The 72,089-nt window shown below is 44.2% G+C and overlaps 1 protein-coding gene across 3 annotated transcripts; it reads right to left on the bottom strand.

Moving 5' to 3' along the window:
* Positions 1–33,199: 33,199 nt before the first annotated feature.
* FEM1C (fem-1 homolog C) lies at positions 33,200–69,939 on the bottom strand. 3 transcript variants are annotated; one of them, XM_073677129.1, is made up of 3 exons: positions 69,772–69,939; positions 66,343–67,044; positions 33,200–39,205 (listed from the first exon to the last, which is right to left on the bottom strand). In XM_073677129.1, exons 2-3 carry the CDS (start codon positions 67,016–67,018, stop codon positions 37,896–37,898), a joined length of 1,986 nt encoding a protein of 661 aa, XP_073533230.1. In that variant the 5' UTR covers positions 67,019–67,044; positions 69,772–69,939; the 3' UTR covers positions 33,200–37,895. The 3 variants fall into 3 exon arrangements, with proteins under 3 accessions (XP_073533230.1, XP_073533212.1, XP_073533221.1); XM_073677111.1 differs by lacking the exon at positions 69,772–69,939 and adding an exon at positions 69,545–69,695; XM_073677120.1 differs by lacking the exon at positions 69,772–69,939 and adding an exon at positions 69,541–69,689.
* Between the last annotated feature and the right edge of the window lie 2,150 nt (positions 69,940–72,089).

The raw sequence follows: 72,089 nt of genomic DNA, 5'->3' as shown, positions 1-72,089 counted from the left end.
CAGATCCTCTCAGGTCCTGAGCACTGAAGAGCACCCATCTGTCTCTTCACCACCTGCCAAATTGCCCAGGCAGTCAGAGAGCCCTGGACAGGAGCCATCTCTACTTCTGTTCTCTGAATCTCTTGGCTTGGAAAGAGGGGGCCAGCCAAGCAGAATTCGAGAATTTGAAGAAGAGGTAGTATGCAGTGATGCGCAACCGTTTTGTCTCTCTGAATCTGAAGAGGCGGGTGGGCCAGTGCCTATGGTCAGCAGCACACCTCAGTACGCATCTGATGATGAGACTCAGGTGCCACTTTCTGGTGCGTACTGTGCTGTCGAGACTACCCAGGAGAAGCAGTTGTTTGAAGAGGGTGGTGTAGATGATGAGGTCCTTGACCCATCATGGCGTGAGGGACAGGATGGTGGTGGGAGCAGCTCTGAGGAAGAGATTTCCCGAACAGCCCAAAAAGGAGGGAGAGGGAGGGGGCAGACTTGGTTGCCTGTAGCCTCCACTTCGGCACCCATTAGGAGCATGGCTCTTCCAAAATCCAAAGCGGGCGCTCCCAAGACTTGCAGTGCCTGGTCCTTTTTTGACACAGTTGCAGATGACATTTGCTTTGTCAAATGCAAGCTGTGTAATCAGAAGGTGAAAAGAGGGAAAAGTGTCAGCAACCTCAATACCACAAATATGTGGAAACATGTGCGGACCAAGCACGTGGTGGAGTTACAAAAACACACTGAAGACCTAGGCCAACCTACAGCGCCACCTACCACCTCTTCAGCTCGTGTTGTAGCCTGTTCCTCCAGCTCACACACAGCTGGTTCGGCTTCCTCACAGGATCGCCATGGAAGAATCTCTGGCACTGTTGTACAGAGACACAGTGTAATTCCACCCACAGCACCACTTTCCCAGTCATCCTCACACTCCCAGGCCAGTCTACAGCCATCGTTAGCACAGGCATGGGAGAAAAGGCGCCCATACTCGGCAAACCACCCCCGAGCACAGGCTCTGAATGCTGGCATTGCTAAACTACTGGCCCTTGAAATGCTATCATTCAGGCTGGTGGAGACTGACACATTCCATAACTTTATGGCATTGGCAGTCCCACAATACAACGTGCCCAGCCGATTTTATTTCAGCAGGCAAGCCGTCCCTGCCCTGCAACATCATGTGGAGGGAAAAATTAAACATGCGCTACAAAACGCCGTCAGTAGCAAGGTCCACCTGACCACCGATGCGTGGACCAGTAAGCATGGACAGGGACGATACCTTTCCCTCACTGCCCATTGGGTAAATGTTGTGGAGCCGGGTACAGATCTTGAGAGTGGCGCTGTACGTGTTCTGCCAACTCCAAGGATTGCAGGAATCCAGTCTGTACACATTGACTCCTCCTCATACTCCAGTTCCTCTGAATCAGCGCTGCAGGAGCCGTCACGGTCTACCTCCACATCGACCCGTGAACGGTTACCTGTTATGGTGACCAATATGAGCACAGCCGTGGCCAAACGTCAACAGGCCGTATTAAAATTAATTTCTTTGGGGAATCGAAGCCACACAGCGCAGGAGCTCTGGAATGCCATCAAGCAGCAGAGCGACGTGTGGTTTGTGCCAGCGAATCTCCAGCCAGGCATGGTAGTGTGTGACAATGGCCGAAATCTGGTGGCAGCTCTGGGCCTAGGCAACCTCACTCACATCCCATGTCTGGCACATGTGCTCAACTTGGTCGTGCAGAGTTTTTTGAGGGACTATCCGGATCTTGATGCACTGCTTCACAAGGTCCGCATAGAGTGCGCTCACTTGCGGCGTTCCAGCAATGCAAGATCACGCATTGCAGCTCTGCAGCGCCGATTACGTCTTCCGGAACATCGCATCATATGTGACCTACCCACCAGGTGGAATTCAACGTTACATATGTTGGAGAGGTTGTGTGAGCAGCAGGCAGCAGTAATGGAGTACCAGCTGCAGCAGGCGCAAACAAGTCGCAGTGCGCGCCGTTCACACTTCACCACCACTGAGTGGGCCTCTATGAAGGACATTTGCCACGTTTTGCGTGCCTTCGATTATTCCACGCGGATGGCGAGTGCAGATGATGCACTAGTCAGCATGACTATCCCCCTTATCTGCCTGCTTGAAAAAACACTGCAAGCACTAAGGGACAAGGTTTTGGAAGAGGTGGAGGATGAGGAGTCACAAATGCCATCTGCTTCTCTACAGTCTGCGCAACGTGGTTCCTCACAAAGGCCTAGGCAGGGGACACTTTGTGAGGAGGATGAGGAGGAGTCAATGGATGAGGAAGACATCTGTCCAGAGGAGGGAGGTACACAATGCTCTAGTAGTCAGTATCTAGAGCGAGGGTGGGGTGATGCAGAGCAGGCAGAGATCACGCCTCAAGCAGGGGACAGCGTTTCTTGGCCAGTTGGCAGTCTGCAGCACATGGTTGATTTCATGCTGCAGTGCCTGAGAAACGACCGCCGCATCGCCCACATTCTCAACACGGCTGATTATTGGGTGTCCACCCTCCTAGATCCTCGCTACCGGGACAACTTACAAAGCCTCATAACACCGTTGAACCGGGAGCGTAAAATGCGGGAGTACCAAGACGCACTGGTGCATTCCATCATGTTCTCCATTCCAACCGAAAGCAGTGCTGCTAGTGCTTTACAAAGCAGCTCAGTGCGTCGAGGCAGTGGAGGAAGCTCTGCACAAAGAGGGAGCAGAAGCAGCGCCTCAGCACAAGGCAAGACCAGTATGACCGAAATGTGGCAAAGTTTTGTGTCCCCGCCGCCACAAATGTCTACACCATCACAGACGGCTCCAGTCAGCAGGAGGCAACGTTTCCGTCAGATGGTGACAGACTACATGTCTTGCCCTCTTAGTGTACTCCCAGACGGCTCTTCTCCCTTCAAGTTTTGGGTCTGTAAGCTAGATACATGGCCAGAGCTAAGTCAGTATGCATTGGAGGTGCTAGCTTGCCCTGCTGCTAGTGTATTATCGGAATGCGTCTTTAGTGCCGCAGGTGGTGTACTAACAGACCGTCGCATGCGACTATCCTCCGATAACGTTGACCGGCTTACTTTTCTCAAAATGAACAAGGCCTGGATCTCTCATGAATTTGCCAGTCCTCTTCCAGAATAAATAATTGTTGGCAAAAGTATCCAGGTCTCCTGTTCTGTTCATGTTTCTACCACCTGAACTGTAATCCCTGAGCTCCAACACCGCCAGTTGGCGCTCGGAAGTGCCGTCTGCACAGTCAACACTTGCTGCCGTGTCATTGGGGTTCAGTAACGTAAGCTGTTCCCCGGCTGTGCGGACGGCAATTTCTCCTGCTCTGTCCACATTCTCACTACTACAGATTTTAAAGTTGCTCCAATTACACCTCTGGCTCCTCTGTTTTCAGTATTATCCCTGAGCTCCAACACCGCCAGTTGGTGCTCGGAAGTGCCGTCTGCACAGTCAACACTTGCTGCCGTGTTATTGGGGTTCAGTAACGTCAGCTGTTCCCCTGCTGTGCGGACGGCAATTTCTCCTGCTCCGTCCACATTCTCACTACTACTGATTTTAAAGTTGCTCCAATTACACCTCTGGCTCCTCTGTTTTCAGTATTATCCCTGAGCTCCAACACCGCCAGTTGGTGCTCGGAAGTGCCGTCTGCACAGTCAACACTTGCTGCCGTGTTATTGGGGTTCAGTAACGTCAGCTGTTCCCCTGCTGTGCGGACGGCAATTTCTCCTGCTCCGTCCACATTCTCACTACTACTGATTTTAAAGTTGCTCCAATTACACCTCTGGCTCCTCTGTTTTCAGTATTATCCCTGAGCTCCAACACCGCCAGTTGGCGCTCGGAAGTGCCGTCTGCACAGTCAACACTTGCTGCCGTGTCATTGGGGTTCAGTAACGTCAGCTGTTCCCCTGCTGTGCGGACGGCAATTTCTCCTGCTCTGTCCACATTCTCACTACTACAGATTTTAGAGTTGCTCCAATTACACCTCTGGCTCCTCTGTTTTCAGTATTATCCCTGAGCTCCAACACCGCCAGTTGGCGCTCGGAAGTGCCGTCTGCACAGTCAACACTTGCTGCCGTGTCATTGGGGTTCAGTAACGTCAGCTGTTCCCCTGCTGTGCGGACGGCAATTTCTCCTGCTCTGTCCACATTCTCACTACTACAGATTTTAAAGTTGCTCCAATTACACCTCTGGCTCCTCTGTTTTCAGTATTATCCCTGAGCTCCAACACCGCCAGTTGGTGCTCGGAAGTGCCGTCTGCACAGTCAACACTTGCTGCCGTGTTATTGGGGTTCAGTAACGTCAGCTGTTCCCCTGCTGTGCGGACGGCAATTTCTCCTGCTCTGTCCACATTCTCACTACTACAGATTTTAAAGTTGCTCCAATTACACCTCTGGTTCCTCTGTTTTCAGTATTATCCCTGAGCTCCAACACCGCCAGTTGGCGCTCGGAAGTGCCGTCTGCACAGTCAACACTTGCTGCCGTGTCATTGGGGTTCAGTAACGTCAGCTATTCCCCTGCTGTGCGGACGGCAATTTCTCCTGCTCTGTCCACATTCTCACTACTACAGATTTTAAAGTTGCTCCAATTACACCTCTGGCTCCTCTGTTTTCAGTATTATCCCTGAGCTCCAACACCGCCAGTTGGCGCTCGGAAGTGCCGTCTGCACAGTCAACACTAGCTGCCGTGTCATTGGGGTTCAGTAACATCAGCTGTTCCCCTGCTGTGCGGACGGCAATTTCTCCTGCTCTGTCCACATTCTCACTACTACAGATTTTAAAGTTGCTCCAATTACACCTCTGGCTCCTCTGTTTTCAGTATTATCCCTGAGCTCCAACACCGCCAGTTGGCGCTCGGAAGTGCCATCTGCACAGTCAACACTTGCTGCCGTGTTATTGGGGTTCAGTAACGTCAGCTGTTCCCCTGCTGTGCGGACGGCAATTTCTCCTGCTCTGTCCACATCCACTGTACTACTGATTTAGAACTTGCTCCAATTACACCTCTGGCTCCACTCTGTTTTTAGTATTTACCCCAGGGCCAGCTGGTTCTCGGTAGCTCTATTTGCTCTTGTACCTTCTACTACCCATCCGGGTTCCAGTACCGTCAGCTGGTTCTCGGCAGTGCCTTTGGATTAGGTGCCTCCTTCTCGGTATCCAAGTTCCACCAACGTCTGCTGGTCCTTGGTATGGCTTTCTGGCACAGGTACCTCCTGCTTAGTAACCGAGTTCCAGTACCGTCAGCTGGTCTTCGGCAGTTCCATTGGCTCCTGTGCCTTCTGCTACCCATCCGGGTTCCAGTACCGTCAGCTGGTCCTCGGTAGTTCCATTTGCTCTTGTACCTTCTACTACCCATCCGGGTTCCAGTACCGTCAGCTGGTTCTCGGCAGTGACTTTGGCACGGGTACTCGCTCCTGCCCAGCCTGGTTCCAGCACGCCAGCTGTTTCCGGGTAGTGTCAACGTCACTTTGCCTCCAATGCGTTGTCCTGTCGTGTTGCGGTCGGGTTAGCCAACTCTATGGTGCCTGCAGTTTAGGTGACTCCTATGTGGGCTGCGGGATCAGGCAATGAAGGCTGGTTCCATAGTGCCAATAGGACAAGCACCCCCTGTAGGACTGTGGGTTTTGGTAACTGCGGCCGGCTCGCGGCCTTGAACTTTTATTTACATGGGTACCTTCTGCTACCCATCCGGGTTCCAGTACCGTCAGCTGGTTCTCGGCAGTGCCTTTGGATTAGGTGCCTCCTTCTCGGTATCCAAGTTCCACCAACGTCTGCTGGTCCTTGGTAGTGCTTTCTGGCACAGGTACCTCCTGCTTAGTAACCGAGTTCCAGTACCGTCAGCTGGTCTTCGGCAGTTCCATTGGCTCTTGTACCTTCTGCTACCCATCCGGGTTCCAGTACCGTCAGCTGGTTCTCGGTAGTTCCTCAGCTTTCTTGTACCTTCTGCTACATTTCCAAGTTCAAGCTTTTTGAAATGGTTCTTGGTAATCACTCTGGATCTCCCTGACGAGGACCCTGAAGACGAGGACCCTGAAGACCAACCCTAAGAAGACGAGGACCCCGAAGACAACGACCCTGAAGACGAGGACCCTGAAGACCACCCCGAAGAAGACGAGGACCCTGAAGACCACCCCGAAGAAGACGAGGACCCTGAAGACCACCCCGAAGAAGACGAGGACCCTGAAGACCACCCCGAAGAAGACGAGGACCCCGAAGACGAGGACCCAGAAGACCAACCCGAAGAAGACGAGGACCCCGAAGACGACGACCCTGAAGACCACCCCGAAGAAGACCAAGAAGATGACCCTGAAGAAGTTGACCAAGAGGACAAAGAAGAGAAGACAAGCACCAAGATACAGAAGAACAAGAGACAGAAAACCAAGAAGCAGAAATACAAGAAGCTGCAGAACAAAAAGCGGAAAAACATTAAGCATAAGACTAAAAATCAGAGCAAAAGATAATATCTAAATTATAAGCAGAAGATGACTAAGCAGTGTATGGGGGTGAGTCCGTTCCTCCTCGTGGTGACCCTGGAAAAGACCTGCTGCTGCAGGCCAAACTGAATGCGGACAAATCCTGTTGTAAATCTTTTGTGACGGGCAGAACGAAAGGTGTAATGTCCAACCTTTTATAGATAACAACTACAGGAATGCCTGTCACAAATAAGAATATGATGAAGAAGAAGAATATGAAGAAGATGAAGAAGTAGAATATGAAGAATGTAAAAAAAAAAAAGAATAATACGAAGAAGGTGAAGAAGAAGAAGATGAAGAAGATGAAGAAGGTGAAGATGAAGAAGGTGAAGAAGAAGAGGATGAAAAAGATGCTGAGGATGATGAAGGAGAAAGTGTGGGAGAAGTAAAAAAAAAGGTGAAGAGCATGGAAGTAGTGAAACATAAATATCTGACAAAATATAAAAATACTTAACATAGTCAATATTTCCGTAACTCAGAACGTCTTAAAAAAAATATTAATTCCTGCTATTCCATTTGATTGGGCTAAACCTCTATGCCTTTATTGTCTCCCCCACCTCCCCCAATACATTCTACATTATTCTTAGTTGTTTTCCTTCATGTAGAATTAACCTACAAGGAAAGAAAGGGTTTATTTTCATTCCGATATTTCTGTCCCATTGACTTGCATTGGTTTCCGGTATCGGAATCGGCGATATCCGATACTTTTTCGGTATCGGTCCGATCCAATCCGATCCGATATTTCCCGATATCGGAAGGTATCGCTCAACACTACTTATGACCATGTGATATTTCAGTTTTTCTTTTTTAATACATTTGCAAAAATTTCTACATTTCTTTTTTTTTTTCAGTCAAGATGGGGTGCAGAGTGTACTTTAATGAGAAAAAAATGAACTTTTTAGAATTTACTAAATGGCTGCAATGAAACAAAGAGTGAAAAATTGAAAGGGGTCTGAATACTTTCCGTACCCACTGTAAATGCACACAGACAAGGATAATACACACAGATGTGTGTAGTGCAGAGTTTCTGGCTTACAGCATATTGATAAAGCCCATACTACTCGATCACTATGTAAGTGCACCCCACAGTGACAGGCACCTCAAGTTACCCCAGCCAACACTAAAAGGTTCTTCTGAATCCTGCACAAAAATGGAAAAAAAAATGTACAACATAAAGATATAAGAAACACATGAGAACATTCGGATCAACAAAGAAATTTTTAAAAAGGTACAGTAAGAAAATATAAAACATTAGTATAAACAGTGATTTAAAAAAATCCAAAACTTAGCCCTGGAAAACACTTATAAATATTAGAAAAGGCAAAATGTGGAAGGGAACAAGGGATGTCATTTGTTTAGATGAAATATTCTTCCCACTGCTGAAATCGTACTATATAATAATCTTCTGTAAATCATTCCAACATTACATTATCATGAGCTAGTGAGATAAACTTGTCAAATGCTATTGTAAAGCTTGTTCTGTCATTACAGTACAGATTGCTATCAAGACTATGAAGGTAATCCTCCTAAGCCAATTTACTTTGCTGTAGTTTCTATATGTTAATCCATGCCACTTTATAGGGCATCAAGATGGAATTTTAATGCTTTTGTGTGATTTAAAATTCACAATTTAATCTGTTGAGGGCAGGTGTTATACTTTATCTTGTAGAAGACATCTGTTTCAGTTCTTAGTTTATAGAGGAAGGGTCCTTGTGTTATACAGTAATGTATGTAAATAGCATTAATGTTTCAAAGATGAAACAACGTAAAATATTTATGTTTTATCAGGATAGGTTCACATTTATAGCAAGTGGTGTAAAAGAGAGCTGCACCACTTCCTCAACTCCCCAAAAAAGTCATATGTTTAAAGGGAATGTGTCACCCCCCCCCCTCCCCCCCATGGGTGATATCAGACCTCTACTATGGGCATACAGGTGATAGAAAAGTAAATCTATACTTACCTGTATGGCCCATAACAGAGGTCTGATTGCAGAGAAATCTGGTTTTATAAAGTCTGTTTTCCAGAGGCTTGGCATCCGGGGGACACCAAGCAAACCCCTCCTAACTGCTTACTATTGCCCTAAATCGCCGCCTCTGTGCTAAATTACCATATCCCCCCCCCTCCCCTGCACGTCACAGGGGCCATGTGACAGGCCCTGTGACGTGCCCTCCTCTGCCTCCCCTCCCGCACATGCGCAAAGCACTGCTCCCGTGGAGCGCGCTTTGTTTCCCTCCGACCCTGTTTGGCTGCGCACTGCGTCGCAGCCTTGTGTTGCGCAAGCGACGGTGAGTCACTGAGACTTCTGCTCCGCTGGCAGTACGCAGCCAAACGGGGCCGGAGGGAAACAAAGCGCGCTCCATGGGAGCGGTGTTTGCGCATGCGCGGGAGGGGAGGCAGAGCAGGGCACGTCACAGGGCCTGTCACAGGCAGTCCCCAGATTTATGAGATAAGTTCTATTATTATGCATGGACTAATCTATTTATGTGTTACATTAGTGCAGTAACTACAAGGTACTAGAATAGGCAGTCACCTATTTCTGTGTCTAGCTCACCATCATAGGGCGGAACAGGGCAAGGTAGGGACAGACGCCCAGGAACGGGGGCGCCAAAATCATTGTCATAGGGTGCCAACCCCCATGTTAGGCAGGAACTTATCCGGCTTTTACCAGGGCCAGTTAAGTATATTATATATCATCAGTGCCTGATTGGGCTTAATCAAATCCCGTAGGGACGCTGTTCTTTTATTACTGTCTTTTGTCCAGTCTCGTTTAAGTGACGGAAATAGATCTTCTCTATCACAAAAGGTTTTTTTGGTGTTTTTAATATTGCTTAATAAAATGTAGTTTTAGAGGATTTATGTTTACACTTTACTGAGGAGGGGAAATATGGTAATTTAGCACAAAGGCGGCGATTTAGGGGAATAGTAAGCAGTTAGGAGGGGTTTGCTTGGTGTCTCCCGGATGCCAAGCCTCTGGAAAACAGACTTTATAAAATCAGATTTCTCTGCAATCAGACCTCTGCTATGGGCCATACAGGTACGTATAGATTTACTCCTCTACCACCTGTATGCCCATAGTAGAGGTCTGATATCTCCCAGGTGGGGGTGACAGATTCCCTTTAAGTGCCAATCAGTAATTGCAGGTCACTGACAGGAGTTATAGCAACATTTTGTTATATGGTCATAGGGTGTGGGCAGTGGGTCAGCCACTCCTCTCGAATAACCAGAATGGGATGTCAGAGAGGAGTGCTGTCACTCTGCTTGACAAATGCAATCAGGTATTATATTGTCATCTATTAGAGTGATCACACGAGTTAAAATACATTTTGTTCACACTGTGGCATTCGCAGATTACTCTAATGATACCAGAACATCACAGGTAGGGGGGGGATGTTAAGCGGCTATGGCAACTGAGCTGCAGTATCTGAGAACAGCCACTTCACAGTGTATCAACTAATGGGTGGGGAACCACAACTGAACTGATTTTGATGACCTACCCTATGACTAGGTATTCATTATCTCAGTCCAGGACAATCCCTTTAAGCCTAAAAACAATACGCTATTGCAGTATTTGAGAACAGCCAGTACGGAGTGTAGGGAGCTGTGGCTGTTTCAGCTCTGTATACTGTCTACTTCCACGGGCCACTTCAAAAGGTATCAACTAATGGGTAAAAAAACCTAACTGAACTGATATTTATGATCTTTCCTATGGGCAGGTCATCATTATTTCAGTCAAGAAGAATTATTTTAAACATGGGCACAATACGTTCCTTCTAAATTAGGTCTATTAAACATTTCTTCTAACTAGGTACAATATTTTCCAATTTTTGTCATATTTTTTAGCAGAATTGTTTTAGACCACCCCATTACTAGTGATGTTCCTAAGGTTATATACCTTTCTTTATAGAGCTTTTCAGACAGGGGCTGACCTCTGAAGCTTTCTTGTACAACCCCTGGCAAAAATTATGGAATCACCGGGCTCGGAGGATGTTCATTCAGTTGTTTAATGTTGTTGAAAAAAAGCAGATCACAGACATGGCACAAAACTAAAATCATTTCAAATGACAACTTTATGACTTTAAGAAACACTAAAAGAAATCAAGAAAAAAAAAGTGGTACTCAGTAAGGGTAATTTTTTTCAGACCAAGCAGAGGGAAAAAATTATGGAATCACTCAATTCTGAAGAAAAAATTATGGAATCACCCTGTAATTTTTTATTTCCAAAACGAACACCTGCATCAAATTAGATCTGCTCGTTAGTCTGCATCTAAAAAGGAGTGATCACACCTTGGAGAGATGTTGCACCAAATGGACTGACAAGAATCATGGCTCCAACACGAGAGATGTCAATTGAAACAAAGGAGAGGATTATTAAACTCTTAAAAGAAGGTAAATCATCAAGCAATGTTTCAAAAGATGTTGGTTGTTCACAGTCAGCTGTGTCTAAAATCTGGACCAAATACAAACAACATGGGAAGGTTGCTAAAGGCAAACATACTGGTAGACCAAAGAAGACATCAAAACGTCAAGACCGGAAACTTAAAGCAATATGTCTCCAAAACAGGAAATGCACAACAAAACAAATGAGGAACGAATGGGAGGAAACTGGAGTCAATGTCTTTGACCGAACTGTAAGAAACTGCCTAAAGGAAATGGGATTTACATACAGAAAAGCTAAACAAAAGCCATTATTAACACCTAAACAGAAAAAAAACAAGGTTACAATGGTATGATCAGACCATGTTCCTGTACGGTCAGACACAGCCATTACACAGTACACATCAGGGGCACATTTATAAGATTATCTCAGCACAGGAACATTCTATTACACTTTCTGTCCACCTACCATATTTTTCAGACTATAAGACGCACCCCAAATGTAAAATAGGAAAAAAAATTATTTTTATAAGATGGAGTCCGTCTTATAGTCTGATTAGGTATCTTACCTGGGGGGTGGTGGAGCAGGATCGCAGGTCCCTCCGTTCCCTGCCTCAGGAGCCCGGCGGCAGCAGAAGAGGTGAGATGCCGGTGTCTGGTTGGGGCCTGTGGACTGGGGCCTGGCCTGGGGCTTGTGGACGGGCCTGGGGCTTGTGGACGGGCCTGGGCTGGCCTGTGGACTGGGGCCTGGCCTGTGGCCTGTGACTGGGGCCAGGCCTGTGGACTGGGGCCTGGCCTGGCGCTTGTGGACTGGGGCCTGGACCTGTGGACTGGGGCCAGTACCTCTGCTGGTGTCCGGCGGTGAGGCAGAGGAGCCGGGGCCTCTGCCGGGCTGTGAGCGGCGTCTGGCGGTGAGGCAGAGGAGCCTGGGCCTCTGCCGGGCTGTGAGTGGTTTCCGGCGTCCTGAGGCTGTGATCTGCAGGAAAATGGCCATTTTCCCGTGGATTACGGCTTCGGGAAGATGGCCGCGGCCACCGGAAGCCGCACACGCTGCTCTGCTGCACCGCCGGACACCGCTCACAGCCCGGCAGAGGCCCAGGCTCCTCTGCCTCACCGCCGGACGCCACTCACAGCCCGGCAGAGGCCCCGGCTCCTCTGCCTCACCGCCGGACACCAGCAGAGGTACAGGCCCCGGCTCCAGCCGCATCTCACCTCTGCCGCCGCCGGAGGACCCTGTGATCCCCGCTCCACCACCACCGGTAAAGTACCGTTCAGACCATAAGACGCACCCCCACTTTCCTTCCAAATTTTGGGGAAAAAAGTGCGTCTTATGATCCGAAAAATAAGGTACTTTTGGACTACCCTGTATAAAGGGTGCATATGGATGATGCATACATGTAAAATCATTTTGATACAATTGATTGAAACCTGCTCATAATTTAAAAAAAAAAATGTTCGGGTGTAATATCTTCCTTGAAAAAAATAAAAAATCCAGGCACTAGCACTCTTTTGGAAGTGAGAAAGCATTTATTAATAGTCTAAAATAACGTGTTTTGAGAAATGGCCCCTCTTTTTCACATAAAAAGACAATTTTTTGGCCTTTTTATCTGAAGAAGAGGGGCCATCCCTGAAAAAAGAGTTGTTTTAGAATATTAAAGGGAATGTAGCTCAGGAGAGAAAACTGTCAGTCATTACATGTCTCACACTGGTAACGCGCCCTCTCATTTAAAATAAGCTCTGGAGGCATTCTCATGCAGATCAGTGTCCGGACCATAGATCTTAACAGTTTATTTACATATTAAGAAAAATATGAATTTCTCTGGATTAAAACATAGGATTGTGGATAACAAGGTATAGTTTTATTCAGCTTCCTATGATCTGCTTGCCCATATAGACATCTTAGGAGGGACGATCCTACTGACTGTTTCCTTAATATTCTAAAATAACGCTTTTTTTTAGGGATGGCCCTTCTTCAGATAAAAAGGCCAAGAATCGGTTATTAACATCATATGGATCTTACTTCATTGAATGTTGAGACCAACAGTTTGTCCAATGTATGCTGCTAGCTGTATTGGTTAGAAAACTTACAATATTTCCATTTTGGAGAGGAATCTTTTTCAGGTAATTAAATATCTGAAGTAGAGAAGGGAAGAAGATAAAAGAGCTGTGGTGTCACTAAGAACCTTAGGTTGCTTTCACATTGCGTTCTGTGTCTCCGTCGGGGCATATATCTAAAATCCCCTGCAAAACTGGGTCTGGACGTATGTGCTGACGGGGGCCATAGACTGCAATGATGAGAGCAAAGCAAACGTGCGCTTTGCCGTGCACTTTTTTCGGGAGTAAACGCCTAAAGGAGGTGGACACTCAGACGTAGGCTACTGCGTCTGAGTGTCCGCCCCCTGTAGGTGTACACTCCCAAAAAAGTGCATGGCAGAGCGCACGTCAGCATTGGAGTCTATGACCCCCGTCAGCGCATATGTCCAGACCCCGTTGTGCGGGGGATTTCGAACGTATGCCCTGACGGGGACACATAACGCAATGTGAATGCACCCTTAGTTAAAAAAAAAATATGCGAAATGTAATATTTTTCTTATTTACAATCTAAGATTTTACTGTTCTTCACTGTTGAATAGACCCTCAAGGTAAGGGGTGAAAAATGGTAATAGAAACGGATATCTCTGAAGGTTGAAAACTGGGTATGCTGCGGTTGACTATACATTGCATCCAGTCTTAGACTGGAATTAAACCTAGAATAAGGTAGATGGCAGGCAGTAAAATACATTTTCATTTTTCACACCACAAAACAGACATATTTCTTATAGACAAGGTAAGGATGCTAGCCCTGGCAAAATCATTTTGAAAGATGTCTCAATGGCTGCTGTCACTCATCTGTATTCTATTTCAGCTGCAATAAATGTCAAAGGTTGCCAGCAGGAGGAGGTGGCAAAACCTGTTTGCACACTAGTTTTAAATAGAATATGCTGTGTGAGTCCTCTTCACTCTCTAGTGGCTTTCAAATCATTTGTGCTGCTTCCAAAATGGATTTTCACCTTGACTTAGAAATTGCTTTGTTTGTGTTCATTTATCTCATCTTTAGTGTCCGCCGTAAAGAAATAAAACTTGTAAGCAATTCTCGATCACACTTAGCAATCAGTTTCTTAGCAACATCCTTCACACTTAGAACAAAAGTCGAAGACAATGTAGCTGCCTCTCAGGAGAATTAGGAATTCATGTTTATAAATCAGGGTACGATGTGCATTTCTCATACGGCGGCACTTGAAGCTTGAAGCATTCCTATTCAAGACTTGAGACACAGCATCTCAATTATCATGATTTACTTTGTGGGCCACTTTAATGTTTACCAAGTCGGAAATAATGTACACTTTAAATGGTTTGCCTCTTCTTGACCAGAGGGCAGCCGATAACTTTATACATCTTCTTCTTGATGCCTCCTTGTACGCTGTTCAAACTTAATCCAAGTGTTAAAATGAGAATACAACACATTGAGTCATCATCTTCCAAGTACCTAAAGCAATGTAGGGTCTAGCAATTATAAGCTATACCATGACCCTAACTCTGTCTTCGATCATTACCCCTCCACGAAAATTCAGTTTGATACCAAGTTGGTGGGAGGGCCATTGAGATAATACAAATCATGACCCAGTCCCTTTTTCCTTGACATTCGACAGCCCACCATGAAATACTTACCAAGAAAAATACAGTCTGCAGCTATGGAAAAGAAAAAACACCCAATAGGATAGAAGAATGTGTTATGTGTAAAGGTTTCAAAGTGTCTGCACCAAGAAGGGAACTTTCCATTTTGGATAGAAACACAAATATTTCTTTTGCATATGTCATTCTGCATCCAAAAAACAAATCAGTTAATCCTCATTTAATTACAGTTGGAGGAGGCAGTGCTCACAATTCTCTGTTTAATCAGATTATGTTGTTTTTTTTCTTGGCTATGAACACGCAATAATCTTAAATTTAACTATCATTTATTAAACATGCTATCTGTACAGAAACTTAACTTCACCTAAACTTCAGGAATCTGTTTACTGTATCACGAAGATGGAAGACCACTTGGTTCTATCATATATTAACAAGGAAAACATTTGAATTTACAGATTTACTGTCTGCATATGCAACATACTGGAAATGATGTATCTAAGCAACAGTCTATCCCGATAAGTGATGGCAACTGAGTAAAGGGCGTGCAACCTTCATTTTATAATGCAGTTGCGCTAATAATTTGAATGCTTTTGTCACCTTGAACAAGTCTGTTCTCTTGAACAGTAAAGAATTAGCATAATATACTGAACTAAAGTCTGTATCCACTTTTTGTTTTACTCATGACTGACACAGATTTCAGCATTCATCATATGTTAATTTCAAATGTCATAAGGAGAGATCCACCAGGCCTATATTGGATGGTGCGCTCATTGAAATAAGAAGTGGGTTTTCCTCTTCATTAAGGGTTCGCTCTCATTAGCGTATAAATCGCACAAGTGCAATGCGAGAAAAAAAAAATCTAATTGCACTGAGGGTAGCGTGACCTGGCGACTTTGAGTGTCATCGTTACTGACGTCACCGCGTGAGCCGGGAGTGGCTGCTGCTAAAAGTCTATGGAGACTCAGAACAAGTCTCCATATGCTTTTAATGACAGAATAGGACTTTGAGGGAAATGCTGGACTACGTCAAACCTGCGTGGGACCCTTATTTTCTAATAAATTGGTGAACGATGGACTGTGTCTTGTTTTGCTTTCTCTATTTTTTATGTTTTTCAGGTATCCATTTGTGGAGTACGTCAGATTTAAGTCGTGCCTACATTTTCCTTTTTTTAATAAATTGATGAACCAGGAAAAGTGTTTATTCAAATAGAGTATTTTCTTGTGTGTTGTTTTTTTTTTTATTACTGGGTTAGTAAGGGGGGTGTCTGATAGACACCTGTCACGCAGGGTGTGGGAAAGGCTTAGTACAACACAGAAGGCAGAGGGAAAGGGAGCCCAGACACTAGGGAAAGGGGGAGTTGAGACCTCCTAGTCTGGTCTAGTGTCACCCTGTCTCAACTACCGTCCCTGTATTGGCTCTTCACCAATCGACGCACGCGTGCCTCGCCCTGACTTTCTCTGGCATATGGCTAAAGCTAGGGAAGGGATGAGATGAGAACTAGTCGATCTCCACTAAACTCTATAGACAACAAGGGTAGACAAATAGGGGGGCTTTAGCTGACTCCAGCCAAATGCGCACACAGCCTCAAGCTCCAGAGAGGACGAAGTACTGCTCTTGCTAAAGCCTCACAAGTAGTAATGAATATCACCGGCACCTCTCTCTCCGACACACCAGGTATTTATACACTCAGGCCAGGGAGCTAATTAGCCAAAGGGAGGTATCCGCTGGGTCCTAGAGACAGCCAGCCTCTAAGATGTCTGTAATGCCAAATGTATAGATCTCCTGCAACCAACTGCAGGGGGACTGTCACCTCTGACACACCATGACAACACCTCTCCATTATTAACACCAGGGTTTGATGCCAGCTGTGATTTTTTATTTAAAAATCACAGCTGACATCAACCCCAAGCCCCATTCCCCCGACTGCCAACACACCAGGACAATCAGGAAGAGCGGAGGCAAAGTGCCAGAATTGGAACATCTAATGTGATGCGCTACTTCTGGGATGGCAGTGGGATGGTATGGGTTCATAAAATAGGGGGTACCCCACGTCGTTTTATTTAATTATTTATTTGGTTAAACAAGTCTAAAAAGCTCAACAATAAACTCCACATGAAAGGCACTAAAGGGTGCAAGTTTATAATATGTAGGGGGCTTGTGAAATCATATATCTGCAGGATATCTATTCTATCTTTCTCTCTACAGTTGAAACCAGAAGTTTACATACACTATATAAAAAGACACATATGCATGTTTTTCTCAATATCTGACATGAAACCAGAATAAACCTTTCCCGTTTTAGGTCAAATAGATTTACCATAATTTTTAATATTTGCGAAATGCCAGAATAATGAGAGCGAGAATGTTTTAAGGCATTTTTATTACTTACTGCAAAGTCAAAAGTTTACATACATTTCATTAGTATTTGGTACCATTGCCCTTAAACTGAATGACTTGGGTGAAACGTTTGGGATATCCTTCCACAAGCTTCTCACAATAGTTGGTCGGAATTTGGGCCTATTCCTCCTGACAAAACTGGTGTAACTGATCCAGGTTTGTAGGTCTCCTTGCTCACACCTGCCTTTTCAGCTTTGCCCATAAATTTTCAATAGGATTGAGATCAGGGCGTTGTGATGGCCACTTCAAAACATTGACTTTGTTATCCTTAAGCCACTTTGTTACCATTTTGGCAGTATGCTTCGGGTCATTGTCCATTTGGAAGATTCATTTCCGCCCAAGCTTTAACTTCCTGGCTGATGTCTTGAGATGTTCCTTCAGTATTGCCATATAATCTTTTTTTCTCATGATGCCATCTATTTTGTGAAGTGCACCAGTCCCTCCTGCAGCAAAATAACCCCACAACATGATGCTGCCACCCCCGTGTTTCACAGTTGGGATGGTGTCCTTAAGCTTCCACGCTTCTCTCTTTTTCCTCCAAACACAATGATGGTCATTATGCCTAAGAAGTTCAATTTTAGTTTCATCAGACCACAGGACATGTCTCCAAAAATTAAGGTCTTTGTTACTATGTGCATTTGCAAACATTAATCTGGCTGTTTTAGGTTTCTTTTGGAGTAATGGCTTCTTCCTGGCAGAGTGGCCTCTCAGCCCCTGTTGATACAGTACTTTTTTCACTGTGGATATTGACACAATCTTACCAGCTTCCGTCATCATCTTCACAAGGTCTTTTGCTTTTGTCCTTGGGTTGATATGCACATGTCGGACCAAAGCACGTTCATCTCTGGGACACAGAACCTGTCTCCTTCCTGAGAGTTATGATGGCTGGACATTCCCATCTTGTTTGTACTTGCGTATAATTGTTTGTACAGATCAACGAGGCTCCGTCAGGTATCTTTTGTACCCAAGGATGAGCCAGACTTGTGCAAGTCCACAATTCTCTTTCTGATATCTTGGCTGATTAGACTTTCCCATGATGCTACACAAAGAAGCAGCGTGTCTCAGATGTGCATTAAAATACATCCACAGGTGTGTCTCTAATTAACTCAGATGTTGCCAAAAAACCTCAGAAGCTTCCAAACACGTCATCATCGTATGGGCAGTCCAGAATTGTTTAAGGGCATAGTAATCTTAGTGTATGTAAACTTTTGACTTTGCCGTAAGTAATAAAAATGACCTAAAACGGGAAAGGTTTATTCTGATTTCATGTCAGATATTGAGAAAAACATGCATATGTGTCTTTTGATATAGTGTATGTAAACTTCTGGTTTCAACTGTATTTATTATCAATTATACTGTATATCTAATATCCTTCTATAATCTAGCTATATTTTTACATAAGATAGCTTTATTATTTTTGCCAACTAGCTGTAAGTTTACATAGAGTATTACAGTATGTAAAAGATGATGTTAAAAACGCATGGCATACTGATGTCATACAGATGCTAGGCGAGAAAAAAAAAAAACCACTCGCGTAACACTCGTTTGACAAAAGGTAAACCATACGGATTCCACTCATCCAACTTTTCGGGATGAACATCGAAGCGATTTTTAATATGCTGATGTGAGCGTATCCTAAGGATGATGAACTGGTTAAAAAGGACCATTCACTAACTTGACCAATTTACACTGGCTACATCATGTAATAGTGGCTGCAGCACTGAGTAAAAGGTAGTTTTATTTTTTAATTTCTTCTCTCCTTTGCAGAGATATTAAACTATAACCTAAATTTTACAAGGTATGTTCTAGTTCAACTGGGGGTTACCAGAGATTTGTCTCTAGGGACGTGTATTTCTTCCCCTGCATGAGATTGACCAATCATAAGCAGGCAGCTTCATGCAAAAGAGAAAATAACTCGCCCGCTTCTGCAGCTGTGTCAAAATACAGCACAGCTGAGCTATATATCATTACAAACCCTTCTAGAGCTCTTCTGACAGTGTGGTCAGCTCTCATCCAACCCCCAAAATTACTACCATGAGATGAGATCTGGAAGGGTTTGAAATGATACATAACTTGGCTCTGTTGTATTTCAATTGTAGGGTAAGGAACAGCACCACGGAGCCGAAGATAGATATATCAAAAAATAATCAAAGCAGTCAAGAGAAAATAAAGATTTCCATCTAATGAGCTAAAATGACACTCCTTTGAGAAAGCAACAAAGCGAAACACGCGTCAGGGGTTGCAAAGAGGGCATTTGCGGTCTGGGTCTAATATGGGTAAGCACCAGTTGGCTCTTTTTTGAAGCTTGTTTCTATTTCAGCTCACTAGATGGGGGCCTTCATTTGCACTATGTTCATGCTCTTGACTGCTTTATTTTTTGATATATCTATCCTTGGCTCCGTGGTGCTCTCCCTTACCCTACAATTGACCGTGCCACTCCCTGCATGTCTTCAATGTTTCCTCTTTCCATATAAACATATTATATATATATATATATATATATATATATATATATATATATATATATATATATACACACACACATGCGTGTGCAAAGCAGTCATCAAAGCAAAAGGTGGCTACTTTGAAGAACCTAGAATATAAGACATATTTTCCGTTGTTTCACACTTTTTTGTTAAGTATATAATTCCACGTGTTAATTCATAGTTTTGATGCCTTCAGTGTGAATGTACAATTTTCATAGTCAAGAAAATACAGAAAAATCTTTAAATGAGAAGGTGTGTCCAAACTTTTGGTCTGTACTGTATATATACTGTTTTATAATGTTTCTTTAATAAATATGATTTTTTTATCCTCTACCTTATCTTTGGTGTTTATGGCTACTCCAATTTTCTTGGTGTTCTCTAATATTAGATATTAGTTGTGTAAAGAAGGACTGAATGGAAACTAAATCTAGAAAACTGATATCTACTCTAAGTAGTAATTTTATTTTAATGCCATGGAGTGACGAAGTGCAGAGAGCCTAGTGATGAGAGATGAAGGGGACACTACTTAATGGGGTATCGAGGTCCTGTCTAATCACCTGTCATCCATAATGTTAAATGAAAGATAGTCTCTCGCTGATCTAGTGATGTAATGTCTAATCCTATAAATAGTCAGTCTAGTCTTCCATCATTACTGTGTTTTCATCTGTTACTGTCAAGTAGTGAATACTATATAACCAAATCTACAAATTCAATATCAAAAGAATTTTAAGGGCACAGTCATAGATTTTATTTTTTTCAGGTGTTTGGGGTGGTGGGTGGGAAGGGGCTAAAACACTACAGCCACATACGGTAATTCTAGTAAGTAAAAATATCTAAAAGTTTCTTATTTTTATAGTTTTCGGTTGTAGGCCATTCCTTGGTGAGGGAAGCCTAAAGGTAGAATAAAAAGATCACTGCGTTATATGAAAAGACTGTTTGGTTTCCACCAGAAGCAGTATACACCTTCTCATATCATGTTTCTAAAAACTCTTTTTCTTGCGTTACGATGGACCCCCGGGGTGTATGCACTGATAACAAAGACTGTTGGCATGGCAAACAGATACCATCCATTTCGCACATACCTGATCATCCTGTTGAAGGACATAAGATTTATAAGCCTGAATTTCCATATGCATGCACCACACAGGACTGCATAGTTCACATTCATACTGCTCCTGTCCCTCTCGGAAGGAAGGGAGGTCACCACACAACCACTGAGGTGACAGCGTCATGATACTGAATATTGTTTAACCCCTTCCAAAAACAGCCAGTTTTGGCCTTCTTGACCAAGCTTCATTTTCAAATCTCACGTGTGTCACTATATGTTGGAATTGAAGAATGAATTTTGAATGCGTCCAGGTAACTAACATTGACATAGACATTGTACGTTATTTTACTAGTAAATTTGACTTGATAAGTTTAGTGTTTATTTGTGAAAAAAATCTGAAATTTACTAACAATTTTGGAAAATTTAGCAATTTCTAAAATATAATTTTGTTGCCGTTACAAAACATAGATATACCACACAAAATAGTTAATAAATAACATTTATTTTCTACTGTACGTTGGCTTAATTTTTTTCATTTTTTTTAGAATGCTACAAAACTTTTACAAAAAATTCTAACTTTTTTTTTTGTTTGTTAACATTTTCCAGGAAGTTTTCCCAAACCTATTTTAATAAAGGACAAACCCAGTCTTAAATTTAATTTTTTAAAAACTAAACAAGAAAAACAGCAGCAGAATTGCATTTTTTTGCAAAATTTCACCCAACTTGGAACTTGTTTTCCATTTTTCAAATCATGATATTGTAAAATGAATGATGTCATTCTAAACTACAACTTGCCTGGCAAAAATAAGCCCTCATGTAGCGCTGGCGTCCCTGCCCTCTGCTAGGCAGGGACGCTGCTCCCCTCACCGCTCTGCTCCGTGCCCGGCGTCCTCTCCCCGCTCTGCTGTCAGCGCGCGCTCCTTCCCGGCGTCCTCCTCCCGCTCTGCTCTCAGCGCGCGCTCCTTCCCGGCCCCTGTGCTTAGGGCGCGCGCGCTCCCCTCCTCTTAAAGGGGCCGCGCGCGCCGTCCTAAGGAGTCCCCGGCCAATGGCCGGAGGACTTCATCATATATAAGGCACCTCCTCCAAAATGGAGGTGCCCGAGCAATGTTGTTTGCACCTGTGTCTCACCTGTGCTTCAGCCCTCAGGTCCCGTTGCCAGTTACCTGCCAGTTACCTGCCTGATTCCTGCCAGTTACCTGCCTGTTTCCTGCCTGAATACTTGTTACCTGTCTGCCAGTCTGAGGTCCGACGGTCTGCCTTACTACTCCTGTCAGTCTGTCTAAGGACCAGCCTGCCCGCTCACCTGGGAGCGCATATCAGCTACCTGCCTGCTTGTCTGTGGTCCGACGGTCTGCCTTACTACTCCTGTCAGTCTGTCTAAGGACCAGCCTGCCCGCTCACCTGGGAGCGCATATCAGCTACCTGCCTGCTTGTCTGAGGTCCGACGGTCTGCTTTACTACTCCGGTCAGTCTGTCTTTGGACCAGCTTGCCCGCTCACCTGGGAGCGCTTCTCCGTTACCTGCCTGCTTGCCAGCCCGGAGGTCCCGTTGTCACGTGCGGTGACCACCAGCTATTCCAGAGACTCTTGCCCGCTCACCTGGGAGCGCTTCTCCGTTACCTGCCTGCTTGCCAGCCCGGAGGTCCCGTTGTCACGTGCGGTGACCACCAGCTATTCCAGAGACTCTTGCCCGCTCACCTGGGAGCGCTTCTCCGTTACCTGCCTGCTTGCCAGCCCGGAGGCTCCGTTGTCACGTGCTGTGACCACCAGCTATCTCAAAGACTCTTGCCCGCTCACCTGGGAGCGCATCTCCGTTACCTGCCTGCTTGCCAGCCCGGAGGCTCCGCCGTCACGTTCCGTGACCACCTGCTATTCCAGAGACTCTCGCTTGCTCACCTGGGAGCACCAATCTACCATCTGCCTGCTAGCCTACCCGGAGGCTCTGCCATCACAGGTCGTACCTACCCCTCACCCAGAGACTGCCCTGATCACTTGCCGTATCTCCCTGTCCGTTCACCCAGAGACTGCCCTGATCACTTGCCGTATCTCCCTGTCCGTTCATCCAGAGACTGCCACCCGCTCCCTTACAAGGGCCGCCCCCTTGTATAGTAGCTCAGAGGTTCCGCCTCCCGGACCCGTTACAGTTTGCTCGGGCCATGGAACCCGGTGGCACCCAAGCTCCCTCGCTCTCGGACCTCTGTCTTGAACTGTCCCGTCAGAGGTCCCAACAGGAGACCATCCTGGGTCACCTGCGGAATGTTAATACTCGCCTGAACACTCTGTCTGATCCACCAACAACCTCCGCCAGTACCATGGTATCCTTTTCCGGACCCCGGCTCTCTGCACCTCCTCGCTTCGGAGGCGACTCCGTCCTGGCTCGGGGCTTCATAAATCAGTGCACCCTGCATTTTGAACTATTATCCCACCAGTTTAACTCCGACCGAGCCAAAATTGCCTTTATCATGTCCCATCTCACCGGGGAGGCCCTGGCCTGGCTAAATCCTCTATGGGAGAGAGGAGATCCCCTGGTGTCCGACTTGCCTGCCTTTCTCATGGCTTTCCGGAAAGCCTTCGACGAACCCGGACGGAGGACCTCATCCGCATCTTCTCTGCTTCGCCTCCGTCAGGGAAGCCTCACCGTGGGCCAATATGCCATACGGTTCCGTACCCTTGCCTCGGAGCTGGCCTGGGATAACGAAGCCCTGGTATCCGTCTTCTGGGAGGGTCTGTCCGGCCGTATTAAAGATGAACTTGCTGGTCGGGACATTCCTACCACTCTCGATGATCTAATAACCCTTGCCACCCGGATTGACCTACGGTTCCAGGAGCGTGCCAAAGAGGTCACCCGTGAGAGAAGGATTCCACGTCTAGCTCCTACTTTCCAGGAATCCGTCATTCCTTCCGTTTCTCCACAGGTACACTCTCCTGAGCCTATGCAGGTCGACCAGACCAAGATGGTCAAATCCCGTCAGGATTTCCGCCGTGCCGAGGGGAGCTGCTTCTACTGTGGCAGTAAGGAGCATCTGATCCGTGCCTGCCCGGAGAGGTCGGGAGAACGCCTGTATCTAGGTTCACTCAGAGGGGTCGATCTAGACAAAAATAAATCCTCTCCATCCCTGCTGTTGTCAGTCTCAATCATCTGCGGGGAGAATCGTTATTCCGAACTAGCCCAACTTGACTCTGGAGCAGCCGGAAATCTTATTTCACAGTCCCTGGTGGAGAAATTCCGCATCCCCACCAAACCTCTGGCTGTACCCTTGTCTGTTGTTGCCGTGGATGGGGGCCTCTTACCTCGCCCCATCCAATTCATCACCGAATCCATTACTCTGCAGGTGGGAATGCTGCATTCAGAGAGTATCTCCTTTCACGTTCTGCCTGGTCTCCCTCACGCCCTCTTGCTAGGTCTGCCTTGGCTCCAGAGACATGCACCCGTGCTTGACTGGCAAACCGGAGAAGTCCTTCACTGGGGACAGGCCTGTCATAAAACCTGCCTGGTTCCCGTCCATTCCGTCCGTCCCTCTCCTATCCCAGCTAATCTACCTGGACTTCCGATTCCTTATTGGTCTAGTGCTGATGTCTTTGTTAAGGAGGAGGCAGAGACATCACCACCTCATAGACCATGTGACTGCCCCATCGATCCCGCCAGAGTAATGCAGGTGGCTCCCGTGAGTCTAAATTGTCTCCCTCCTGGTAAGACGTTCGTATCGGTACCTGATCGGGAGAGAATCCTACACTGGGGTCATTCGTCTAAACTAGCTGACCACGCCGGTCGGAAAAAGACCCTCCAGCTTATTACCCGACACTACTGGTGGCCTAACCTGCACAAGGATGTTATGGACTTTGTTTCTGCCTGTGTGTCCTGCGCCCGCAACAAAGTTCCGAGACACCTGTCGGCCGGCCGCCTTCTTCCTCTGCCAGTACCTGCTGCCCCCTGGCAGCATTTAGCGATGGACCCTCCTCAATTCCGTCCTGGGGATAAAGTCTGGCTCTCGTCCAAATATGTCCGACTCAAGATCCCTTCCTATAAGTTAGGGTCTCGGTTCATCGGCCCACTGGTGGTCATCGGTCAGATCAACCCGGTAGCCTATAAATTGAAACTCCCGGCCAACTTACGGATCCCTAACTCCTTCCATGTATCTCTCCTCAAACCTGTGGTACTTAACTCTTTTTCTAAGTCTACAGGTACGCCTCCTGCTCTGGTTTCTGCTGAGGACAAGTTTGAGGTAGAGAACATTCTTGCCAGCAAAAGGGTAAGAGGAAAGACCTTTTTTCTGGTAGATTGGAGGGGGTTTGGTCCTGAGGAGAGAACGTGGGAGCCCCGGGAGAACATCCATGCCCCTCTCATCCTAGCTAAATTTCTGTCTGGCCTAAAAAAGGGGGGGCCTAAAGGGGGGGGTACTGTAGCGCTGGCGTCCCTGCCCTCTGCTAGGCAGGGACGCTGCTCCCCTCACCGCTCTGCTCCGTGCCCGGCGTCCTCTCCCCGCTCTGCTGTCAGCGCGCGCTCCTTCCCGGCGTCCTCCTCCCGCTCTGCTCTCAGCGCGCGCTCCTTCCCGGCCCCTGTGCTTAGGGCGCGCGCGCGCGCGCTCCCCTCCTCTTAAAGGGGCCGCGCGCGCCGTCCTAAGGAGTCCCCGGCCAATGGCCGGAGGACTTCATCATATATAAGGCACCTCCTCCAAAATGGAGGTGCCCGAGCAATGTTGTTTGCACCTGTGTCTCACCTGTGCTTCAGCCCTCAGGTCCCGTTGCCAGTTACCTGCCAGTTACCTGCCTGATTCCTGCCAGTTACCTGCCTGTTTCCTGCCTGAATACTTGTTACCTGTCTGCCAGTCTGAGGTCCGACGGTCTGCCTTACTACTCCTGTCAGTCTGTCTAAGGACCAGCCTGCCCGCTCACCTGGGAGCGCATATCAGCTACCTGCCTGCTTGTCTGTGGTCCGACGGTCTGCCTTACTACTCCTGTCAGTCTGTCTAAGGACCAGCCTGCCCGCTCACCTGGGAGCGCATATCAGCTACCTGCCTGCTTGTCTGAGGTCCGACGGTCTGCTTTACTACTCCGGTCAGTCTGTCTTTGGACCAGCTTGCCCGCTCACCTGGGAGCGCTTCTCCGTTACCTGCCTGCTTGCCAGCCCGGAGGTCCCGTTGTCACGTGCGGTGACCACCAGCTATTCCAGAGACTCTTGCCCGCTCACCTGGGAGCGCTTCTCCGTTACCTGCCTGCTTGCCAGCCCGGAGGTCCCGTTGTCACGTGCGGTGACCACCAGCTATTCCAGAGACTCTTGCCCGCTCACCTGGGAGCGCTTCTCCGTTACCTGCCTGCTTGCCAGCCCGGAGGCTCCGTTGTCACGTGCTGTGACCACCAGCTATCTCAAAGACTCTTGCCCGCTCACCTGGGAGCGCATCTCCGTTACCTGCCTGCTTGCCAGCCCGGAGGCTCCGCCGTCACGTTCCGTGACCACCTGCTATTCCAGAGACTCTCGCTTGCTCACCTGGGAGCACCAATCTACCATCTGCCTGCTAGCCTACCCGGAGGCTCTGCCATCACAGGTCGTACCTACCCCTCACCCAGAGACTGCCCTGATCACTTGCCGTATCTCCCTGTCCGTTCACCCAGAGACTGCCCTGATCACTTGCCGTATCTCCCTGTCCGTTCATCCAGAGACTGCCACCCGCTCCCTTACAAGGGCCGCCCCCTTGTATAGTAGCTCAGAGGTTCCGCCTCCCGGACCCGTTACACCTCATATGGCTATATCGATGGAAAAAAAAAAAAGTTATAGCTCTTGGAAGAAGGGGACGAAAAAACTAAATAAAAAAAAAACAAACAATTGTCCAGCCCCAAATAGATAATTTTGACATAATCAATAGATGGTTTACATATTTCAAATACTGTAAATGTGGATTATTATGAAAGATTGGCTTTTTCTCCCAGATCGTCAACTACAAAACCTGGAGAAAATCATATAATTAAGCCAAAAGAAAGTATGTCCTAAAGCAAACTGAATCAATGCTAGAAATAAAGTTGACGTGTTTCTACATTAGCGATGTGTCATGTAACACCTGCTATATCGCCACCAAACCAAAATGGTGATTTATAAGTATGTACAGCGATAAAGCATCACAGTACAAGCGATGGTGTCAGCGCTTACAATTACATTTTAACACCATTTTTACAGCTCCTGAAACTCTTAAACGTGATCTAGTATTGATTACATAACCTTGTAAAAACGTGTACTGACAAGTAAAGTCCATGGCTGCTACGATTGGCCTCCAAGTAAAACAACAACAAAAAAAACCCTTTAACCTCACCCCCTGCACTAGTGCTGTCCAGAGATGTCCGCACCGATCTTCCACCTCTCACCAGTTAACGGCTGTCATGGGATGCAGGGGAGGGGGGAGTTTTACGGCATTGGAGAAGCGGATGTCCAATTAGTGGATAGCCCACTTTATATTTTTCGCTCTCTCTCTGGGTGTATTCTTATTTTTTGTAAGATACAGAATGTGAAAGTAATCAGTACATTTACTGTAATCTTCAGCATTCATGATCACAACTTCTTCCCCTCGTCTGCAGGCTTGGATTGGGTTTTGCTTCTTTTCGATCTCTTAACGCCTCTTTCTTCTTGTGTTCGTGTAGCTGGCTCTTGTAATACCCTCTAGGTCTCTACACTATATGAGTGACTCCATGCAGTCATTGTTTGAAATGATTGGCATTAAATTAGATTTCTCTCTCAAACCATTACTTTATATTTGCTCACCTCAATTTCTCTATTTTTTTTGTAATATGATTGGAGATGAGATATGTCTTTACATTTAAATCTAACAAGTTTATGCCCATTTATATAGTAGGTCTAAAATGTCTTGATTCTTTAGATGCGCAAATTTTAAGCCTTTATTCAGTACTTTATGATGTGCAAAAATTTTGACACAAAAAAAAAATAAATTGGTGTTTATAAACATTTATTACCTCCTTTTCTACTCTTTCCACTTTTTAAACTAGTTGCCGTAATTCTGCGGTCCTTTCGGAATATTTTCATGGTGGTGATGTTTTCTCCCAGCGAGGCTTCCCTTGCTCCTTTTTTTATGCATATAGAAAGGAACTAAATATTTCACAGTTTGGTTTATATATGGTCTTTCCTCTCATACGTCTATAATTTTCCTTCTTGGGACTATTCTGTGTATATTCTTACATAACATTTTTTTTATTTAGTTTATAACAATGCGGCTTGTGTGCATGTATGAAAACGAGCAGTAATGTGTGATTAATGACAAGCATGTCTGTACTGATGAGTGGAGTTTCCTCCCTGTATTGTTTCTCGAGCCGTGTTCACATAAGAGCAGCATTCAAACGTCAAAATTGTGGCCGCATGATATATCAGTAAGGCCAGGTTGTTGGCACACTTTAATTCATCTGTAGTCACACTATTCTGATTAATTTAAGCAGTATTTTTCAGCTGCAGGGGCTTCTGCAGCGGTGTCAGCCTCATGTGAACAGACACTTACATAGACCTGTACCGCGTATCAATGGGAAATAGGTTACTTAAATGTGCCACTTGAAGTTGGTGTTAGGTCAGTTTTGAGAGAAGCAATAATAAGGTTTCTTTCCTTTCTAAAGAATAATTGTGTTTTGGAGCTGGGAACTACTATTTGAAAGAAGATCTCTTTGTTTTTTTTATCCCGTTAAAACATATAGAATAATTATTTTAATATGTGCTTGTTCAGGGGGATGGGTTAGTGCAGATGCACTTGATTAGAGGAAGTTATCCTACAATCCCATTGAGGAAGTTGAACGGGTGAAATCCTGGGTTGGGCAGGACGTTGAGCATATGGTTTTTATTTTTTTTAATTAAATTATATTAATGTGTTCACTATCCTATACTCTATTCTGGTTTGCTGGGTGCATTCAGATTTAATTTTAAAGAGAAAAGAAATATGAGTGTAAAGTCACAAACCCTACATCTATCCTAATGGAAAGACCCTGATTAGAAGAACTACCTGCTCAATAGGTATCAATACGAAAGCTGATTGTTTTCTTTATAGCATTTAGGCCGTGTGCTTATTGATGTTCCGTATTTTCGCTGCATCAAACAATGCAGAATCTTACAGTTCCAGCAAAGTGAATATAGAGTTTATAGAAAGCTCCTGCCCACTGTGCTTTTTGTCTACTTCTACTTTCGAAAAATGTAAAATTTCTCTTACAGTACGCAAAGTTTCATGCACATAGTTTTCCTATCAACTCACATTAGATACAGAAAATTAGAAAAAAAAGAATGCACATACATTTTTAGTGCATTTTTGTGGCAGAAATGCATCATTTTTTTTTTGCATATAATTCACTCAACTACATTAACAAAGCTTTGTCAAAAGCCAAATACCAAGAAGTATCAAAAACAAAGCAAGTTTAGGGTTCTTTCACACGTTCGGATATTTCCGGTACTGGAAAAACCAGATGTCTTGATACATGTGGCAACCACGTGCCACATCAGTATCATACGTACCGGCACCTGGGAATCAGCAGTACAGTTAGCACTGTACCCAAATGTCGGGTGCTGAACGCTGCCCTCATCATTGTCCCCTGGCAGCACTGCGATTAGTGCCAACAAGGGAAAATGTAGAGTATTAGTCTGCTTCCGCTGTCTCCAAAACCTGTAAAAATAAAATAAAAAAAATCCTTATACTCAAGTATCCGAAGAGGAAATGTGTCCCACACTGTAATCCATCTGACCGCACACGCTGAGGAGCAGAGCAGAATGACTCGCTCCAACGAGCAGAACAGATCAGGGGCCCGCTCACCGCAGCAAGTCAGTCATTCTCCTGAGTGTGTGCGGTCACCTCCAATCAGATGGATTACAGCATGGGACAATATTTCAGACAGGTGAGTATTATGGTTGTTTTTTATTTTATTTTTATTTCAGGGAACAATGGCTTCAGGGAATTAGTTGTAAAGGTGAGTATAATGTTTATTTTATTCTTATTTTACACTTGCTGGACACAGCAGGGGCAGAATACTACTCTCGACATTGTCCCTGGCTCACGCTGATCTCAGCGCAAGCAGGGGACAGTGATGACAGACGCCTTCAGCACCCGATGCAGGAACAGCGCGAACTGTACCGCTGATTCTTAGGTGCCAGTACATGACACACGGATGTCATCCGTGTATCATCAGTGTGCGGGACGTTTTGCGGTACATGCTGCTGGTAAAAGACGGACATGTCAGAGTGTTTTGCCCACAGACACATGGTCCGTGAAAACACACTGACATGTGCACAGACTCCATTCATATGAATGGGTCTGCGTGTCAGTGTCTCCGGTACGTGTGGAAACAGACCCCACATGTACTCAAAAAACACAGACATCTGAAATAGCCCTTATTTTAACCCTAGAACGCATACCTGGGGCCTCGCAGGCCCACCCTGTTAATTGTTTTCTATTTTCTGCATGATTTCTTTAGTTAGAATTTTGAAACTCTAGTTATTCCTCAGGTATGTAGTTGTTTGTCATTTCCAGTTGGTCATTTATTTATTATTATTTGCACACGGGCCTAAAAGGCCCCAGGTATGTGAAAGTGTAGATTTTTATGGTCATGCGTTCTAGGGTTAAACATGTCTCACCAAAACGAGGCCAAAAAAAAATGCAGCGATAAAAACAAATAAAAAAAAACGCACTAAAAAAAAAAACCTCAATGAAAAAAATGCAAGTAACTTAAGGCCACATTCACACGTTCAGTATTTGTAAGCCAAAACCAGGAGTGGAACAATCAGGAAAAGTATAGTATAAACACATCACCACTTCTGCATTTTTCACCCACTCCCGTATTTGTAAGCCAAAAACAGAGGTAAAAAAGTCAAACACAAAACTCACCAAAAGTTCATAGGCCAAGGCTACGTATGGCTCGCTCACATGAGCGTATACATTGGATGAGTGGTATCCGATGTTTTAATCGGATTGCACTTGGACCAATATTAGTCTATGGGACAGTGCATGTGTGTTTTTTTTTCTCTTCCCAATTCGGCATGAGGAAAAAAAAAACCAAGGGGCTCCATAAATCGGAAGACACACACATTCAAATCTAGGGATGCGTGTAAAACATCAGACTGCACCAAGCTGTCATCAGAGTGCAGTCCGATTTAAGAGGACACAGACAATGGAGAAATTAAGTTTGTGTGATCCCGGCCTTAGTCATGGGATTCTATTATGTCTATCACCTTATTTGAGAGCCCTTAAATCATAATATAAGCCTCTAAGGATGCCAGATGCAATCTGTCTGCTTACAGATGAAAAATTGTACCTTGAGAAAAAAAAAAAAAAGTTTCATTGACCAAGGAAGCACTGAAGGTTTTTTGTGCTTGATATTTCAAAAGGGAATCTCAAGATATTTTTGGGACAAACAGGTGCACAATTAGTTGCTTTGCATTTTTCCCCCCACTTTTGAAATATTTTTCGCTACTTAAATAAAAAATATCTATGAAAGTTTGGTATAATCATAGTTGTACTGACCTGGGGAATCGTATTTCCAGGTTATTTTTGACCACAGAACATTGTAAAACAGGAATAAAAATAAAAGCTGATTTTTTTTCCATTTTATTCCACTTTCATTTTTTTTTTTTCAGGACATTGTATATTAAAATGATTGAAGCCATTCAAAAATACGACGAGAAAAAAAAACAAGTGCTACGTCGAGGGAAAAATAAAGTTATGCCTTGAAAGAAGGAGGAAAAAAAAAGAAAAATTTTGTTCACGCATCTTGGTAGGTGTGTGGGCCCCAAGTTCTTCACCACCAATTCGTTGGGATGTAGAAGTGAGCAGCTCTGGACGTGGCTGGAAAACCCCTTTTAACTCCTTCCTGACCTAGGACTTACCATGAGTTGATCCAGCATCATACCCAGCAGATGATTACATCTTCCTCTAACAGTAGTGAGCAGAACGAAGCTCTGCCTGCTGCTATTAACCCCTTAAAACACACATGTCAATCTGACAGAACTATTTAAAAGAAAACTTGTCAGCACAATTTTGTAAAGTAAAGACCTTGCTGTAATACTGATTACATTGATACCTTTGGTGAAGAAACTCGCCTTGGTTTTTTTTCTGTAATCACCATTTGAAGGTTTTTGCTAAATTGATTTTGGTGCACAGGGGCCAGACAATACACTGGGTCTTCTCACTATTTGTGATTTCCTGCCCCTTTTTAGTGTCATTGTCATTATATTGTTTTCAGGACTGTGTGGGGGCCTTTATACTATTTGGAGGCCTATGCGGAGTCCAGTATACTATGTAGCAGGTCATTAGACAGTTTGCAGGGCTATGTGGGGGCCATTCTAATCTTTGGAGGGCTATGTGGGGGCCATTAAACTGTGTGCGGGCCATTATACAATGTGGAGGGTTGTGTTGGGATCATCATACTGTGTGGAGGGTTGTGTAGGGGCCAGCATACTGTGTACCAATATACCATATAGAGGGCTGTGTCTGGGCCATCACATTGTGTTGGGGAATCATTATTTGCGGGGGATACAGTAGGGCCATCATACTGTGTGTATGGAGGGTACTGTGTAGTGGGATCATTTGGCTTTGCTCACCAAAAAGAGACAGTTTCTTTGGATCTCGAAATAATGGATTGCACTCGAGACTGATATTATTTAGTGAGGCAGTGCAGATCTTTCTCAGCTGTATTCAGCGCAAGTTTAAAAAAAAAACAAAAATCAGCGCAGAATTGGATGGGTATTACAATTCTGTAGCATAGGAAAAGTAAAAGTCATGAAAGGTCCTCTTTAAAAGGAATCTGTCACTAGGTTTATATGATCTAATCTGTTGTCAGCATAATGTGAGGAATGAAACCCTGATTCCAACAATGTATATTACTACTTTAGTGGGGCAGCAGTTGTGACAATCAGTTTTGCAAGACTTTGCCTGGGTAGGGATAATCTGCTGATAAAACCACTCATTGTATTGAAACAACAGCACACAGCCTAATAAGTGATACATCACTGAAATCAGTGTCTCTGCCCCTACTTCACGCTGTCCTGATTACATAGCAAATAACTGCTAGTGCTAGCAGATTCCATTTCGCACGTCATGGACAGGTCCTTTTGAACGGCTTAATTATTTTCTTCTCTCATAGCCTTTAAACGTTCAATAGCATGGGAACTGAACAGTTTTGCACAACTTTTTACATTGAAGCTCAATTATCATCTAAAGTATGCCGATGATCAGTCTATGGCAGAATTGAATTTTTTGCATTAATAAGTCCTTCGTTTGGCTTTCAAAGCGGAACATCCTCTCGATTCACATTATCCACACACATTTTGTTTTCAAAGTTTTTATTGGAACAATTAAAATTTTGCCACAAAAAATGCCCACTTATTTGTATGAACTTGTGTACCACTATTTATGGGAACCATTTTTGGAACTAAATCACCTAAAGAGTAGGAACATATACTCCAATGACTTTTTTGTGTAACAATTAACCCATTAACAACCAGGCAATTTTCTTTTTTTATCCCCATTTTGTTTTCTCCTCCTACTTCTTTCAAGAGGCATAACATTTTTATTTTTTCATCGATCGTAGCCGTTGTGGGACAAGTTATACTTTTGCATGACACCATTAATTTTATCATTATGTGATGTGCTGGATAAGTGGGAAAAATTCCAAGTGTGTCAAAATAACGAAAACAGCGTAATACTTCATTTATTTTATTGACAACGTTCCTTAAAATGGTAAAAATGACCGGGCAGTATGATTTTCCGAGACAGTATGATTACAGCAATACCAAACAAGCATTGCTATTGTTTTTATTTTTATTTTTTTTAAAGTGGTGACATTTTTTGGGGGAAAACTTGTAAAATGGGAAGAAAAAAAAAAAAAAAGTTTACCTTGTGCTGCCATTTTCCAAAACATTTTCAATTTTCTGGTAATTGAGCCGTGTGAGGCCTTTTTTGCACCCCGAGCCAACATTTTTGTGTCATTTTGGTATAGATTAGCTGTTGTGATCACTTTCCATTGCATTTTACTTTTTTGGCTCTATTGCAACAAAAAATAGCAATTCTAGAGGTTATGATTTATTTTTTTTTCCCTCAATAAAAACAGTGTAATGAGTAGAGTTGATTTTATATTTTGATAGATTGTATTTTTTTTGGACACAGATGCACAATGTGAATTTTTTGTTATTTCCTAATGGGGGCACCACATACTCATGGTCAAGTGTCTTAATAAAAGATGGAGAAAAGGCAAATAAAAAAAAAGAAAAACTATAGTAAGATTATATTTTAATCTTTCAAAGCTTCAATCTTGATTTTGTTTTACTCATAACTGCCCTGAGAGCAGGTTCTAAAAAGGTAACTGGGATATATAAAAACCAAAAGGTAGAATTGGAAGTGTTGTCTGACATTTTTTTTTATTTTTTTTTTTTAAGTGTGTAGAAGACCGGAAACTCAAAATTAAACCATTTATACACACCAAATAATTGCCCATATGGCCTTGTCCAAAAATACTGTAACTAGGATCTGACCACGTGCTCATGACCGCTGTAGCCAGTCACTGACCTCAGCTGTCACTGGTTGACAGTGCTACCATCACCGCTAAAGCCCATAAGGCTATGTGCCCACAATGCAGAATTGAAGCAGAAAATTTCTGCAGCGTTTCTGCATGTTCTTGGTAGTAAAAACCCTTGCAGATTTTACACGCGTTTTTCAAGGGTTTTTACACGCGGATTTGACTTCGGTTTTTCAAATGCATTGTGACCTCAAATCCGCATGTGCACAGAACATGCGGATTTTCATTGGGGATCATGGGGCACGGATTACCAAGCGTTTTTCAAGCTTTTACACTGCGGAAATTGCGCATCAAAAACGCATAGTGGGCACACAGCCTAACAGTAGTGTTCATGCCCGTGGTCAAAATAGCAACAGTTTAAAAAGAGGCTGGACTATCACAACAGAATAATAATACATCTCACCTGATAATTTTGTCGATTACTTCAGCTCTATGTGCCCACTTTTTAAAAAAATCTCAGACATCCAGTTTAACCATGTTCAGGCTAGTGTGTTAGTGCCGTAGCTGTAACGGTATAATGATCGAACATGATGTAAACCTTTCATATGTCATTAGTATCTGTTCGATGCAATTGTGGCATCGCATACATTTCTGCATTCCACTTGTGTAGGCAGTATGACATTATGGCAGATCCCAATTTCTGCAAAGCATCAATTACTAGGTTTCGTGTAGGTTTTATAAAAATCACACTTTAGCTATGTTCACACGTTGGGTTTTGCAGTGTATTTTGCAGCAGATTTTTATACAAATTTTCAGCTGCGTCTAGCAGTACCAGCAAAGTCTATGAGAAACCAGCATTCTCTGTTCACACATGTTGCTTTTCGCTTGCTGCATATTTTCTGCCTTGCTTGTGTATTTGGAAAATAGAAAAATAGAGCATGTGCCTTTCAGTGTTTCTGCAGCAGAAAAAGCACCTGCGTAAGTAATGGGTGGTCAAAAATGCACGATTTTTACGCAGCTGTTTTCCTGCCAGAGAAAAGTTAACAGCAGAAAAAAAACACAACGTGTGTGAACATAGCCTTTCAGTCTGACAGCCTCCTGGTATTTACAAGCCGCATCTCCCCCAGTGATTGACAACTTTCTCCCTATACTGTGCATATGTCCACAAATCCCAACCAGATAAAAGGCCAAATGGACAAACCTTTGGCCTTTACCTGGTGAATAAGGTCATATGGCCTAATTTTTTTTTTTAATCCCAGCTTTGTTGCATCCATTCTTTTCAAACACTAGGATTATGGAGTGCTGTTACGTCATCTCCAAGCTTATCAGTCCTGAGCTTGTTTTTCTGTATAGACAGAAGTTAGGCTCCTGCATTGATAACATTTTAGAATTGGTCAATTTTCTACAGGCAACTCTTAAGATACCTCCCCCACAAAGTTCTGCCCTCCTTGGTGCTCTGTTTCCGATACAGCGGAAGATATAAATTCAGTTTTAAATAAGAGAACAGTGGTAAAAGGCAACAAGTCCCTACAATGACTAACTGCAGAATTAGAGAAGTGCCCTATATTGTGTATACCATGTACAGATTTTTCCAGTGTGTTCCTATGAGACAGCTTCACATTGCTCTCCTCTGTTGACAGGTAATAACCTATCACAAGCAGGAGGCAAGGGACCCAGGCTGCTACTGCACAGTGATGAGTGAAGGGAGATTTAGAACTAAAGAACAGAAGTTCTTTCACCAAGATCTATCATTTGCTGCACTTGGGTTTTACCCCCTCTATGTCTGAAAAGCCAGATGAATAATAGGAAATGTAAATTGCTTGTCGGCACTAACCTCCAGTAGGGTGTATGCACAAGGTGTTTTTTCAGGCAGATTGCACCTTCAATCCGCTTGGAAAAAAATGCTGCAAAAGCGCTCCATAAAATGAACAGTGCACAGCAATGTTCTGCCTTAAGTCAATTCTTTTAACAGATTCAGAAACCCTAAAGCAATTAAAAGTAGTAACATGTTCGTTATTTGGCATGGTTTCTGCTGGGCAACCACATTTGGCTTTATAGAGTGAAAGCCGCCGCAAGAACTAAGGCAAAGCTGCCTCAGGAAAAACTGCCGCCGGCATTTTTCTGAGGCAGCGTCGCCAGGGAAGACTCATTTAGACGCTGGCGCACAGCCACTAGACACAGTGTGCACACACCCTTAGGAAAACCACAGCAGAGGGGGACACGAGTCTAGAGCCTAAATACAGCAAATAAACCAAAGCCAATATACAAAAAAAAAAAAAAAGAATACAATAGTCATTCTGCACTAGAAAATAATTCTGGAATGTTACATTCATATATTAAATGAACACATCAATGCATAAAATTCCAAAAAGTCAGTTTAGTATTTTCTTTAAGCAATCCACTTTTTTTTTTTTTTTTTTTTCATTGAATAGTTTTATTGTAAGACAATTGCAGGGCCAATATAAATGTTATTCCAGAACAATAAAGTGCTGTTAACGTAATCACCTGATTCTTGTTTGTGTGCTCTACACTCCTTATAACCACATCAAGCCCTTCGTTCCAAAGGGGATGGGGGGATAGAAGAAAAAAAAAAAGTATATAGTGGCTGAATTTAAATTAATTTATGAGCTGCATAAGAAAATTATGTAGGTTACGGCTCCCCACTTCCCCCAAAAAGAGAAGAAAGGAGGACAAAAAAAAAAAAGAAAGAAGGGAGGCCAACTGAAAAGCGGCACCAAGGTGTGCAAGTTACCTGGATTGATTACTTGAAAACAGTAAGGACATTAATGCAAAATACATGAGAAGCCCTGGCAAACCAACTTGCTGCCCTTTTATATTCACACTACATATGTATTAGTACTCACTGATGATGCAGCATGCCACTTAGGCAACAATCTCTGCATTTCTTGCAAGTTTCATTTAAAAAAGGGACCATCACAAAAAATGATATTCTTAAAAGTAATTCATATTTAACATTACAATCTAACAGTAATGCTTTAATGCATGGTTAATTCATCTTTTCTTCTCTGTGGTCTGTCACTCTTAATCTGTCTCCATGCCATTTTGCCACTAGCTGTCAATCCCAGCTTTTATAATACAAGTGAAGTGAGACTGTGGTATGGCTTAAGAACAGAAGAAAATGGTCATTTAAAGTCCCTTTAAAGCAAAATAGGAGGTGAAAGCAAAAAAAGAGTAAGACATTCTGCACAAGCGTGTCAAGTTTTCATTCTAAGGACTTAACAAGCCAGAATATTCTCCGCCAATAATGTTAGGTTAAAGAAAAGGCAATATTGAAAGAAGCCGCTTTACCTGCAGAAATACAGCAGAACGCCAATAAAAATAGCCATGCTGCTTTAGTGCAGAATAGAAAATGAAATTTCAACGGACTAGGAATTGGATTTTAATTGGGCTGGCAAAATGCTGCATAGAAGTATGCGAACACACAACAGTCATGTCCAAGCCAGTGCATAGAGGAGATAAAGCACTTATGGTAATTGCAAACATTAACATGTTCATAAAGCTTTTACAACTTAGCAAATGGTCCATAGAAAGATACCCATCCACACACTGGAAGATTACAAGAGCAGGAGGAAAAAAACCTTAAACCTGTAATTAGGAAAAATAAATCCACAAAACCAGCATCAGCAGGGATGATGAGAAAAAAAAAGGGCTAAAAATCAACTGCCACTCTCCCCTTACCCCTGCCTGGTACCAACAGAAAGAAAACAAACCAAAGGGAACAGATTTTACAGGTTAGGGTGCAGATGTTTCAAAATTTAGGATGACATAGAAAACCAAAATTTCTCATAGAATTTGTAGGTCTAAAATATGGGCAACCAATCCTTTGAGTGCTGATGGAGTGAGATTAGACACATTCGGATGGAGACATTACCAGCCGACGCCTTACTGATGTTTCCCATTAACAGTGCTTTTGTAAGAAACCGACAGTCCAAGCACACACCCTCCAGTGGTCCTAGAAGTCCCATAAAAGCATCATCTATGAAGCAACACAAAACTTTCCAGCTTTTCAGGGATTTCTTTTCTGTACTGTAGATTGTGTTTGACGATCACGCGTGCAGCGAGACATTGCAGGGTGGTGTGATTGATGGGCTGGATCAAGTTCTTGGCCATTTCCTTCTCATCCAGCAAATCACAGGCAGTTAGGTTGTGTGCGTTTGTAGAGTCAAAGTGTGCCCCAGATTTTATGAGCAGATTCATGATATCTGGATGATTGTTGAGTGCTGCGATGTGTAACGGACTGTTCTCTTCAGAGTCTCTGACGTTAACATCCGCGCCGCACTCCAACAAAATGGCGGTCACCTGAAGAGAGGGAAATTTGCAAACAGGGTAGCGGCCAACACAAGTGGTGTTTTTGTCGACAGCCAGGTGCAGAGGACTAAAGTTGTTTTTTCCTTTGGGATGCAGCTTAAGGAATCGATAGATATTCTGTTTTTTGAAGTGCTCTTGCTCAGAGCTGCAGGGTACCTTCTCCAGCAAACAGATCAAGTGCAAAATAATAGATAGGGCCTTGTTTAACTGGATTTGGTCAGGCGGCGTTGTTGCATGTCTGACCGCCCTGTCTATTTCTAACACGCTTTTGCACAATACACCCATAAGGTCATCAAAAGTAACTGTAGTGTCAAACAAGCCTTTTGCTCGGTCCTGAAGCATGAAGGAAAACAGCTCCGCAAAAGACAGTAAACTACTTGCAGTCATAGGACTTAAAGGATCCAGGTTGTTCTGCTGCATGTCCAAGGCGTACTTCCATAAATTAATACAGCGTTTGAAGTTTCCAGAGTCTGCGTAAACTGCACCTCGGTACCGGATGTAATAGGATGTATCTGGATGCGATGGACCCAAGATTCGCTCCCTTATCAACAGCGCCTGCATCCTCATCTCATCAGGGTCAGCAATAAGGTTGTCTAATTCTTCTGCAGTATTAACCTCCTTGGCATAGTCATAAGCCATTATTAAGGCCTCTGGCACAGGCTTGCTGATGACATTAGTCCTGTCGCTGTATCTCATATCCATAGCTCTCTTCCAATACTTTAAGGCACCAAGAAGGTCCCGCTTTTTGTCAACAAACGTAGCTCCAAGGAGTTCAAGTGCATTGATGCGCTCAGTTTTACTGGTCTGCGGGTGTTGAGTAAGGAAATCAACAATATTAGTGTGGCCGGTGACACTGGCTGATAGCAGTGGCGTCATACGGTACCCATCTTTTTCCATGCGAGCTCCGTATTTCAGAAGCATTTTCATTATTTCCAAACTTCCTGATTCAGCACAATCATGCAAGGCGGTATTTCCTGAAAAGAGAAGTAACTCGAGTTAAACTGAGTCATAGGACATGGGAAACAGACGAAGAGAAGGAAAAAACATAAAAGAGGCAAAGACCCAAATGAACAAAATTAATCACACGCAATTGTGCTATGAAATGCAATGCTCTCAACAACTTTACCACCCGCTGACGAACAATAGTCAACTTGTAGTCGTTTAAGGATGTAAAGCACATCATTATTAACAAGGTGGAGTTTTTCCCCTGACATGGATGCTAGCAGGTATAGGGAACTGCTCGCACAGCAGCCACTGAATATTGACGGGACCGTTGGACCAGAGCCCTGCAAATCAACAAACGCAGCTCTAATTTTTTTTCATTTATTCTCACCAGCTGCAACTCCTCCAACCTCACAGCAGGCGGTTCTGATGGACTTAATCTGGCCAGGAAACGTTGATATCGAGTTCCAGTCACTTGTCCGCTGCAGGCAATGACAGGTCTGAGTGGTCAGGTGACCCAAGTGCGTGATGTCACTATGTCCTACCGATGAAGGCTACAAGAGCAGCCTGCGCTGAAGCTAATGTGATCGCAGTTGGTGAAATATTATAAAATTATTGTTTTTCTAAAGTCACCATGCCCTGCCTTTGCAAAGTTACTTGGGAGTTGCAATACAATGTTATTAATATTAGCCACACAACAGTTTTACACAAATGATTAATGGAAACAATAAAAAGACAGACAAAACAAAACCCAAGTAAAGTGAACTTACAAAAAATGTGTACATAAAATAAATAATAGCTTTGCACTTTTCTTCTGGATTAAAAATAGTTCTAAGAAAATGATGGATCTAGGCCAAAAGGTTTTAGGATTTATTTTTTTTCTAGACCAAGAGGACTATATGGTGTCTCATATAGTCTCATAAGCATTGCAATAAAAAGTTAGCCATGACTTCTTTCTTGTAGACTCTCAAAGAATAAATGAGAATAAAAATCTTGTCTGGTGCCTGCCTTTTTATAAGGCTACACAATAAACAAGGTCCAAAGTATTCCTCTACAGTCGTGGCAAAAGGTTTTGAGGGGCACAAATTTTGGTTTTCACAAAGTTTGCTACTTCAGTGTTGTCTGGACCAACAGTAAAGAATCCAGAGACCATTCATGTGTGGGGCATTTCATCCAAGGGAGTGGGCACACTCACAATTTTGCCAAATAACACTGCCATAAATAAAGAATGATATCTAAACATCTTAAAAAGAGCAACTTCTCCAATGATCCAGGAACAATTTGGTGATGTACAATGCTCTTTCCAGCATGAAGGAGCAACATGTCAAAAGGAAAAAGTGATAACTACGTGTCTTCGTGAACTAAATAATGACATTTCGGGCCCATGGCCTGGAGAATTCCCAGATCTCAAGCCCATTGAGAACCTGTGTCAATTCTCAAAAAGCGGTTGACAAACAGAAATGGAGATAAACGCCAGACACTAATTAGGCAAGACTGGGGTGCCTTGTGCTAAAGTTCTGCGATTTTTGTAGTTCTCACGCCATTTTTGCCCAGCTCCAACGAACTGGGTGGTACTGGGGTGTGGCAACCCCCACTCATCAAATCCATGCTGAGCAGTGGCATTCCCTACGCCACAAATCTTATTCCAGCCCCCTGTCCAAGAGTAAGATTTGTGGAGAGGCGCACACAGCCTCTTGCCACTTGTCAGATGCTCCCAATTCATTTACAGGCATGTGCTGGTTCATGAATCAGTAGCAGCTGACTCCAGCAAGCTCCCTTATCAACATCGGCATGAAAACCACTGGTCTTGATTAAATTGGGACCAATATATTTGTCAGTAAATAAGTAAAAACTTATGAAATGCTGATAATTGTACTTCACTAACCATAGAAACATCGGAGAAAAAAAAAAAATCTAAAAAACACTGAAGCAGCAAATTGTGAGTCTCAAAGTTTGACGGCAACCGTAAATACAGGTTTGTTGTACGCCAGGGGTGGGGGAACCTCATGTCGCCGTTGTAGGCCCTCGACAACCTTTTATCCGACCCCGGGCAGACTCCCGAGGACCGCAGTGCTTGGGCCGGCAGTTGTATTTTGCAGTCTGCCGACACATTAGTTTCTTCTTGCTGTATGAGCATGTGCACGCAGTGGTCACTACTGCACCCTGAGGCGCGTGCAATGAAAGATTACGTCCGGACACCAGTGTCAGCATGTACTTTGTGGGCGAAGTTAGCGCGTGATTTGTACGGCCCCCAAAGGATGGTATAAATATCCAAATGGCCCTTGGCAGGAGAAATATTCTCCACCCCTGCTCTACACCAGGTGTAATTCAACCCTTGTAAGCATATTTTGAATACCAAATGTCCACTATACCACCAACCCCGTTGCGGAACAGGCACATTTTCAGGCTTCATCATACATGCTCTTTAACATTTCTAAAACGTTTTCCTTGTTTGGATGTTCAAATAATTTTTGCCTCTTTCATGGTACATGCTTTTTTTTGATAAATCGAAAGAAAAGGATAAAGAAAAAAAAAAAATTAAGACCAAAACGAAAAGCTAAAGACATTTTAAATTGTCTTTTCCTCTCTGTAGAAATTTTTACATTATTACATATTGGACATTTTAAACAGACACAGGGCTAAAAAAGGTAATTCAGACAGGCTGCATCTCTAGTTGTATTTGGTTTCTCTGGCTTACTTATTTCACATACTACTAGGGATGTGGAGTCAGTAAGCCAAACCTCAGACTCCTCAATTTCCCCAACTCTGACTCCACAGCCCGGCCTCACTACTGAGCGTGTACATAAAGTGCAGCACAGATTCATCTCAACTAAAAGCCCAGATCCTTAGATCAGGAACAGAACAGACATTTATAGGACATTTCATAACTTTCCCAAATTCTTATGAAACCATTTACAGCACATCCTGCATTGTAGTAATGTACCCAATTTACTACACATTTTAGGAGTCGGTCCATTTTATATAGACTCCACCAAAATGGATTCAGTAAAATTGGAGTCGGTAAGCCAACCCTCCGACTCAGACTCCTCAATTTCCATGCCACAGACTCCAACTCTGACTCCGAGACTCCCTCATACATGGCTCATGTTTAAGTGATACTGTAGCACAGATTAATCTCAGCTAAAAGTCTAGACCCTTAGATCAGGAATAGGACATTTCACAACTTTCCCGAATTCTTATAAAAAAATATTCCCCCAAACTGCATTGAACTACTGTACCCAATTTATTATATATTTTATACCGACTCCACCAAAATGGGCTCAGACTCGACGACTCCAACTCCACAGCCCTTGCCAGACATTTAGAAATTAAGGGCAGTCCAGAAGTAGCAAAGAGGGCCAGTCAATTATACATTGCAAAACTCCCTGTCATCACCTGATTTTGCAGCTCTTTTCCTGTTGCACTGCATCACTCCATTTCAGAGATACTGAGATACTCACATTTGTTGCTTTTGGAGAGCAGTATGTAAAATCTCTGCTTGCAGAACAGATTTTCTACAGTGTCCTCAGGGTGTGTGCCTTCACCCCCCTCCTCTCGGCACTGTCAGTCACAGCTCAGCAGCCAATTTAGCAAAAAGGGGTGAACGTGCACGCTCCTAGGGAAATGAAATGTTACCATCTCTGCAATGCACTGATGTAATGCAAAAGTCAGGATCAGGGGAGCTCAGATTTTTACAAGGTGACACAGAAAACCTGTCACTTGTTAAATAGTAAAAATATAAGTAAGGCACGGCTCACCAGTCTCCTGGCTACCCGTTTGCCAAGTGGGTAGGGGGCACTCCTGAAGATTGATAGTTCGGACCAGCATAATGCAGTAAGTTCAGGGTGACACTTTCAGGCTCTAAAGCAAAGACCTGCGAACTCTGATAGACTGCAGCGGTGGCTGGTAAGCTAACAGGCAGTACAAAATAGAATAAAAATATCCCTCCATATTGGAGAAGAGGATTTTTAAAAAGATGTAAAATTGCAAGCTTGTCTGTTTTTATAAGCACTTTGCAATTTTACGCATTTTAACAAGATGAAAACACCTTTAGAGCGCCATAAAAATAACCAGAAAGTTAGTAAAACACAACAGTTTCAGTAGAACCAGCCTGGACAACCATGTACTTGTTATGGGGGCTTTCCAGATCTTCAATGTCAGCTACCGTATTTTTCGGACCATAAAGACGCACTTTTTTCCCCTGAATATTTGGGAGGAAAATGGGGGGGGGGGGGGGTCTTATGGTCCAAACATTACCTGCGGTGGTGGTAAAGTGGGATCGCAGGGACCTCCAGGAGCGCCGGTGGTGGTAGCGGCGGCGTCAGTGGCAGCAGAAATGAGCGGCTGGGGCCGGCAACTGTGCTTGGCCGGTACTGGGGCCGGTGTCGGGCTGTGAGCGGTGTGCGGCCAGTGCAGGTTTCTGGTGTGCACGGCCATCTTCCTAAGGCTGTGATCTACAGGAAAATGGCCGCCCGAGCAGGCGCATGCGCGGACCGGTAGCCATTTTCCTGTAGATCCCAGATTTAGGAAGATGGCCGCACACACCGGAAACCTGCGCAGACCGCACTGCTTCGCTACTCACAGCCCGAGGCCCCCGGCCTCAGCCCCAGCCAGAGGCCCCCCGCACAGAAACCAGCCAGGCTAAGGGCCTCAGCCAGGCACAGGCTCCACAGCATCTGACCTCTTCTGCTGCAGTCGCCAGCTTCCTGAAGGACCCGGCCTCCTGTGACCCTCGCTCCACTGCCCCCCAGGTAAGATACCGTACCTATTCAGACTATAAGATGGACCCTCATCTTATAAAAATTTTTTTTTCTATTTTCCACCCCAAAATTTGGGGTGCGTCTTATGGTCCGGTGCGTCTTATAGTCCGAAAAATACGGTAATTGGATGTCAGCATCAATGGCTGTCTAGCGCATGACCATAGTAGCTGTATGACAGGTTTTGACGTATTTCGCATAATGAGATGTATTTTTCAATAGCACCATTTTAGGATACATTAAATGTTTGTTTGTTTTTTTTAATTAAAAAGGACTGTCTGGGCAAAAAAAATACAACATTGTTCAGGGTGCAGGATGTAGAAAAATAAACTCAGCCATACTAACCTACCAGCAGTCACCTGGATTGAGAACAGGCATCTCCATGGTGTCTACAGAGACAAGAAGCCGTGATGTCATCGTTCCACAGACCGCTGTAGTCCGATTGGCTGCAGTGGTCTGTGGAGTAGTAGTGAGTCATGATAAAACATCCGCTGACACACTGCTCAATTAATCTGCCCGACGGCGGTTCAGCAGCTGGTTGAATGGTGACATCGCTTCCAGTCTCTGCACAGAGCAACCAGAGCTGGATCAACGTGGGTGCCCGGTAGGCAAGTGCGACAGTGTTATTTTATAACCCCTTAGTGTCCACCAAGACACCTTTTTACTGACCTGAGAAATAAGAAAACAGTATCCCACGAACAGTAAAAATGCAGCAGCTGTCTAACCGCATAGATGCTGCTGTCAATAGTGACAACGGCCTCTGGGTGGTTAACAGAGCGTGGGGCGTTCCCTCTTTAACCACATCAACACCCTGAAGACGTGATTGTGTGGTCCTGATGGTTGGCATGGTAATCCAAAGTCAAGTAAGGGCCTTAGAGTTGAAGTTATAGCGGCCTGTACAGATGTTAACATTTTAGTGGTAAAAATATAATTTTTTCATTTCTGTCATTCCACTTTGTGTTAATTCCTCAAAAGCACCTGAAGGGTTAAAAAACTACCAGACAGCAGTTTTGAATATGATAAGGGGTACAGTTTTTAAAATGGTATCACTTTTAAGGGTTTTCCAAAATATAGATTTCTTAATAGATATTAATAAGTCAGACTGCACATGAGTCAACAGTGTGATGCAGCAGAAAAAAGGCAAACAGTTCTGGGATGTATTAAAGGGAACCAGTCATGTCCTTTGTTCTATTTAAACTGCCCCCATTGCTTTGTTAGTGAACAAACCAAAAAAAAAACCAAACACTGGAGCAAGTTCAGAAAAGAGCTACCAGGATGGTGAGCGGACTGCAAACTATGTCCTATGAGATATGTTAATCTGGGAATGTTTAGCTTGCAAAAAGCCTTAGTTACTTACCGATAACGGGATTTTTCGGAGCCCATGACCGCACCACGAGAGAGAGAGGATCCACCCATCATGGACAGGAAACCTACAGGTTAAAAAGGGCGGCACCTCTCTCCCGCCTCAGTTTAGTTAACAGAGCATGAGAGGACCGCCAAGGTTAATAACACAAATTCATTTCAAGCCAAATACTTTAAGTAACTTCCCCCAAAGGTGCAAAAAGAAGAAAACAACTATAAGGGAGTGCAACAACAACAAGTGTAGGGAGGGAATATAAGGGTGCCGTCATGGGCTCCGAAAAATCCCGTTACCGGTAAGTTACCAAGGTTTTATTCGTACTCCCATGACAGCACCACGAGAGAATTACAGAGACGAAAGGAGATTAGGGAGGGACCACAGTTTGAAGCACCCTTCTCCCAAAGGTGAGGTCAGAAGAGTCACCCAAGTCCAATCTATAATGCCTATAGAAGGTGGAGGGAGAAGACCAGGTGGCAGCCTTACATATGTCCTCGATGGAAACTCCCGTCTTCTCGGCCCAGGAAGTTGCTACTGCTCTGGTGGAGTGTGCTCTCAATCCTTCCGGTACTTCCCTATCCCCCGAGGAGTAAGCGAGGGAGATGGCCTCTCTAATCCACCTTGCGATTGTGGATTTTGAAGCTTTACAACCTTTTCTGGCCCCCTGATGGCATATAAATAGGGAGCTGTCTTTCCTAAATTTGTGTGAAACCTCCAAATATTTAAGCACGCACCTCCTAACATCTAATGTATGTAGTTTCTCCTCTTTCAGATTTTTAGGGGGGAAACAAAAGGTTGGAAGATTTACCTCTTGAGTTCTATGAAACCGCGAGACTACTTTTGGGAGAAAAGCTGGATCAGGCTTTAACACAATTCTATCATCCATAATTTGGGTAAATGGAGGGGATGTTGAAAAGGCCTGTAATGTCACTTACTCTTCTGGCCGAAGACAGGGCTACTAACAGGGCTGTTTTAAGAAATATAAGTTTATGAGTGGCTGAATCTAGAGGCTCGAATGGGGGGGTTAGTTAAGGCATTTAAGACTAGGTTGAGATCCCAGGGAGAGGGTTTGGATTTAATGATAGGTCTACATCTGAAAGAGGCCTTTATAAACCGTGCTACCCAATAGTTTGCTCCTATATCAGATGCAAATAAGGCCCCTAAAGCCGACACCTGTACCTTCAAGGTACTAATGGTTAGACCCTGTTCTAACCCCCGTTGTAGGAACTCTTATCTTCCCAATAGGGATCCCATCCTCCAGCTTGAATTCTGTAAAAGATAGGAATTTTCTCCAAGTTCTAGCATAGATGCGGGTAGTAACGGGCTTTCTGCTACTTAAGAGAGTGTTTACCAAATTTGAGGAAAACCCTTTGCCGGCTAACAGTGCCCTCTCAAATTCCATGCCGTCAAATGGAGATTTGGGGCTGGAGGATGGGAAACTGGGCCCCGAGTAAGAAGGTCCGGGATTTCCGGAAGGATCCAGGGGTCTGATACTGACATCCTGCGGAGACAAGAGAACCATGGCCTCTTGGGCCAAAAGGGGCATATGAGGATTACCCTGGCTTCGTCTGTCCTGATCTTTCTTAGGACTGACGGAAGCAGGACCATAGGAGGGAAGGCGTACGCCAAAGGAAACTCCCAGGGTATCATGAGGGCATCCACCGCCAGGGGCTTTTCTCTGGGGTCTAGAGAACAAAATGCTGTCACTTTCCGGTTGGACTTCGTTGCAAACAAGTCCACTGCTGGAAGACCCCACATTGTCACGATCCTGGAGAATACTCGAGGGTTCAAAGACCATTCTCCTTCCTTTAGGGAATTGCGGCTGAGAAAATCTGCCCTGATGTTTTCTTTTCCTCTTAGATGCACCGCAGAAAGGGAGAGAAAATGATCTTCTGCTTTTTGAAGAAGTCTGTCTGCCACTCTCATTAAGTCCTTTGAACGGGTCCCCCCTTGATGCTTTATATACGCTACTGAGACTTGATTGTCCGAGAGTATACGGACATCCTGGCCCTGTAAATATATAAGGAACCCATTGAGCGCATAATCAACCGCCAAAAGTTCCTTAACATTTGAGGAAAACCGTACTTCATTTTCTGACCAGGTTCCCTGAATTGAGCAGTTTTCAAAATGAGCTCCCCAACATGTAGCACTTGCGTCTGTAGTTACAACTGCCGTAGGTTTAATTCCCCAAGGGACTCCCCTAGAAAGATTAGTGTAAACTAACCACCAGTGAAGGGATTGTAAGGAGCGAGGGCCCAAGGTAAACTCCCTGTCTAGATGACCATCTAGGAGTAAATCATTATACAAGACATCCCATTGAAGAGCCCTTGACTGAAATTGGGACCAGCGTACCGCCAAAAAAACTTGAGGTCAGGGTCCCCAATAAGGACATTGCTTTGCGCAGTGTCATGGAGGGACTATCTATACAGTGTTTCACTAGTCCCTGAATTTTAGTAATTTTCTCATCTGATAAATGACATCTGTTTGTTTGAATCTAAAATGACCCCCAGGAACTGTTGGGCTTTTTGAGGAATTAATCTAGATTTTTCTAAATTTAGGAACCAACCTAGTCTTTGTAGGATAGAAATTGATACCTGAAGGTGGGCTTCGCATTGTGCAAAGGAGTCCCCCACTATAAGGAAATCATTGAGGTACGGGATTATTAAAATATCTTTTTCTCTTATGTGGGCCATCACTTCTGCCACCAGTTTAGTAAAAACTCTTGGGGCTATAGCTAATCCAAAGGGAAGGGTGGTGTACTGGTAGTGTTTTATCACCCCTTTAATTTTGATGGCTAATCTTAAATACTTTTGATAATCCTTATGAATGGGGACATAGTAATAAGCGTCTTTTAGATCCAGGACAACCATAAAACAGTGGGGAAAAAGCAATTTTATCATTATTTTTAACGATTCCATTTTGAAGGTGTCTATTCTAAGAAACCTATTTAAAGATTTTAAATTTATGATAGTCCTGAAACACCCATCCGGCTTGGGAATCAAGAAGAGTGAGGAGTAGAATTAGTCTCCCTCTTCTGTTTTCGGAACCTCAATCAAGACGTTTTTCTTTCTTTGTTAGGTCTTTTATTTCCGATATGAGGGCAGCCTGCTGCTCTGGGGAGGAACTAGAGGGAACAATCACAAATCTCCTGTAAGGAAGGGTTTGGAATTGAAATTTAAAGACCAAATCTAATTAGGCCCAAAATCCAACCGCTATGTGAGATACATTCCCAAGCCGGAAAAAACAATGCCAATCCCCCCCACCTGGGTGGATTGTGGTTCCCCTGGCTTCCGCTCATCTCTGGAAGAAGAACCAAAAAGAGTAGGCTTCTACCTTTGCGACCCCTTTCCTCGAATTTCTCTTGTTCTCTAAAGAATCGCCTACGGACAAACTTCTTTCTCAGAAAGTATCTTTTAAAAGAGGGTAGAGGCACAGATGGAAAGCCCTTCTTAGGATCTCCTGCTTTTTCCAACAGATCATCCATAGTCTGGCCGAAAAGATATTCACCCTCACAAGGGATTGTACAGAGTCTAGACTTTGTTTGTACATCTCCCGGCCAGCATTTTAGCCAAAGGGCTCGCCGAGCAGCATTTGAAAGAGCTGACGATTTTGCTGCTAACCTGACAGAGTCCGCAGATGCGTCAGCAAGAAAGGCCGCTGCACCCTGCACTAGGGGGAGAGAAGAAATTATTCCCTTCCTGGGGACACCTTCTTTCAATTGGTTGTCCAGCTGTTCAAGCCAGACCATCAGGGCCCTGGATGTGCAGGTGGCATCCACTGCTGGTTTCAGAGCTCCTGTAGTGGTCTCCCAGGTACCTTTTAAAAAGGTATCTGCTCGTCTGTCCAGGGGATCTCTTCAAGCTCCCATGTCGTCGAAGGGGAGGGAAGCCTTTTTTGAAGCTTTGGCAATGGCTACATCAAGCCTTGGCGCCTTTGAACAGGAGGAGCATGCGGAATCGTCAAACGGATATCTCCTTTTGAACGAGGGAGGGATGCTGCCATTCTCTTTCAATAAGATCCTTAATTTTTGTGTTCATGTGAAAGGATCTTTTCTTTCTTTGACCTAAACCTCCAAACATAACATCTTCCCGGGACTTCTCTGGTTTAGTGTCCACAATGCCCATAGTAGAACGGACAGCTTTCACTAAGGCATCTACCTCATTTAAAGGGAAACATTGTCTCTCAGATTCGCCATCAGAGGAGGATATGGAAGAGGAAGAAATGTCCGAGATGTCGGAGTCTGAGTCCGGTCGAGGGTCCTGAGGGGAATGCCTGACCTCACAATTCTCACGCAAGGCCTTGCCTACTTCTTCTTTAATTAACGTTTTAAAGGCCTAAAGAAAACCCCGGGGTCTCATCCACCATCGCCTTGTCAATGCAAGGCTGGCACAACTTTTTAGTATATGCATCAGGGAGCGGGCTGCTACATAGGGCACATTCTTTATGCCTTGATTTAAACGTACATTTCTTGCTCTGAAAAAAATTCCATAGACAGAAGAAAAAAAAAAAGGAGCAATTAGTAGAATTTTCACGGAGAGTCCACTTACCCCCTGGCATATGCGGTACCGTAGAAGCAGAGGAATCCTTCTTAACCGGCGGAGGATCACGCCGAACGACAGTACCTTCCTTCCTGCTCTTAGTGGTAAACTTCTTGGTAGAACGGCTGGACCCGGTTCGGGAACGACGTTGTACCGCCTGTTGTGAGGGCTCCCCAGAGGGCTGCTCCTGCAGCAGTTGTTCTTGCGGAGGTGAAAGCTCCAGTGTATCTCCCATTGTATACAAGAAAACAAAGGGCTGGGAAGCACCTCTGCATGTAGCCAGCCTTCTTATATACTGGCCATGCAGGTACCCCCTTTTTTTTTTTGCACGGGGGGGCTCTTTTTTCCTCCTCCCCCCTACGCCCTCCCGGGGCTGGGCAGAACACCTGCGGCTCATCTGTTCCAGGACGCCCATACTGCTCCGGCGTCCCCACCGCTTGCATGCGGCCCGTACTTCCTGGTTGCGCGCGAGCTGCGTCCACTTCTGGTGGAGGGGATGTCACACTGGCCACAATGCGCACGGAGGTGCTCCAATGAGCCCTGCCGTGGCGTCTCCAGGAAGAAGGGGACCGACCAGGGGAGGAACCTCATCGCTCCAGGTACCCTGTCTATCCCTCTGGGCAAGAGACCGCTCCAATCCTGCAGGAACCTGATTGGAGACCTATCATGGACAGGAAACCTAAACTGAGGCGGGAGAGAGGTGCCGCCCTTTTTAACCTGTAGGTTTCCTGTCCATGATGGGCGGATCCTCTCTCTCTCGTGGTGCTGTCATGGGAGTACGAATAAATGGAGACCAAGAGAAGACTTAATAGCTGTTTACAAATATCTGAAGGGATGTCACAGTATAGAGCAGGGATGTCAAACTCAAAACACAGAGGGCCAACATGAAAAACTTGGACGAAGTAGTGGCCCCAAAACAGCCCCCCACACAGTATAATGGGCCACCACACAGCCCTCCATACAGAATAATGGCCCCACAGAGGGGTGGTGGTTCTGGTGTCACGGGACCAAATATAATCACCCTTTGGGCCAGAGTTTGACATGTATAGTATAGAGGGATCATCATTATTCTCATTTACACATGGAAACACGAGAAGCAAGGGAATGAAACTGAAAGGGAGACGATACAGATTAGATATTAGAAAAAACTTTTTGCCAGTGAGGATGATCAATGAGTGGATCAAGCTGCCATGAGAGGTGGCGAGTTCTCCTTTACTGGAAGTCTTCAAACAGAGGCTGGACAGACATGTGTCTGAGATGGTTTAGTGAATCCTGCATTGAGAAGGGGGTTGGACACGATGACCCTGGAGATCCCCTCCAACTCTAACATTCTATGATTCTAAAGTCACTTCCAAATTGAATAGGTTCCTAAGAAAAGAAGTTTTATAAATTACCTTAAGGTGTGACGGGGGAGAGTGCGGCTAAATTTTTAAATAGTCAAAACTGCCTAACAAAAAGAAAGGACAGTTAAAAAATGTGATAATGTGAGGCTGACATCAGTATCGATTTAATGCGCACCTGTCAGCAGGACTGTGCCAAGTAAACTACATACACTGTCAGGTGGGCGCCGTTACTCTGATTAACCTTTTCACACTGCAGTCCTTTTCAGTTTTTGCGCTTTCGTTTTTTGCTCCCCTTCTTTCCAGAGTCATAACTTTTTTATTTTTCCGTCAATATGGCCATGTGGGGGCTTATTTTTTGCGGGACGAGTTGGACTTTTGAACGCCACCATTGGTCTTACCATATCATGTACTGGAAAACGGAAAATAGAATTCCAAGTGCGGTGATATTACAAAGAAAGTGCAATTCCACAATTGTTTTTTTTTTTTTGCTTTTACAATGTTCACTAAATGCTAAAACTGAACTGCCATTATTATTCTCCAGGCCATTATGAGTTCGTAGATGCCAAACATGTATAGGTTCTCTATTTGAGTGATGAAAAAATTAAAAAAAAAAGAGCCATTTTCCGAGACCCGTAGCGTCTCCATTTTTTGGGAACCGGGACCGGGTAAGGTCTTATTTTTTGCGCGCAGAGCTGACTTTTTTTTTTTATTGATACCATTTTGGTGTAGATACAATATTTTGATGGCTTGTTATTGCAATGTTGCAGTGACCAAAAAAAACAAAAAAAAAACGTAATACTGGAGTTTAGAATTTTTTTCTTTATGCCATTTACAGATCTGATTTTTTTTTTATTTTTTTTTTATATTCATAGATCAGGCAATTCTGAAAGTGGCGATACCAAATATGTGCATATTTGATTTTTTTTATTGTTTTATTTTGAGTGGGGCGAAAGGTGGGGCCATTTAAATTTTTATATATATATATATATATATATATATATATATATATATATATATATATATATATATATATATATATATATATATATATATATATATATATATATATATATATATATTTTCTTAAAAACAATTTTATTGTCTACTTTTTACTTGCTTCAATAGTCTCCAGAGGAGATTAGAAGCTGTGATCTTCCGATCGCTAGTGTTACACATAGCGAAGCCCTGCCATGTGTAACAAAAGTGCTCATCTGCTATGAACGCTGACCGCTGGGTGTCTCCTGCAGACCCCGGGTTGTCATGCCAACCCATCGGTGACCCGTGATCATGTGACAGAATCGCTGATGGGCAGAGAGCTTCTGGTGCGACAATTTTAAATGCTGCTGTCGGAGTTTGGCAGCGGCATTTAACATGTTAACAGTTGTGGGTGGATCATAATTCCACCCGTGGCTGTTAGGGTCACATGTCAGCTGTACAAATCAGCTGTTGTGTGCCCGGAAAGGTTCGTGCTAAGCGCCGGACCCCGCACCAAAGGGGGGAGACATGAAATCTGTATGGCGCATTTGGTAAAGGGGTTAAAATGATACCTGGGTTGATGAAATCCATCCTATGGTTCTTGTTTAATTTTTGATTGCAGTTTTTCAGTTAAATAAGTTGTCCATTGCTTTATATTACCCCCCCCCCATGTATCCCCTCGGGGCCCCTAAGGATGTTTGTAATTACCTTACGTTGCTGATAATGCCTGTGAGCGGCGCTATCTTTGGCCGCTCAGAGGCATCACGTGACCCTGAGCTGTCGTCACAAGTTGGGTGTGACTCAGCGCTGGGGTCCCCGCGGTGGCAGCTGGGTTGTGGGCGGGGTTACCCCCCACGTCACATCCAAACATCCACCGCGCGCTTTCCCAATGAAGGGGAGAGGCAGAGAGCGCGGTGGATGCTGGGTGTGATGCGGAAGGGGGTAACCCCGCCCACAGCCTGGCATCCACCATGGAACCAGGAAGACAGAGACCCCCTGGCTGCTGCCAGCACTTATCGTGACGTCAGAGCTGGCTGCAGCCGGGGGTCACGTGATGCCTGTGATTGGCCAGTGATCGCGCCGCTCACAGGCAGTATCTGCAACGTAAGCTAATTACAAAAATCCTTAGGGGCGCCATGGGGATAATCTAAAGTACTGGACAACCCCTTTAATGATATTCTGGTGCTTCAGGGCGGCCTGTGGACGTGGCTTTATCTGGTGCTCTGCTTACATATTCATCTGTATGCGCTTATGACAACTCACTGATCTTTCAGTGACCTGCCTCCTATTTTACATAATGCATATACTATTGTGGCATCCTCAAGCCGCCCGAAGCACCAGTTAATATCATTAACTGAAAACTGCAATCAAAAATTAAACAAGAACCACAGGACGGATTTCAGCAACCCAGGTATCATTTTAATCAGTGTAACGACACCAACAAGACAATGTATGTAGTTTACTTAGGACAATCCTGCTGACAGGTGCGCTTTAAAATTTGCTACTAACAAAGTAAAATGTATCTCAAAAAAACAAAAAACAGAATCACTGGGATATGTTGAAACATTCCAGAGTTATTTCCACATAACGTGGTATGACAGATTTGGCTGTCTCTAAGGGGTTAAACATCCAGTCAAATGGGCAAACGTAATTTTCCCTGGACAAGCCCTTTAATTCCGTTTTGTGCTTCGTTGTAGGAGAACAACTGTACTAAAGAGTGCAGGATCGTTGACATGACAAACTTCTTTTATATAACAGTACAGCAGCAGGCAGTGCCATTTTGTCTCCAACTATGGTTGCTATGACAATAATTAGGAGAGCATTAAAGCACCGACATCATGACGTTGCGAGTGCGTCGATGCGAAATGACCATTGCTCTAGACTCTGTCCGGCACCCCCTGCCCTATTTCTTTGTACCCCGTTGCACAGAATCTTAATAAAACATGAAAACCATAGCGAGATCCGCTGGTCTTCTATTTCCTCATGTTGCTTTTAGTTAAGCACAGAGGAGCGGCCATTGGAAGAGCACCATCTGTTCCATATTATTTCACCTGAGGAGCGCTGCAGACCTTCACTGCTCTTAGATTCATGTACATTCTCCACAACAGCTCACTGCTCTAGAGCCAAATTCACACATCAGTTATTTTTCCCACAGTAAAAAAAAAAAAAAAAAAAAAAAAAAAAAAAAAAAAAAAGCACCCATTTTCATTAGTCTTTTTTCCATGTAATCATTCAATTAAAAGGGGCCAGTTTAATCTACAATTTAGACAAAAGTCAGACATGCCAGAACAGTCTTGTGAAAAAAGCCCATAAACTAACAGGTACGTGGGAAGGTGCACAAACTGTTTGGCCACTGAAAGGCTGCCCTAAGCACCAGTAGCTGTTTTTTTTTTAAATCACTGCAAAAGGTGTGTTGACTTTAAAAGCAGTCTGCCACACCAAAACACAATCTGAACTACTTAGTCCATATAAAACGCTTACGTGCAGTATTTATTTACTCAAGCTGGACAGAAAAACTTAATTCATATGTAAAGTGTGTGTACGTGTGTGTGTATATGTGTGTGTGTGTATATGTGTGTGTGTGTATATGTGTGTATGTGTGTATATGTGTGTATATGTGTGTATATGTGTGTGTGTGTGTGTGTGTGTGTGTGTGTGTGTGTGTGTGTGTGTGTGTGTGTGTGTGTGTGTGTGTGTGTGTGTGTGCCTGGATCAAAGTCCCGCCCCGCTCGTCCACACTGACACTGCAGGAGCTGAGAGAACACACAGGCCCCCAATTCATCAGGACCAGTGTTGTGTACAACAGTCTTGACGTAGGGGCGAGTTGGAGTCCAAAGTGCATGATTCATGAAGAGGCACTACAGACAGGGAGAAAAGAGCATCCGAACAGACACTTGTGTGTGCGCGCAGACGTTCAGGCAAGCCTTGGGGCCTTTACTGTTACTCGGCTGCAAGTGGTTGCAGATCTGGTGACAAGGTGACCCCTCCCGCTGTCATACTACCTATAGGCTGAAGCCTCAAGAAGGGAGCAGTGACATAGTGCAGTGTTGCTGGGTCTGAATGCTGGGGTCCAGTTCAACAGGGATCACAGGGCTCTGCAGTTAAGGCAGCTGCTGCTTTTTATACTGTGATTGTTCCTTTCCACTAATTTTCATATTGCCAATCAACATTAATGCATGTAAAATAAAAGAAAGCACTTTTAGAATGAGTTCATGAAATCTTTACTTTCAAAACAAATAGTTTAAATGGCTCATGGTAAAGGCTAACCATCTACATCAATGTCTCCATCCCTGGCCACCTCATCCTGTAGATTATTCTGTTTTTACACACAGTACAAGCTTTCCGTGTTCTTAGTACACAGGCACGCCCAGAGAAGGAATGTCCTGCACTACAGCCAGAACCCGATGTACAGCACCCGCTCTACTGACATGATAATCTCGCCAAGCATTTTACAGTCCATAACCCCTGCCGCTTACATGAGTGCCTAGGAAAAATAGTTTCCCACTAATTGACATTCTTTCGTGAAATTCCATTGGGCCTCAAAACACACACAAACACAAAGTACTGTGGGCATTTACCAATATCCACTGCTATGTGATTCATAGAAATCGCAATCTACAGTAATACCTACTTCTAGCTCCACATACATTTTAAAAACAAAACATGGCAATATTGCTACAATCTGCCCTAAAGCTGAATAAGGCAGGAGTAGACCTCTATAATCCCAAGAGATTTATAGACAAATGTAGGTAACCATGTGACACCTTTGTAAGCCATGGAAAAATAGTTGATTAAGAAATAAATCGCTCACCAACCCACTATTCAACAGGGATAAAAACAGACAAATTTCCTAAGGTATCTGCAGTTGTGTGCATACTAAAAGTCCAATTTCTAAAACAGTGGTGTCCGACTCCTAGTTCAAGTGCAATGTCCCTTTAAGGTCTTATTTCTAGGAATAAAGAAATAGACAAATGAATGATGAACAAATATACTGCTGGTCTGCCAGGATATTGGATGAAGTAATCTGTAATTGCTCAAAATCATAATCTTAAAAAAGCAATGAGTACATTAAAAGCATAACATCCAATTCAGATGTCATTCACCAACACACACACACCTTAAGTAGTACACTGTAACTCAATGGAGATCAATTCACATACAACATATGAAGTCAACTGCATAACCCAATGTGGAGTGAGGCTATCCCAGTACATATATAGGTGCATGAGGCTATGTAGGGCTTCGAAGTAGTCAGGACAGAGTTATACACATTACAGGTGTCACCATATTCCAGAAATAAGTAACTTGTAGAATCAGTGGATGCCTTTCCAGTAGTTATTTTGGGATAGCTGTTACCATGCAAGGAAGACATCCATGTCAGGTAACAAAACTCAGAAAAGAAAAATGCTGATCACAGCTGGATTCCCTTCACACTTGCAGAGTCTTCCAGCCTCGGACTCTCTGTGCCATAGAAAGCTCTGCACAGCCCTAGAAGCCCCTGACAAAGAATGAAGAGTTGTCTTTCACTGCCCTGATATATGATGCAACTCTGCTGCTGAGCTGTACACCTGAAAAACAGTAAGAAAAGCCCAGTAAGGAAACAGTCACACTGCAGGATATTGCTCAGTGTTTCTATGTAGAAACTAGGAGTGGAACAAAGGAAGAACTAGCAGCTCCTCCATGTTTCCGGACCACTCACGGTTTTGGCTTATAAATGCTGCAGACAAATACTGCCAAGAGCAAGTGGCCTGAGCGTGAACTCGCATATTATTAGATTACAATTTGTTGCCAGGTGTCATTTTGTGAAAAACATGGCAAAATGTGATGTCAACGGTACCTGTGAATTTAACATAGGGGGCAAAATTATGTGAGTAGAGTCAGTCTATAATACACTTCACCCCTTCACACATCTGGGAGCAGCTCTATGTCCTGTGCTGGGGGTGCAGTGTCTGGAGGGGGCTCAGGGCTGAGCTTCCTCCACTATCAGCTGTCACCTCTCCAACAGCCATGGCCAGAGCAGAGTACTGGAGGACTGGTGTTACTGAAGACTTCACTGTGCTGCCTGCAGCGGGCAGAGCCTCACTTACTACTTACTATTGGACTCTGTTATACTTTATCTTTTGTTTTCCCGTTAACCCCAAGAGGGACTGTTTATTTTTATGGGACACTGCTGGAGTTTAGGCCACAGAATAAACCAGCAGAAAGTTTACCCAAACCGTGTGTCACTCATTCATCATATATAAAATATAATATATATATTTTAAGCTATTACTATGGGCATACAGGTGGTACCATTCTTCTGCGCAGGTGCCGGCAAGTCACTGATACTTCAGTAACTCGCCGGCACCTGTGCAAAAGGATGGTGAAGACACTGCCCATAGCAGGACGGTAAATGTATGCATAATCGTGCATGGCACAGGTGCGGGATTCTGGCACCACAACTGCACGTCACATGGCACAGTGACGGTATGTGCATATGGTCAGGAAACACTGCGGATTGGACGCAGCACCCTTGCGCTACGTGCAAACTGCAAAGTTCTACATTACCAGAAAAGTGGATGGGATTTTAAGAAATCCCATGCCCACTATACGTCTCTGTGCATCTGTGGATCACCCGCGGACACATGGCGCGTCTTTCCAGACCGCAGCATGTCAATTTCTCTTGCGGAGTCGCTAGTCTTTGCAAGAGAAATTAGATCAGTGCAAAGTATTGATTGTGGTGAATTTGCATGGTTCAATGATCACATGCAGATTCACCTGTGTGCAGCGCTTTGGATGCAGCATAAAGTATACTGTGTTCAAAGCGCTGACAGTACGGATCGTGTGCACATACCTTGATACTGATGGGAAGGGGGTGGTTTGCAATTTAACACTGGAAGCAGTTTTTTCCAGGCACCGCATGCCCAGAATCCTAGATGAACTCATTAACAAACGATTAAGGCTGGGTGCCCACTATGCTTTTAAGCGTTTCCGCGGCGGCAATTCCGCTGCAGAAACGCTTAAAAAAAGCTTGGTAGAAGGTCTGCTATGTTCCCAATGATAATCCGCATGTGCTGTGCACATGCTGCGGAAATTTCCACTGCGGATTATCATTGCGGGAAAAATCCGCAGCACTACCAATTATTTTACGGAATCGAGGTGTTTTTGCCGCCATTGACTTGCATTGAATCGCATAAAATCCGCATCACTACATGTGCACATGCGGATATTAAGCGATTCAATGTGCTGATGGTACCCGGGTTTGGAGAAAAGACTCTCCTCCAGACCCAGGTACCATAGTACCCGTTTTAATTTTTTTTTTTTTTAATAAAAAAAATACTTTATACTTGCCTTCTGATGGCCCCCGGTCTCCTCAGTGATCCGTCCTGGTTTCCCGGCAGCTCGCGATCGTCTAAAAGGACCTGCCATGACGTCGTTTAGTCATGTGACGGGTCACGCGACCCGTCACATGACTAAATGACGTCATGGCAGGTCCTTTTACACAACCGAGAGACACCGGACGCATCAGATAAGGACACCGGGGGCCATCAGAAGGCAAGCATATTTATTTTTTACTATTCTTTTACGGTCACACTATATAAATTCATGCCGGTGGCATGGATTTATATAGTGTGACCAAGTTGTCAAGCATTTTCCAGGTGATACTAAAATCGCTTGGAAAGCGCCTTACAACCCAACCCGCATGCGAAATTGCATGTGCAAAACGCTTCAATTACACTTGTCACTGGCAGGAAAAACGCATGTAAAATCCGCATGCGTTTTTTTTTCTGCTAGGGAGATGCAGAAACGCTCAGGAAAAATCCGGAGAATTTCTGCATCGTGGGCACATAGACATAGTCAATTTCTCAACAACAAGACAGAAGCTATGAGGCATATAAGTAGAACTATTTTAAACAATGCTATCACCTGTAAGCCCATAGTAATAGTTTAAAAGCATCCCAGGGGGTGACAGATTCCCTTTAAAAGTCAAGAAATAAAAAATAAACATATCCAGCAACGAGACATCCAGATCTGTCAAAATATAAAGCCAATTAACCGGATTGGTAAACAGTAACAAAAAAATAAATAAATAAATAAAATAAAAAAAATAAATAAATAGTACACCCCCCACCTAATAAGGGGAATCAATGAAAAAGTCAGCTCACCAGGCAGAAACGAGCTGTAACGGAGCTCCACAGACTGAAAAGTGTAAAAATTGTAGTCTTGAAAATGGCAGCACAAACCACAATTTTTATTCCAAACTTATGATTTTTTTTTCACCACTTAAATAAAAAAAGCAAGTTTTCTATTGCCATAGTCTTACTGACCTGAAAACCAAGCTTACCAAGTCACTTTTAAAATATAATGAACACACTAAAAACAAAATCCAAAAACCCATGGAAGTGGAATTCCACATTTTTCACCTCAATAATAAATTATCTTCTATGGTAAAATAAAGTCATTCAAAAATACAAGTCTTCCCACAAAAAAGCCCTCATGCATCCATGAGGATGAAAAGTAAAGTTTCAGCTTTTGAAAGAAGGGGAGAAAAAAAATGAAAGCGCAAAAATCCCTGGAGTCATCCACCTGCCTAGCTCTTCCTCATGACTCAGCTGCAGATTTTAAACCTCAAATCAAACATCTCAGAAAAAAATCTGAGCGATTATAACGAACACGATGTAGCTTACAAAACCCACAGCATTCATTACTGCCATGGATTCACTCCAGTGAGTTACAATAGGAGAGGGGGAGGTGGTATGTGCTCAGTCTGCAGCAGAGATTACACTTTAAGGTTTGCAATTCTGATGTGGATTAGTTTATAACGGAATCTGTCAGCGGATTTTTGCTATGTAATCGGAAGACAGCATGCTGTAGGGGTTAAAACACAGATTTCAGTGACGCCTCTCTTAATCAAGCTCCAAGGTTTTGTTTGCTTGTACCAGTAGCTTTTTGCTGTGACTAGCTGGTCAGTGAGCCTTGATCCCACACAACCCCACCTGTGATAAGCAGCTCACCGTTTATGGACATAGTATACAGAGCCTGGTGTGGGCAGAGGCAGTTTTCACAGCACTGCTTTATTGCTTAATCAAAAAACTCTGTGTGAGAACCAGGGTTGTGGAGCCAGAGTCTTTGCCTATTTTGGTGGAGTCGGAATAAAATGGACAGACTCCTAAAATATATAATACACTAGATGGTGGCCCGATTCTAACGAAACAGGTATTCTAGAATATGTATGCGGCTGACCGGGCGCGACTAATCAGCGAAGCAGTGTTTAAATGGGTTGTGCACCACTTTAAATTAACCCCCCAATGTATCCCCCCAAGGCCCCTAATGAATTTTGTAATTACGTCATGTTGTCAATACTACTTGTGACAGTCCATTAAACGTGACAGAAGTACATCACACACTGACTGACAAAACATGTTCAGTACGTCATGGGCAGTTGGTGAGTCACATGACCACATGGGCGGAGTCAGCCCTGCTATCTCCCGACGGTGGCGTACTTATTTTAAATCCGGCGCCAATTGGCCGGAGAGAGTGTTTAAATTTGGCGCCAATATCATTGATTGGCCGCGACCAATCAGCGAACCGTGTTAGTGAGGACCGGCTATGCCTGTGCAGGTCTCCCGGCTGCATCGCCACTGACCTCCATGCGGCTACCGTCGGGAGATCAGCGGCTAGGGCCGCTGATCTCCCGACGGCAAGTGTGAAGGGAGGACTGGGAGCGGCGCCACCTAGGCCGCCGGTCGGGGCACTTCTGCTGTGAGCAGCAGGGAGATGACCGGCTAGCGCCGGTCATCTCCCGGCTGCAAAGCCGCTGACCTCCGTGCGGCAGATGAGCCGCTAACGGCCGTCATCTTGTTCTGAAATCCAGCGTCGCTGATTGGCCGCGGCCGGACCAATCAGCGACGCGGGATTTCCTGGACGGACAGACAGACGGGATAAGCAGATTGGGATCGGTAGTACAATGCAGGATGTGCTGTAAAAGGTTTCATAAGAATTTGGGAAAGTTATGAAATGTCCTATAAATGTCTGTTCTGTTCCTGATCTAAGGATCTGGGCTTTTAGTTGAGATGAATCTGTGCTGCACTTTTACGTACATGAAAAAACCTGAAAAAATGAACTTGCTTCCCAGGTCTGTGTGTCCACTAGCTGGGTTCAGTCTCTCAGCCCCTATCCACATGCATGTCAAATGACAAACGGTAAGGTTTCAAATATTAGGACGGTCCCAAATAGGGTCACCGTGATGAGGTGGAATGGCTTTTGCATTATTTTGAACAAAATGTTTACCAAGTACCCTATATTATTTTCATGCACTATTGCGGCTTATTTATTGCAGGGTATTTGTGTATCGTGTTTCTGTCTTTGTTTTTTTTACTTTATGTACACGCTCAGTAGTGAGGCCGTGCTGTGGAAATTGAGAAGTCGGAGGTTTGGCTTACCGACCCCACAGCCCTGGTAGCAACGGCTGCACCCAGTAATCTAAGTCAGTGTTCCCTCAACTCAAGTCCTCAAGACCCACCAACAGATCATGTTTTCATGATTTCCTTAGTATTGTACAGGTGGTGGAATTATCACTTGTGCAATACTAAGGAAATCATGAAAACATGATCTGTTGGTGGGTCTTGAGGACTGCAGTTGAGGGAACACTGATCTAAGAGATACATCATTGGATTAAGCTTCTCTTTTCCTACATCATGCTGCTCTCAGATGAAGTAGCAAAAACCTGCTGACAGATTCCCTTTAAGGGGATTTTTTTTTCCACAATGGTCGTGTGCCATTGCCAGAAATATTACTGCACTCAGGCACTGGATTACATTAGTGGTGTAAATTTCACCAGAAAAGTGTCAGAAATTTTCATTGTCTGGGCGAGTCTCTCTACTCCTCGTCTATGCTCCTTTTGGTGAAGTTGGCCAGTACTGTGCAGGTGGAGTGGGCAAGCAGTGATGGTGGCAATAGATATGACTCTAGCAAAGAAGCCAGACTGCACTGCCTCATGGGGAAATGTAGTCTAGGGGCACAGAGGGATAGTTGGCAGGAAGTAAAGCAAAACAAAATGGCTGCAGGAGGCTGAAACGGGAGGTAAAAAATAAATAAATAAAAAAGGTATCAAGATCAAGTAGCCTGGGGACCAATTACAGGGACAGCCAGATCATTCTTCAATATTTTTTTTTCCTTCAGAAAACCCCCTTTGTGAGCTTCTCTGCTCCCCTCCTCCATGATCGGACAAGAAGATTTTACAATTAGTAGTGTCAGAGTCTGGGGGAAAGGGGAGCAGAGAAGCTCAAACAGACGTATGGCCATTTGCTACACTTGCACAAACCATCTATTGCATGAAAAAGGCAACTGATTCAACACTTTCAGCATGGAGTTTGGCAAAAAAAGGAAATGAGGTGATTTTTTTTTTTTGTATTGATCTTTGTAATATAAACAAACAAAAAAAACCTGCACAACAACCTGTGTGTGAAACCACTCTTACAGAAATTTTTGCAAGTATGCATTTTTCAGTTTATCCTTGGACATTAGAATGTAGGGTTTGTTTTTTTAAGGCAGCAGATGAGTTCTGGCCCCTCTCACAGGCTGTGAATATTCCCCCTGGACTATGGGAGGAGTTGGGCAAATCTCCCACAGCCAACAACAGTGCAGGCCAGGAATGCCGGACTGATCACACTGGGCAGATTTCTCAATACTGTCACAGGACGAGTCCTGGCGCTGTGGAAATGCTCATTAATCCGACTGATATCACTGTGTTAAGGTCCATGTTCTCTAACTGCTTGCAGCCATAAACAAACTTCTAGTCCTGCCCAGACGGGTTATATGTATTCTCCAAGGCTGAATCCACACACAATGTTTAGAGATCTTTTGGCACAAAGAATATACACAGCACACCCATACAGCGAGACCTAAGGAAATGTGTCTAATAAGCCTCAAGTATTTTATCATTATACACAAATCAGAAATCTGGATGACAATTCGGGTGATTCTTCACCGATAATGTGCTTTTTATTAAAGGTAATCTACTGTCATCTTGGTTACATGGTGCACACAATAAAAAGTATAAAGGAAGTCTAGGAGTACATGGCGCAATTTTACATTAAACTACCGCAGCGGTCAGACATGTAAATGAGATCCCATTCATACAACGCAGATCACTACCTTATTTTTACATCACCATTATGTGTACAAGGTCCTGTTTTGACCTTACAAGATGAAGTTTTCTTGAGACCATCTGGAAATTTGCACATGACATCTATTAGATGCCAGCGCACCTGCCAAGCTTTCCCAGGAGAAACTGCTTCACCAGCGGTTTTGTCGTTATTCTTGCAGCGGCGCTGCAGCCGGAGTCTTTTCCTCTATACTTTCAAGTATACACGCTGCTCCCTAGCCATAACTTATATGTCGTCTTTACACTGCCGGGCATTAGGTTCATTTTCTGGGGAGCTCTTGCGGTGCCTGGAAACCGCCAGAAAGACACCCATGAGCACACAGCCTTTTGGTGTTTTACTCATTGCAACTTTTATTAGGTTTAAATTCTGCCATTTGTCCCCTTTTCCTACACCATCTACAGTAAAAAAAAAATAAAGCTACATATTAGATATTTAATAATCAAACAAATTTTTTTTTTTTTTTAGAATCAAGACTTCATAGGTTTCTTTTTAATAGAATACACACAATTCTTTTTCTCTAGTTAAGATGTTATTGTGGCCGTGGATCCCAGCTGTCAGTACATTGGGGATATTGTGGGAAGAGCTCATCTGCCTACATTTCATCGCTCTACACTACTGTTCATGTGCCAACTGCCTATAATAAAATGTTTGGCATGGGAATCTTTACAGAAGAAAAAGATAATGTGATAAGAAGTGTGAAAAATTCTCAAAGATAAAATTATTTGTATAACTTAAGGGGGTTATATCTGATTGTCAGAAGCAGCCATATTTTTTCCAAACTCCTCCACGTCTGTCTATAGGTTGTATCTGGTATAGTAGCTTCTCTATAAATAGGTTAAAGCTGCAATCCCACACACAAACTGCAGACGAGTGTGGCGCTGTTTTTGGATAAAAACACTTTTATTTTACCTGTACAGCCCTTTTCATATACAATGATTCGATCAATTGAACTCTATAGAGATTATTCTCAAGCATAAGGCCAAAACTTTAAAATGTTTGTGAAGGGAAAGATACTTACCATTACTGCACCAGCGCTAGCAGCACGAGAACCAGTAAAACACTTTAAAAGAAGCTATAGAAAGTGTCCATGTACCTGAAACCTAAATCTTCAGAAGTCAGTAAACTACAAGATAACATGTGCATTTTATTATGATCCATTGTACAAGGATCATTTTAATCTTAAGAGCCAGTCAAATTAACTTAAAAGTCAATTATTTTACCTAGTGACCCAGTAACAGAACCCCCACCCCCTCCTGGACATGACATGTTGGCTTCTAGGCCTATTGACTATGGCCATATTAAGTTTCTATTGCCTCCAAGCTTTTGGTTCTACAAGAGTCTGTAAGAGCCCATCTGTCAGGCGGAGGAGAAGGTGCTACGTAACACCACAGCTATGCGACCTGCTCTGCGATCCTCACTGATGAAGCCACATACTGGAATTACAACTTTGTCTACAAATCATTAGTAAGCTTTACAGGACAATTATAAAAAAAAAAAAAAATTTCCCCGCATTTATTGGAGCCTTCCCTACTATATGCATACCTGTTTCTTGATCCATCCTCTTTATAGATGCAGAGCGCATGCGCTCGGTCTCCTCTGCCCCGTGCCGCGCTCAGCTGTCACTATGCTTTCGGCACGCTGCCGGGAATAGCACTTATGTGCTTTTCCGGTCGCGCGCGCCGACGTCATGATGGATGGGGCGCGTGCGCGGTGTGGGTGACGCCGTTGCGCATGCGCCGCACGACATCTATCACTCGGCGGCCATATTGGATTCTTACATGATGTGTCATGTGACACACAAAGGGGTGTGTTTAAAGGTCCTGGAAGCACTATAATGGATGCCTCTTGAGAAAGCCATGTCCTAACACCGGCGAAACGCGCGTCGAGGCTTTTTCTAACCCTGCGTCCTATCCCTGCACCACCTTTTGCAGGTCTGGGGTCCCTCTCTATCCGGGTGAGTCTGGTGCAACATGATTTTTGGGACTTTTGGGAGTATACAACCGACATGGGAGTGATTCCTAATTATTTCAACTACATGTCCCTCTCCCTGTCTTAATTTTAGCACCATGTCCTGACCCTCGGGGTGAACCTTCTGTTTAGACCTATTTATATGCAATATGAGGGATTATATGTCCGCTTGTCCTATCTATATGTCATTGTTACTAAAGTGATGTACTGTCTTTTAATATTTATACAATAAAGTTTTTCTATGCCATTCTACTCAGCTGTTCTCCCAATTTCTATCCAAGAGTCTGTAAGCGCCCATCTGTCAGGCAGAGAAGGCGCTACGTAACACCACAGCTATGCGACCTGCTCTGCGACCCTCACTGATGAAGCCACATACTGGAATTACACCTTTGTCTACAAATCATTAGTAAGCTTTACAGGACAATTATAAATCTGATGTGATTGTTTTGCGCTATATAACAATATTGGAATTTTTCATTTAAGTGAAATGTCAAGTGGAAAAATAACGTACTTGGCACATAAGCGGCACAGATTCAAAAGTGCCAGCACAGTGCCACTTCCACCAACCCAGTAATTAAGGAAACTAAACAATGAATGATTGTGCCTGCGGGATAATACACCAGGGAATATCCTTGTGTAGGAGCCTGGGATTCAAAAAGGTGTAAAGAAAAGGACAAAATACAAAAAAAAGTCAATATATCTATGTATATTAGGCAAGGTTTTTCTTCTAATATGTACTAAGTGATTTTCTTGTTCATGGATTCACCAGTTATGAGCCATGAGAGTTTAAGGCTAAGTCTTTTCCTAATACAGCAAATGTAAAAATGAAACATATACCATACATGGGATTATAAGTATGAAAACTAAAAACACCATATAGTCTACATATGAAAAACCTAGATGTCAAACATGTGACAGTAGGAGACATGCAAATTATAGCAACTTGGTATGAAGAGAGCAAAGAAATTATATATGGCTGTGAATAAATCAGAAAACTCATTTACCTAACAATATTTAAGAATAAGACCCTATGCAAGATGCATAGATTAAGAGGACATACACGGCTGTGTCATGAAGCAATTACCTTTCACACTCTTCCTATTAACATCGGCTCCTTTTTCAAGTAGGAATTGAGCTATCTCTTTATGACCTTTGTAGCAGGAGATCATCAGACAAGTGTGACCGTGCCGGTTGGCCACTTCCAAGTCAGCTTTGTGCTCTACCAAATACTTCACAATCTCCAGATGCCCGTCAAAGCAGGCTGCTCTTAAAGGCGTAGAATTAGTAAGGGTTGTGTTGTTCACAGAGGCGCCGTGGTCCAAAAGTGACTGGACAACTTTCAGGTGACCGGCTGCAGAGGCTGCCCAGAGAGGTGGTGCACCTTCTATGGTTTCACCATCAAAATTGACAGATCCCCCGATTTCTACAGAAGCACTGCACTGATCCAGCAGGTAATCCACCATATCCAGGTGGCCGTATCGGGCAGCCATTAAAAGGGGTGTAGCTCCATTGGTTTTCTCCGACATTAACAAAATGACTTCATCTTTGGCCTTGTTTTCCAGCAGCTTGGAAAGAAGGCGCAGCTTGCCATCACGAGCAGCATTAAAAACTGCCGTCTTGAGATCCATGGTCGCTCTGATGTAAAAAGACTTGTTTGTGTTAGAAGAGACCAAAATCTGTCTCAATGACAACCAGAATTTTCCAGAAAAGGCACACAAGAAAAATGAACAAGATCCTGCCTGTTGTCTCAGGAGAAGCATAAATAGGGACTCACAGACGCATAAAGCTGAAAAGAAAAAAAAATATGAATTAGTTTGCTTAGTGGAATGCCATTAACATTCATTATAGGTAGTTCTAACAGCCAACCATCAAGTTCCTCATAGTACTAAAAAAAATACAACAACACTCACATAGTCCATATGAAAGCACTACAAATACCATGATGAAAGACTGCATCCATGTACCCCAATGACCAATTTCAGGAATATGCTTTACTGGTGTTTTAGTCGGTCACCGTAAGTGGAAAATAGAGAAACCACTAGTGTAATCTTCTCAATGTACCACTGCCAATGATCTACCCTCAATAATGACAAAATGGAGCATTAGCATACGAAATCCACCAAAAAGATATTCCTGATGTTTAAGTGTTTAGAAGTTTCCCGAAGAAGGCAAAAGTGGAAGAAACATTGTATCACAAGACTAGGATCATGCTCCATTATAAGCAAGTATGCATCAGTTCCACTAGTCCAAGATATAAATTTAAAGTACATGAGGCTGCCAGGGCAAGCAATAAGGGCTGGGTATATTAAGGACATGGGATTTCCACTCAGAACACCTTTCACCCATAGTAGAGAGCTGCTGGACAGAGCTTTGGGAGGACAATCCCTTTAACCACTAGACCGGATTCTATGGCTCCTGTCCTCAGTACCTCATGTTAGCCTGCCACAGGTTGTCTCCAGCTCTAGACAAACTGTCCTTCAAGAGATTGCACATGTGGAAAATACTTGTGGACTATTCTAAGAACACACTGGACCTGCAGATTTACCTACAGGAATTTTCCTACCTTTGGGTAAATGAACAATAAGAGAAAGGGGCCGGAATAACAAACATGTCATGTTACTAAAGTTACCGAGCAGTCGTCAACCATTTCCTAATTCTACATTTCAGTTCCTCAGAAGATACAGACAGGACATCCCTACACGTAGATATTCTGCTTGGTATGTTGCGCTGTACTTTGTTCTGGAATGTCAGTGCAGATTCCTCAACAAGCACATAATATGTGAACCCACCCTAAGGCCACATTCACTCCTGGGTTGTTTTTTTTTTGTATATGGAGGAAAATACCATGGCTAAATCTCCTTCGGTGTGCCAGATCTCCATCAGAGCTTGGTCAGTGTGTCCAGTTTTACCATCAGTAACTTTCTCATATGCCAAGAAAGAAAACATTTTTTGGAAAGCTTCTCCTGCCATTACAATTTTAAAAACAGACAGTACATGGATAGCATCCACGTGCCGTCCGTGATATTTACAGACCCATAGACTAGTATGGGTGACTGACTAAAATCGACAAGTCTCCAATATTTATATGTACACACAGTCCGAAAAAAAAAAAAAAAACATGAGAATGTGAACAGCGCCATAAATTATAATGGGTAATTGTTCATGAAATACACAGGTACATGAAAAGCAGATGACTGAATGAGGCCTTAAAGTACAGAGTTAAAACAGTGCGATAGGCCACATCCACACTCATTTTTTTCTCAAGAGTGGGAGCCAGAACCAGGAGTGGGTGATAAATACAGAATTGGGGACTTGTTTCTATTATACCTTTTCTCTGATTGTTCTTCACCTGGTTTTGGCCCCCACTCCTGTGAAAAAATACTGACCGAATACTGATAGTGGGGCCGTGGCCTTACTTAACACTCAGGGAACACCAGCAGATTACTAAAAAAGATATAGTAATAAAAGTATACCAGATTTACGTTTAAGTGCCCATGCTGCCTATCCACAGTTCCCCATCACCCAAACATCCCCCTCAATCACAGGATTCAAACAGCCAATAATGCTGACGCCAATCAGTACAGGGGGTGTTGAGAAATAGGGGAGGGATGTCAGCAGTGCACAAGTAACCAAGAGCTGAGGGGAAACGGGCAGTGGGGGTCACGTCACAAGGTGAAGATTATCTCCCATTATTATCAGTTTCGGCTCACGATTCAGGCTATGACTTTATGGCAGGAAAACATGTTTGTCAATATTTCCAACAATGAAGTCCCAGTAAACTGTCATAAAGGTTTATTCCCAAGATGGTCAGTAGTCCCCTATCCACAGGATACTGCTCTCTAGGGGGGGCCCGACAGCTGAGACCACCAGCACAATCATAGACAATGAATCCTACGCTTCATTCAAGATGGGGCTTGAAAATTCTGTGGGTCAAGAGACTCACTGTGGGGCCCAGCGGTCAGACCCCTGCGATCCTGGATATCCAATGCAACCAAAACACCAGCTCATCTCAATCGCAAGGAATTCCTCCCAAAATAGAGCAGCATTGGAGCAATGTCACGACAAAGGACCATGTGTAAGTGCGAGAAGCCAGGAAACCCCTCTATCAAGACAAACTATCAGGGGGGACCCGGGGGTCCTGGAAGTGGGGAGCACAGGTAACAACTCAGAGTGGGGAAGTGTCCCCCAAAAATGCTGCAGGGAGGAAACTAATGTCCTAAGGATCACAAAGGGGTTATGTCTCCTCTACACACATTAATATATATTGATAAGACACACACACCTACAGGGGTAATGGCGGTGCCGGACATTGCCCTGACAGTACCGTACAGCACGAGCACAGCCCCGGAAGACGCTCACAATGCGGAAGGTCACGTCCACGAGTGTCGCATTCGGCAGCCCGCACACACTCGCGGTGACACACATTCACGCCGTAAATAGTCACTATGTAAACGGACGGAAGTGAGCAGCGCCGCATCTGTCACCACATGGACTGAGCACAGGGAGTGTTTACCACGGCCATGGTTACAGCGGTCTGTCCCTGATCTCCTCCCGGGACGTTATGCGCCCTGTAGAAGCCGCCGCTGCCGGTGTGACGGGGCAGGCGGGGCTCTCCTCCGTCTGATAGGAACTCCACCTAACCTGCTAGAACCCGTTAGTCATCAACAGGATAAAACTCAGCCAATCACAAGTAAGGGGCGGGGCGGAACATGCACAAACGGTCTCATCCTTCGCAGCGTGACGTTCTGGCGTCTAAGGTTAGGTTGAGCTAACAACGTCGTTCAGCGTCCGGGTGGAGGGAGAGGACAATGGTGTGGGGGACGGGGGAGAGGAGTGGGCGTGGTCCACGGTGAGTGACGTAACGGAGAGTGAGTGACACAATAGTTCTCGAATGTGAGAAACTTCTAGTCATGAAGCGGTGACCTGCGCGGTCCGGTGCTGCCCCCAGCCTCCCGCAGGCGGAAACCACAGGCTGTTAGGAAATGGGCTGAGTGCATAGGAGATAGCTCATTATCCACGGACAGAAAACCCCCAACTGAGCTGCTCCTGCCCGACCGGGGCTGCGGTGTCACAGCTGAGGGCGGGGGGGAGGTGACTGACAGCGGGGGCTCACCCTATAGGGGCTGCGCTCCCGCGTGGTAGGTAATTGCTGCTGATGACGTCACCGTCCTGAGTCCACCAGACAGCCCTCTGAGGGTTTGGCCACATGGCGGGGTCTCCTAGATGTCGGCACAACCTTCAGGGGCTTTTTAACCCTTTCACCCCCTGGGCGATATTTTGCGAATCCACCCACTGCTGTTAGAGGCACATGACCACAAAGCCGCACTAACCACCTATCAAATTGTGTTTCCCTTTCCGAAACAAATAATTGTTATATATCGGACTCATGGGTTGGGTGGTTTTTTGAGGAGGGAGAGGGGGCTAGTGACAGTCTCTTGGATTGGCAGTGGCTTTTCAGCATTTAGTTGTAACTGGGGCTGGCATATTAGTCACAGGACATAGTCACCTTCCTACCTGCACAGCACACCTGACTGGGTCTCTTAGGGCCCAGCATCTCATGCTTTTTTCCCCCACATTCAGTGATCAGATGACCACTGGGTCCTTAGGAAAAAGCACTATCAGCACTTTTTATACTGTAGACATGGTGCTCTTTCAGGAGGGCAGAGACAGTAATAAACCCCCTCTGCCTTCTCTATTGAGAGTCCAGCTGAGTCTGGCTCTCCCAGCTACACCATCTCTTGCAGCTGCTATACTATACAGTGATGTTTCACAACACGGATCCCACTGACGTTGAAAGTTTATGGGCATTACAGTAGTTAATGTATATTGCAAAAAAATACAAACTCCAAAAAACAATACTTGCAGAAATAGGGGTGATCTGCAGGTATATAGTATTAATCTTGTGTTGTCGGTTTACTGGAATAGCAGCTGCAGGCAGAAAATGAAGTTTTATTCTCCCTGCGGCCGCTCGCTTCCCGTCCTTGGGGCGGTGCAGGGGACGTAACAGTCACTGATCACTATACTGCAAGTGCAGCTGTTATCACTCCCCTGCCCATAGATTGACAGCTAGCACTGCAGCATGTGAGCATTTTTTTTCATTGTTTAATCCCACTTGGATTTTTTCCCCGTTCTCAATATATTGTATGGTGAAATAAATGGTGTCATTCAAACCTACAACTCACCCCTCATGCCGCTGATTGTTCCTGGATGAGCGGCCTCCTGTCTAACTAGTCAAAGTAATATAAATTCCCATCTTCATAAATGGATATTGTCTGATAGTGCTAGTAAATATGTGCAATTTTGCAGTTTATAGTTTATTTACACTTACGACTACAGCTTGTTGCCTTGGAGACCGACCACTACTGACACACTGCAGAACATGCATGGTTTGTGTAATCTCTTTTCTATTGAGCTTGTAAGCACTGTTTTGAAACGGGCCAGGATCACTGGAGTGCACTGTTACCTCCTTATCCCGGAGAGCTTCAGTGCAGTGCGACAAGCTACACAGCAGCATCCCGATACTGGGCTTTTTGGGGAAAAAAAGAGAAGGTTGGAGTTTGAGTGGAGCTCTATTTATTGTCTATGGGATTGCGAAGCACAGGGCTCTGGGCAGTCCCATAGACAATGAATGAAGCAGAGGAGGAGCATGAACTTTATTTCTCTCATGACCCTCCAGCTTTCAGTCATACATGCAGCTTTCAGTCATGTACGTGTGCCCAGAACAAATTACAGTCACAGTATTGAGAGCGGCGGCTGTAAGCACGCCTCGGCACTGACTGCCAGCTCGGTACTGATGCACTGCGCTGATGGCTGTCAGTGTCGGGTTGTGAT

The sequence above is a fragment of the Phyllobates terribilis genome, unplaced genomic scaffold, assembly GCF_046119375.1.
Source record: "Phyllobates terribilis strain yellow unplaced genomic scaffold, ASM4611937v1 Scaffold_1__5_contigs__length_1240528914, whole genome shotgun sequence".
Classification (NCBI taxonomy): Eukaryota; Metazoa; Chordata; class Amphibia; order Anura; family Dendrobatidae; genus Phyllobates; species Phyllobates terribilis.
The sequence above is the reverse complement of the archived record's forward strand: the minus strand, read 5'-3'. Positions and strand labels throughout refer to the sequence as shown.

Bases quoted from the DNA above. Each gene is read 5' to 3' on its own strand.
- FEM1C (XM_073677111.1), bottom strand. From the start codon at position 69,683: ATGTGTGTCACCGCGAGTGTGTGCGGGCTGCCGAATGCGACACTCGTG. The intron at 67,045-69,544 runs GTAGGTGTGTGT...TTTTCTTTTCAG, and splicing joins CCGGCACCGCCATTACCCCT to CTTTATGCGTCTGTGAGTCC. The intron at 39,206-66,342 runs GTAATTGCTTCA...TTCTCTTTTCAG, and splicing joins TAATAGGAAGAGTGTGAAAG to GAAATACCGCCTTGCATGAT.